Raw genomic sequence first — 72089 nt, 5'->3', positions numbered from 1 at the left:
ATCTATTATAACTAATGGAGAAAAATTGAAATAACATAGTGACGAAACTAGTCTTAAGGCAATTGAAACAATAAAGAGATCAAATGATAATACTCTATTCATTTTTGATGGGAGTATCAATACACACCATGTTCTTTCCTCTATCGTGTTTTCAGATTTAAGTTGGATATCTTGACATAATTCTTTCCTTCATGTTCTTGCAAATTCACCTTCAACACAACCTTACATAAACTAAATCATACTAACTCAAGGAAATACCATACATTTATAATTTGAATCTTGCATAATTGGATATCATTGTTCCATCTTATTTTTGATACACATTCATATAACAACATAGAATACGAAAACTTTGAGAGAAGCAAAATTTACTCCATCACTTATTTTATTATCAACCTGATTCAAGGCTCAGCCGGGAAAGAATCAGGAAGAAAACCCGGCTTCGTTGCCATATGCAATAAGGTTTAAAATACAATTTTACACTAGGATCTCAATCCCAAATTACAACAATTTTATCAAATTTTCTTCATGATCAAATCAAGGAGTTTGTTATATTTTCTAAATCTCATTTCAAGAACCATGGAGGAAACCAATATCTGATTGGGTGACAACCAAGCAGAACCAAAAGAACATCAAGCATGCATAGTCATACATGGTTTACACAATAAGATTCACAGTGAATCAAGACTAGGGAGAGGTGGATTCTTCCAACTGGAGAAGTCATGCACAACACCAATTCAAATGCCCAATCGGGGCCAATAACTAAGAACTTCCGTTCTTCCATTTTAACTTGTCGTACTCATACCAGGTTTGTGCTGATGGGTAGGAGCCCATAACACCCTACCCTTTATCTCTCTTCTCATCCTGAGAAGAGACTCTACACAGGTTGGAGTCCAACTAAACAGACCTCTCCCAAAATTGGTCACTTCTGCCCTCTCCTAGGGTGAGTAATACCAAAACACCCATGCAAGGAAACTCAAAATTGCAAACATAAAAAGGAAAGGAAAACAACCAAAAGAAACAAGGTTTACAAATCTTCCCAACATACCCACAACCATACAACAGTAAAACAACAACAAGGTAACAAGAACATGAAACAAAACATAAAAACTGAGTAAGGGAGAGGGGAGTTTTCCTACCTTCACAAGGAGGTAATGGCAATGAACAAATTTGAGTAGAGTATCCCTCCTTCCTCCAAGCTTCAAGAAATCTTCCCTAAAAGTAGAGATTGGGTAACCCCCCCACTAGACCAAGGAAGGCCTCTAAATAATCCTCCAACTCAACCACCCAAAAGGAGCAATAACTATTTCCACCCACTAGCCACACTAGAACTCCCAACTCAACCTACACCATGGTTAAACCCTAAAAGGAGGTGGGGTAGGACAACTCATGACAACCACTTGCAATTTTCGCACAAAGGCAAAAAGGGACTTTTTGAGTGCCCTCAAAAGTCAAAGCTAGGGGCTTAGGGGTTGGAAAAGACCCCTAACCCATACCCACACCCATAGGTTAGAAAAAAAACATGTTTTAAAGCCTTAGGGAAGAGGTTAGATACAAAATAAAAATCTAGAAATAAAATAGGTCCACCTAACAACTCTAACTAGCAAACTAAGCACATAAACCTTTTTACGAGTGTTAAGCGACACTGAAAGAACACAATTACGAACAATAGGGTTTCCAAATTTTAGCACATGGAGATCAGTTTTGTTCCTCCGTAGGGTTCCTCGGCTAAATATCTGCACACTCATTGCACCCATCAGTAGTCCTGTAAAATCACATGTATATAAACGTATATGTATCATAAATTTTCATAATTTAAAACATACATCAATAAAGTTTCTTCATCCTTTATAATTCTTAACCATTTGAAATATCTTAAATCACATCTCAATCCTACATCTACTAATTTTGTCAACATACATATACATGAACATTAAATGACAATCATCAAATATATCTGGAAATAACATCACACAACGTGAAATAATAAAATATGTTCCAAGCATCAGATAATGTCTCGACGTCTCGAGTCATGAATAACAAAATAAGGGTAAAGTATCACTATGCTACGATGGGTTGGGGCGAGGCCTCACACATACATGGCACACTATTTAGTCTACTCGACTAAGAGAATTTGAAGAAATGGCTCTCACTGCGAACTCAATCAATGAATCTATGATGGTAGAAATAGACAACCCTCATCCATTCTATTTGGCTTTTGTGTTATCCTTAATTTCTTCTCAGCTTAGACAATTCATAGTCTTCTTTTTATCCAATATTAGATATTATGGTCAATATTATGCCTTTGAACTTAGCCCTCACTCTACAACTTGGTCTATACATCAGTTTTACATTGAGGTACTTGGTCCATATGGCAATGCTCAGTCAATATAGATAATTTTTACTAACGTTCGACACCCATTATGTAAATGATTCTTTTACACTATTATTTCCATAGATTTTTTCTATTGCATCTTTTCTTATGCAAATATGAAATTTTGCACATCTTATGTTAGGAAATGATGTTAGATGAATCATTGTGTATACAGCTCCTTATATACCTTTCTTGATTAGTTTGAAGTGGTGTATCCACCTTCTCCATAGGATTGGGTGACCCTGACTTCATTTCTTCCATTGTTTCCAATTTCCACCTTTTTCTTCTAGGTTTGATTCATCTCCTTCTTCATTTTTCTAGTGTCCACTTTTCCTTTACCCTTATTGTGTTCTTTGTTTAGTATTGGTGCTCGGGTCCTATAATTCTTGTTCACATGTCCAATCTTGTGATAATTAGAACAAGATTTTTTAGGTACATTCTTGTCTATCTAGTAGGGTTTTGCCTATACCCTGCATTCATATACTCTATGTCCAAGCTTTTAATTATAACAATAACCTTCAAATATAGGTGTAGTAGATTTATTCTTCATTCTTGATCTACAATCATGCATTTGACATCCTTGCTTCTTGCACTACAAACAATATTCAGGAAGCTTAGATTTGGGGTTTTGCATACCATTCTTGCTTCTGCAAATATTTGCAGTGTGTCTAATTTTACCATAGTGATAGCGTGTAGGTTTTCCTTTTGAATTTTCATTTCTTAACTCTCCACTCTTATATGATTCTCCTTCTTTAGTATATGAATGTTTCTTTATATTTTCCTATCCATAAGTTTTCCTAGATGACCTAGGTGATTTTATCAGTTCTTCAAGGTACTTTATTGCTTCAATGGGCTTGTTCATTATTTCCACAAGTTCTTTTTCTGATCCTAACTCATTCCTTAGTAGATCACTTTATGATCTCAAATTTTCTATTTCCATGTCCTTCCTATTTAACTCTTAATTTGCAAGCATCAATTGATTCATCGTGTCTACCTAAGTCTTTATAAGCTTTTTCACATCAGATGACCTCTCTTCAAGTTTGATAGTCATTTTTATTTTTTCTTCCTCAACCACATCATTGTCCTCTTTATTTTTCTTCTATTATTTAGTCACTTCACATAACCTTACTAACTGGATTTCATGTTCTCTCTTTAATCCTCTAACTTCTTCATTCATGATACCATTCTTCTCTACTAGATCTGCAATTGCTTTATTATTCATTAAAATTTCCAATGTCAAGTAGTCCTTGAGTATCGACTTTTTCATAATTTTTGTCATTTAGTTGAATGGCCATATCCTTTCTCTTTCTCATAGATTTCTTAAGTTCCTCTATTGCTACTTCAACTTGCTAAAGTATGAGTTGGATGTCAATCATTTGATTGTCAATAACCTTTCCCAATTTGTAAGCCTCAATCTCAAAGATCTGAACTCCCAAGATATTAGACTTCCCCAACAAAACCAATGCTTTGATACAAATTATTGGGAGGTTAATTGGGAAACTAAGATACTAAGAGGGTGGTAAATCAAGATCTGTAAAACTTTAATCCCTTACAATACTTTAATGTATTCACTATATTTTCATCTCATATCTAATTTATACATAATAGAACTTGTAAAATAAAATATTGTAATAGATCTAACTATCAATCACACCCATCAAATGTAAACACTTGACATAAGAGATTTGGCTACCTAGAAACCCTCCAAGGTGAAGGTAAAACTATGGTGGGAATGACACCCACAAATTTTGGCTACTATAGTAATAAAGTTAACTTGCTAGGGTTACAATTTTTATCACTTTTGATGATCTAACCTATGAGGGATCTGCCTTGTTAAAGGTTGCTAAGACTATTAGGTCTTACCTTGTTAAAGGATTTTACACTTACAATAAAGTAAGGACTCTGTTACTATTGGAGGATTGTTGGAAGCATCAATGCTGATGATATTCCTATGGGGGAATATTGTAGATATGTAATTATGATGATATGTTACATTCATGACTAAGTTTTTCATTGATGTCAACATAGAAGTCTTTTGTGGTATCTGACAAAAGAACAATAGAAAGATCAAGTTGGTACAGATGGCTAGTTGAGTATTCTCACTATCCAAAGTTATGGGAGATATTTTTGAGTATCTAGTTTATGCAATTAACATCAGATGAAGAAATGTTAAGTCTAGAAGAAGTTATGTAAGTTTTGGTGATATATGTTATGAGATAGAATTTACATAGGCATGTTCTGGTAAATTTGTTATATCTCTTAGCAAAATTGTTATTTTGATAATTAAGGTTGACGATGTGTAGAAGACATGGTTAAGATAGCTTGTCATAATATTACATGTGTGAAAAGTTATTCAAGTTGCAAGGTAGAAGATTAATGTTATCACTAAATGTAACGTTTTCTTATTTTGGTCATATAATGATTAATTGAGAAGGTCTAACAAATGACTAAGAGAATTGTTTTATGGATTTGGTATAAAGGAAGGACATTTTTCTTTATTATGTATATTGAAGAGAAGTGATTGTAAGCAAAAGAGAGAGTGAAATGCAATATTGAACAGAGTAGAGCAGAAGTGAAAGAAACTTCATTGTCAAGGTTTTATTGTGTGATCTAAGGTTTGATATTTGGATTTAAGGTTCATAACCTAGTCTAAAAGGTTTTATAGTGATTGGTTCAGTTGATAGAAAAAAGGAAAAAAGAACATAATAGTAAATTGCATGTTTGAGTAGTGAGCTCTTCTTTTAGTTGAAATTGCATATTTAGGCAGTGGGCTATTCTTGCATACATTGTACTAAAACTCCTAATAGGGTTGGCACAACTCTTAATAGGGTTGGAATCTCCTAATAGGGATTCAAAGTATCCTAATAGGGACTCTATGTACTAAATATTGTAATAGACTCCTAATAACGTTGGATTCTCCTAATAGGGATTCAAAGTCTCCTAATAGGGACTCTATGTACTAAATATTGTAATAGACTCCTAACAAGGTTCATCCTCTAACAAGGAATATTTATATTAGTACATCATCTTGTGGGATAACTGATTCACACCCCCCCCCCCCCCCCCCCCCCCCCCCGCCCCTCAATTATCTTGGTGGACTATTGTTTCCAACAATTACAAGATTTACAAAGGTCTATTAAAACCACTTTGTTAAGAGATTGTCCTTGATTCAATTATAATTTAGTACCCTATCCTTTGGTCTACACTGTAATTGCTGATTACTGATCTCCTCCCAATCTTTGATTTGATCTCCAATCTAGTATATCTTTACCTAGTCCCTTGGTGCTTCTTAAGGTTGTATTACATTGTTCTTCTTAACTCTCTCATGCATGCATCATGCAAAAATTAACTCCTTCACTTCCTTTGCACACTTAGCAATTTCTTCTATGATAGCTCATTCTACACATAAAAATAAGGTTTGAATATGCCTATTTAAAGACTTCTAAAGAATTTTCTAGATGTTCCTCTTTTGCCTTTCATCTGATTGGTTGTTCACCTCTCATAGGGATAGGTGATCCACATCAAAACGTATAACAACATGTGTAACAAACTTTGCACTCATTAAATATCATGTCCATGTCATCTTCAAAATATTTTACCTCAAAGTTTGTAATATTTTAGATGTTTATGTGTTCTCCATGTTACTCAACACTTACTGTCTTTGATGCTCAGTCATAATTGTTCTTCATTCTATTGCTTGACCTTAACTATACTCGACAATTTTTGTATAACTCATCATCAATGTTCTCTATTTTCTTGGCATTCACTACGCTCAATTGTATTGATTATACTTGGCCATGGTGGACCAAGTGAGACAATTCCAAAATTCAAAAAGGAGCCTAGACATGCTACATATGTCAAGGAAAAAATTAAAAGGTGCATGTTTTCTTACTAAGTTTGAACCTAGAACTATTGAAGATGCATTAGAAAATGAAATTTTGATTGAGGAAATGAATGAAGAGATTGATTAGATTGAAAAGAACAAAACTTGGAATCTTGTTCATAGACCCAAGGATGCAAATGTAATTGGCACAAAATGGGTATTCAAAAATAAGCTGAATAAAAATGGAGAAGTTTCAAGAAACAAGGCAAGGTTAGTTTTCAAATGTTATACTCAAGAAGAAGGTATTGATTATGAAGAGACTTTGGCTCCTATTTTGAGACTAGAAGGTGTTAGAAAAATACTTGCATATGTAGTACACAAAGGATTCAAAGTATATCTGATGGATGTGAAATCAACATTCTTGAATAGAATCTTACAAGAGGAACTCTACATTGAGCAACCAAAAGGTTTCATAGATCCTAATATAAGGGATATGGTTTGTAGATTACACAAAGCATTGTATGGTCTCATAAAAGCTCCTAGAGCTTGGTATGAAATATTACATAATTATCTAGAATAAAGATTGGTTTTCAAAGTAATAATGATAATATAAGCTTATACATCAAAGGACTAGATAAGAAGATAGTATTCACATATATCTTTGTGGATGATGCATTATTTACTATAAATGATGACTTGTGTAAATCTTTTTCTGTGGAAATGAATAAAGAATTTGAATGTCAATGTTTGGAGGGATTAAATTCTTTGTTGGCTTGCAAATTCAACAGATGAATGATGGTATCTACATTACTCAATCAAAATAATTCAAGGAGATATTAAAGAAATTTGGAATAGAAGATTATAGACTAGTTGGAGCACCTATATCTACTGGACATAGGCTTTCCAAAAATGATGATTCCAAGGAGGTAGACTAGACTACATATAGATCAATGATTGGAAAATTTTAGTATGTAGTGGACACAAGACCTAATATTATATTAGTAGTTAGTATGGTGGCTAGATTCTCTATTAATCCTACAAAAAATCATATAATCGTAATAAAAAGAATCATGAGATATCTGAAAGGTACTGAAGATTATGGTTTGTGGTATAAGAAAGGAGACGACTTTGAATTGAAAGCATTCACTAATGTTGATTAGGTAGGAAGTTTTGATGATAGGAAGAGCATTAGTGGTGGAGAATTCTTTCTTCGAAAGAGGATAGTATCTTGGACAAGCAAGAAGAATAATTGTATCTCTTAGTCTACAACACAAGTAGAATATGTTGCAGTAGGATTCACTAACATTTTTTGGTTCAAAAAATTGTTGTCATGTATGAAGGAGGAGATCCAGGATCCAGTTGCTATCTTATATGATAACACTAGTGCAATCAACATATCTAAAATTTAGTGATGCATACCAAGACCAAACAAATTGCAATAAAATATCTTTTCTTGAGAGAATTGGTACAATACAAGGAGGTGAGATTGGAATATGTGAATACAAAAGAATAGATTGTAGACATATTCACCAAGCCATTACCTAGGGATGCATTTTTGTATTTAAGAAGTAAGCTAGGGGTCATTCCCCTATCTGAAGCTCACTAAATAATGTTTAGTGATGCATCAATAGAGAATTTTGAAGATCAATCAAGTTGATGTAGTATTGACAAGGAAGATTGCATATGAATCAATACATCAAGTACATGAAAAATACATTGATTTTTGTCTTTGGCATAAGATGTTAAAGAGGGAGAGTTTGTCATATCAGAAATTAGAAATTTTGAGTCACATTGCAAAGAGGAGAGCTTTTTGTTAGAAGAAGATTTTATAATTAGAAAAATCAGAGATATTAGACAGATTGATGCGAGAGGGAGTTCACACTAATAGAGTGAGTTCTCATGAATGAGAATCAAAATGAAACTAAGGATATTATCCTTCTATTTATGCTCTAAAAAATTCTATATGTCATGACATTTTGTGTTGCCATCAATACCAAAGAGGGAATTTTTTAGTATAATCATTCAACTGTATGTTTTCTTTGATGTTACATAAATGTCAAGCCTTTACCAAGTAGCCAGTGACAACCAAGCTCACTTAGACATTGAAGAAAGTTTCCTATGTATATCGAGCATTCCAGGAAAGTTTATAGGTAAACAGTGTTAACCAAGTTAACTTGGTTACTGTTACCTATTTTGCCTCCTGCCAAAATTTGAATTCAAACACTTGAGCCCTCCCAATGGTCATCTTCCATATTTAAGTATTATTTAAATGGCATGGAAATATCAAAAAAATAAAACAATTAAAACCTTATGGTATTTCTTTATTTCCTATTTTTTTTCACTAGCCTGCAACTTTCCATGCTGTTAGATCTTTGGCAATCCATGGTGGGTGCTCTCCTGCATTCTCAAGATGAACGACCTTTACATAATGGAGGAAAGCCCCTTTGTGATGCATGGCAAGTGAGACAAATGTTCTGTGTGGGCTGTAGAAGGGAAGCAAGGACAATCAATCCAGCTGGCAATTTGATTGGTGCCCACTTTCTCACATTCTGTGTTTTGTCAAACTTCCTAATAATGTGGGCAAGCGCTAGATCACCATGTGCCCTCGTGGGCCCAAAGGTAAAAGCTAAAGTTGCAGTGATGTCACATCTTCTTAGTTGTACCTTCCACTATCAAATTCAAACAGATCAAGGGCTGGCGCTTGCCCGCAATATGAAAGTGTAAGGATGTTAAGTAATGCAGACAAGCGCCTCGCTGTCGTGTGTCTTTATGGGGTTAGGTTGGTTTCATATGCCATAGGGTGATGCCAGATGGGGTTGGGTCAGCTTGAGTCAGATGCTGAGTGGTTCATGGGCCCAGGGATTTTGAGGGGCAAGCACAATATGATAAGATCTTTCATGATCTTTGATCTCATGGAGATCGACGATCAACACTTTCCCACATTCTAGAGATGTGAGGAAGTTAAACATTGCGGGAAAGCACCTGAAGGACACATGTCCCAATGAGCTCGGCTAAGGCATTAATAGTTAGAGGCTGGCAGTTGGGAGACCACCATGGTCAGGGTTCTGAGATGGTGGCGCAATTAGTTATGAGGATGTGGTCAAACTTTGGAAGACCTTGTGAGGTGGAGAAAAAATAAAAGGCTATTAGCCCACGAGGCTCATCTTGGTGGTAGAGTTCGGTTGAGTTGCCGACTTTACTAATTCATAAGCTAGAAACGGAGGGGATCAAGTTTTTTTGCACGATTTGACCCTCATGATCAATTCCAACCACTCCCAAGCGAATGCTATGCTTGGTAAATAAAGGAGAACATTCCACCACCTCTGCTCCTAGCCATCTACTCGGTCAAAATGGTTTAATGGCACCCTTTTCTATCTTCTCGAGGTCCTACTTCCACAAAATATTAGATTTCATTTTACTTAGGTCTATGCCAAGGTTGAATTTTCCCTAGATCTGCATGATTATTCTTTATCAAGACTTAACGGCAGTGGTTGTGGAGTAAATTCAGTTAGAAATATATCTCAGTTATGCCTGAGTTATAAAAAAAAATTTTGTAGATTTTGTTAGGGTCAACTCTTCTCTGATATTGCTCTGCAATTTCACTGTAAATTCCCTTTGCCTCTAAACTATATGGCATTCTGCCTTATCTCCTTCAACTATTGATGTAAAGTGCAAGAACTATTTGCCTGTCATTAGTGCATTGTGGATATTTGCATTCTTGCATGACTATATATCTTTTGGCCTATGAATGGCATATAAGTGAATTCTCTCTTTCCTTATGTCATTCATTTGAGTTTTCTAATCTGCATGTGGTTGTTAGATTAAAGCAAGTCTGGATGTGTATATCTCTTTGTGTCATGATGGTTCAATAGTGCATGTATGGGTAGAGAATTTTTTGAACACTATTTTGGTGCATCACCCCCTTAGGTTAGAGTAGGTAGATTTTCTTTCATGCATTCCCGCTCCCTTTCCCTCTCCAAGAGTAGTTAGGTGCACCCTAATAGTAAAGGAAGTTGGCCTTCTCCGGATACTCAACCTCACAATTCAAGTCCCATAGCTTGGAGGTTGTTTCCATGTTTCACAAGGTTTTCCTTAGGTAAAAACTTTGGACAAGGGTGCAAACCTTTGTGACAATAGTTACAAAAGAAAATTTGGCATGGAACTAGTGTTAACCAAGCTTACTCAATTACAAACAAAAGTCCAAAGGAAAGTCTTTTATGAGTTAGTGGTGACCAAGTTGGGCCAGCTAATGAAGGGTTTTTCTATATTAGCATATTGGATCTTACACTTTTGTTGGTTAGTTATAGCTGACTCAAAGGATGAATATTATTTGTTTGAAAGTGTATTCAAGCTGAATTGATGAGGTTGATCATATAAATATAAGATCAAGTTGAGGATTGAATTGATAAGCATGGAATTGAAGAAGATTAATTAAGCAAGTGAATTGGAAGGATATTAGAGTATCTAGAGTTGACCGAGATGCAAAGAACATTCTGATAAAGGAGGATCAAGTATTCAAGAGAAAAAACAAAGATCTAAAATTAGAAAGGATAGTTGCATTAGAAATTAGGTCAAGTCATTATTACTCTCTAATAATTGTAGTAGTGAATCAAATCTCTTAACAAAGTTAGCCTAACAGCTATTTTGTAAATCCTCTAACATGATGGCATTTCTAGATTGAAGCGTTTGAACACCTCTAACAAGGCCACTCCTAATAGGGTAAATTAAATCCTTTAACATGGTAACACCTAATAGCATTTTTTAACCTTTAATCAGGTTGGCTCCTAATAGGACTCACTTTAAAAGAGTGAAAAATAGTAACTAGTTGCAATTGGTGGTTTTCCCAAATTAGGTTTCCACATTAAATCTTGATGTCTCTTGTATTCATATTATTTATGTTTCTTCAACTAATTTAATTAAGGTTACACATGCTAAACATCTTAAAATGTGATTATTTTACTATTTATCTAGTGATAGAAATTTTTAGTGTAAATTGAGTGTTTCTGTGTTAACTGAGTTACAACAATATTTCACTTTCAATAGAGTTTTTGTTTTGTATTGTATTGACATCTTAAGGGATCTTGGATTTATTTTTGTGGTAACTGATTCACCCCTCCCCTATCAGTTACTCCTCTTATATTTGCAATAATTGGTATTAGAGATTTTGGTTGTTGTAGAGAAGGTTTCAAGGACCTAAGCTAAAGATCAAGATGTCTTACAAAAGGGAGATTCTTAAGCTGAACAGAGATAATTTCCAAGGATGGAAAAAAATCATGAAGCTCCATTTGGCAACCATTTGTGACATAGGCCCAAAATATCTAGAGAACAAATATGTGGCACCTACAAGAACTTTGATTATGGATCAGATTGTGGAAAAGAAGAATCATAACATGATGATTAACATTGCTTCTACTCTCAATTAGGTTGAGTTTGATGAAGTCAAAGATTTTGCTACTACTCATGAAATGTGGAACAAGCTAAAAGATATCTATGGAGGTGATGACAATGTAAGGAGAGCTAAGGTAGAAAATCTTAGAGGTTAGTTTGATCAAATGAAGATGCAAGAAGATTAGAACATTGCACAATATAGTGAAAGAATCAAAGCTAGTGTCAGCGCAATCATAGCCTCGGGTGAGAAAATTGATCATGTAATAGTCGTCAACAAGGTACATAGAACTCTTCTTCCTATTTATGAAATTAGAGTTTTAGTTATTCAAGAAATGAGATGTGATCCTAAGAATGATATAACTTTGGATGCACTAGTGGGAAGGTTGGTAGCCTTTGAGCTAGATAACTTTGATAACTATGTTCCTAACTTTGGTAACATTGAGTTTGCATTTCAAGCTAAACTATCACTCAAAAATAAAGTTGCAAAATCTAAAAGAAAAAAGTCTGATAGTGAAGATGAAGATGGTTCTAATGATGATCTTGAATTCATTGAGTTATTACTTGCAAAAAGATTCCCCAAAGGCAAGAAGGATTTCAAAAGCTACAAAGACTACAAAGATAAAGGTAAGAAACCTTGTTACATGTCAAAAGATTCTAATAGTAGTGATGAAGATGAAATGGTTTACATTGTTATTAAGGATGAATCAGATAATGAAAATGATAAGGTGGCCCTCATTTCTCATGTTAGCAAGAATGACACATGGATTATTGATAGTGACTTTTGTCGCCACATGACTAGTGATAAATCTAAATTTGAGCACTTGGAGCACTATGATGGTGGGAGTGTTAGATTTGGAAATGATGAACCTTATTATGTGAAAGGAAAAGGTTGTATTGCACTAACCAATGAACTTAGATGTGGTAATGCTTATTGGGTTGAAATACTGAAACATAATCTATTTAGTATTGCACAGTTGAATAACATTGGATTCAAGGTAGGTTTCATGAATAGGAAAGCCAAGCTATTGGATAGAAAAGGAAATATAATTGGAATTGACAATCAAACAAGAGATAATCTATTTTACCTAGATCTAACTAAAAATTTATGTTTCATAGCTCAAGTAGAAGAAAGTTGGTTATGGCATAAAAGATTGTGTCATGTGAATTTTCATAATTTGGTCAACACAAGAAACAATAAAAGGGTTAGAGGCATTCCAAGCCTAAAGAAACCTGATATGGGCATGTGCAAAACTTGTCAAATTCGAAAAATGGGAAAGACAACTTTCAAAAGAAAGAATTATCATTCTGAAGAAGTCTTGGAGTTGGTTCATACAGACCTTTGTGGACCTATAGGCATACAAAGATACTATGGAGATGAGTACTTTATTTTGTTTGTTGATGATTATTCTAGAATGATGATAGTTATGTATTTAAAGGATAAATCGGAAGATTTTCAAAAGTTCAAGTGGTATCTGGCTAGAGTTGAGAAAGAAACAAGAGAGAAACTAAAATGTTTAAGGTCAGAATGAGGAGGTGAATTCATCTCAAATGAATTCAATGAAAGAGGAATAAAAAAGACAAGTATTTGCATCTAGTACATCTTAGTAGAATGGCATGGCAGAGAGAAGGAATAGATCAATTATGGAGTGTGCAAGGATACTGATGATAGAGAAGAATGTTTCTATCAAATACTAGAAGGGAGAAATCAGCATAGCAGTTCATACCTTGAACTGAGTTCAACTAAAGAAGGACTCAAATCAAGCACCTTATGAATTAGCATATAGCTATAAACCTAATGTTTGTTATTTCAAAGTATTTGGAAGAAAATTTTATATCTTGAAGGAATCAAGAAAAGGAAAATTTGATGTGAAAAGTGATGAAGGCATATTCTTGGGATATCCAATAAGAGAAAAGAATACAAATGTTTGAATCTATCTACTGATAAAGTTATAGAAAGTGTACATGTAAAGATTGATGAATTTGTAGAAGAGTATGAAAAACAAAACTAAAAAATAACTTAAAAATAATAGAAACTTTGTTTACTATGAACTTGATACCTTACTAGATGTTCAAACCAATACAATTGAAAACTAGCAGTCTTCACCACCCTTGTCCCCAACATCCCTAGTTCAACCTGAATCATAGTTTGAAGGACCCGAGTCTCAGTTAAAAGGACCTAAGTTTCAACCAGTGAAAATTGAGTCATCTAATGGACTCGAGTCATAGACAATGAGACCCGAGCATCATTCAAAAGATCATTTTGAGCAAGGTGGCATGAGTGAAACAAGCCCAAAATCCAAAAATAAGGATCCTAGACCTATTGGATATGTCAGAAGGCACAATGATAAGGAACACATTAAAAGGTACATGTTTTCTTATTGATTTTGAACCTAGACCTATTAAAGATTCATTAGAAAATGAAATTTGGATTGAGGCAATTAATAAAGAGATTAATCAGATTGAAAGGAACACAACTTGAACTCTTATTCATAGACCCAAGGATGAAAATGTAATTGGCACAAAATGGGTATTCAGAAATAAGCTAAATGAAAATGGGAAATTTTTAAGAAATAAGGCAAGGTTAGTCTGCAAGGGTTATTCTCAAGAAGAAGGTATTGATTATGGAGAGACTTTTTCTCCTATTGCGAGACTAGAAGGTATTAGAACACTACTTGCATATGCAGCACACAAAGGATTCAAAGTATATCAAATAGATGTGAAATTAGCATCCCTGAGTAGAATCTTAGAAGAGGAAGTCTACATTGAGCAACTAGAAGGTTTCATAGATCCTGAAAAAGGGTATATGGTTTGTATATTACACAAAGCATTGTATGGTCTCAAACAAGCCACCAAATCCAGGTATGAAAGATTACATAATTATCTCACAAAGATTATTTTTCAAAGGACTAATGATAACATTAACTTATACATCAAAGAAGGACAAGATAAGAAGATAGTGTTGGCAGAAATCTTTGTGGATGATGCATTATTTACTATAAATGATGACTTTTGTAAATATTTTTCTATGTAAATGAGTAAAGAATTTGAAATGTCAATGTTTGGAGAGATTAAATTCCTTGTTGGCTTGCAAATTCAATAGATGAAGTATGGTATCTACATTACTCAATCAAAATACATCAAGGAGATATTGAATAAATTTGGAATGGAAGATTCTAGACCAGTTGGAATACCTAGGTCTATTGGACATAAGCTTTTCCAAAAATGATGATTCCGAGGAGGTAGACTTGACTACATATAGATCAATGATTGGAAAACATTAGTATGTAGTGCATGCAAGAACTAATTTTGTATTAGCAACTAGTGTGGTGGCTAGATTCTCTATTAATCCTAAAGAAAATCATATGATGACACTAAAAAGAATCATAAGATATAAGAAAGGTATTGAAGATTATGGTTTGTGGTATAAGAAAAGAAGCAACTTTGAATTGAAAGCATTCACTAATGATGATTAGGCAAGAAGTGTTGATGACAAGAAGAACACTAGTGGTGGAGCATTCTATCTTGGAAAGAGGCTAGTATCTTGGACAAGCAGGAAGAAAAATTGTGTCTCTCAGTCTAGAGAAGAAGGAGAATATGTTGCAGCAGGAGTCAATTATTCCAACATTGTTTGGTTCAAACAATTGTTGTCAAGTATGGAGGAGATCAAGGACCCAATTGCTATCCTCTATGATAACACCAGTGTAATCAACATATCCAAGAATCAAGTGATGCATACCAAGACCAAGCACATTACAATAAAATATCATTTCTTGAGAGAATTGGTACAAGACAAGGAGGTGAGATTGGAATATGTCAATAAAAAAGAACAAACTGTAGACATATTCACCAAGTCATTATCTAAGGATTCATTTTTGTATCTAAGAGGTAAGCAAATTGATGTCATATTGATAGAGAAGATTGCATATGAATTAGTACATCATGTATATGGAAAATACATTGATAATTGTCTTTGGCATAAAATGTCAAAGAGGGAAAAAATTTCGTATTAGAAATCAGAAATTTTAAGAATCAAAAATTTTGAGTCAAATATCAAAGAGGAGAGTTTGTTGTTAGAAGGAAAAATTGTAGTTAGAGAAATCAAAGAGATTGATGTTAGAGGGAGTTCACACTGATAGAGGGAGTTCTTATAGATGAGAATCATAAAAAAACTAAGGATATTATCCTTACTTCTATTTTTGCTCTAAAAAATTCTTTATATCATGACATGTTCTATTGCTACCAATGCCAAAGAGGGAGATTGTTGAATATAATCATTCAATTTTATGTTGTCTTTGATGTTACATAAATTTCAAGCCTTTACCAAGAAATCAGTGTCAGGCAAGCTCACTCAGGGATTGAAGGAAGTTTCCTGTGTATGCCTAGCATTCTAGGAAAGTTTGCAGGTAAACAATGTTAACTGAGTTAACTTGGTTACCAAAGGAAAGTTGGCATGGAACTAATGTTAATCAAGCCCACTCGGTTAGTTGGATTAGGTCACTAATGAAGGATTTTCCTATATCAACATATTGGATCTAACCGTTTTGTTGGTTAGTTCTAGCCATCCAAAATGATGAATATTATTTTTTTGAAAGTGTATTCAAGATAACTTGACAAGATAAATCATATAAATATAAGGTCAAGTTGAGGATTGAATTGAGAAGTATGGAATTGAAGAAGATAAATTAAGGAAGCGAATGAGAAGGATATCAAAGTATCCAGAGTTGATTGAGCTGCAAAGAACATTCTAATCAATGAGGATCGAGCATTCAAGCTAGAACATAGCTCTAAAATCAAAAGAATTATTTGCATAAGTAATTAGGTAGTCATTATTACTCTCTAATAATTGCAGCAGTGAATCAAATCTCTTAATAGAGTTATCCTAACAACTACTTTGTAAATCCTTTAACAAGGTGGCATTTCTAGATTGAAGTGTCGGCCACTCCTAATAGGGTGAGTTAAATCCTTTAACATGGTCACACCTAACAGTGTGTTTTGTAACCTTTAACAAAGTTGGCTCCAAACAAGGCTCACTTTAGAAGAGTGAAAATAATAACTAGTTTCAACTGATGGTTTTTCCAAATTGGGTTTCAACGTTAAATCTTGATGTCTCTTGTGTCCATGTTATTTATGTTTCTACAACTAAGTTAATTAAGGCTAAACACACTTAACATCTTAAGAAATGATTATTTTTGTTCTTACCGAGTGAGTAATTCTTAGTGTAAACCAAGTGTTCTTATGTTAACCAAGTTAGAATAGTATTTTAGTTTCAACAAAGTTTTTGTTTTGTATTGTATTGACATCTTAAGGGATCTTGGATCAATTTTTGTGGTAACTGATTCACCCCTCCCCTCTCAGTTTCTCCTCTTATATTTCCAACAGTATTAATAATAACATCGTGATCATTATGAAATTATCCAAAATATGAGCTATAGGTGTAAATGTATCCAAGCATCATCATATAACATCACACCACATCAACATAGAGTGATCATGCATATATGACCATAACTAGAATCTCAAGTATAATTTAATATCCACATTAGTAATGATACCATATGAACAAAAGAGTATAATAGTAATTAGATACATTAAAATAATATCACACAAATAGTCACATGGTAAACTAGTTATAAAGTCTATTTGAAATGGAAGAATGCAAATGAAAGGCGATATGTTAACCAAAAAATAAATAAAAAATATGGTCCTAGGCTAAGATTGATATTAGGCTAAGATCAATTCAATTTCCTATAAAACATTAGAGTCATGAGTCTTCTTGGTCCTTAAACAAGGGAGAGCCATAATGTCCTAAACTCATAATTATTTTGATATCATGTGATTAGGATCTATTGTGTGTGTAATGAACTATGTTAATAGTTGTAAAAGGACAAAATATAACTTAAGATAGTAGATATATAACAATAAAGATAGAATTGAAAAGAGAGATTTCCAAATATAGACATACAAAATAAACAAGAAATAAAATTTAAAATAAACTTTGTAAGAAAAGATATTGGATGCTTGTGTCTGAAGGTATAGAGGCACCAAACATGGTAAGAAAATGAACCAAGAAACTTATGTTTCAAGTTTGACCCATATTTCTATCTCCTAGAAATATGGGTCAAACTTGAAACATAAGGTTGTTGGACATTCCTACTCCTAGATATTTCAATGAGTCATTTATTCTTTCAACACCACTCACTATCTGCTCTATGTTGATAGTTGGTGTTCTCATTGATGTCCACCCTCTTCCTACTTGATGATGTAAATTTTTTAATACATAATGTATCTTTAACCCATTTTGGAAACCTTGTACTTATTGTGATGTTGTAGGCATGATGGTGACAACCCTATGTTGATATGTCTATGAAGATATGTGATGTTTTTTCAAGGCTACATTTATACCAAATCTGTTGCTACTCTAATATTTTTTTGTTATAGAAGAAATTATTTTGTGCTAGTATCAAATAGTTGATAGTGACTAATGGTTGAATTCTTTTTTTTTGTGGATGTCCACCTATTATATATCAATTTATACATCATTGTGCAAAAATTATTGTATTAAATTATTGGTGTTATGTGTTTTATAGAAGTGTTGCAATATAAATTATTTATGTTGGTGACAAAAGTTAGAATTGAGATTAGGATTAGAAACATGCATTGTCGAGACAAGTACTAGAAGCATAATAGTATTGCGATGAGGATTACAAGAATGACATTGTTTAGATAATTTTTAGAGGATTTATATTATTGACATGAGGATTAGACACATGACATTGTCAAGATGATAATTATAAGCATGACACTAGCATAAATGGAATAATAATATTAATGAGCAATTGAGTTATTTTGATCAGTGCATAATTTTTTTGTAGATATTTTATTTGGTCATTTCTCGGTAGAACACTTTGTATTACTTGATATTTGATGATATGGTCTTGTAGTTTGGAACATGGAAAATTTTATGCTCTATAGATATTGGTGTTACAAGTGTGGTTGTTGGTACACCAAAAGATTTCCCTATCAATGCTCGATACAACCACTAAAATTAGAGAATATACAAGAGGTGATTAAACCATGTAAAATATTCCATGAGGGATGTTAGAACACTCCAAAAATTCCCTCCAATCTCACACACTATAGTTCTATGTTACTTAGAGAGGAGATTTAAACATGTGACCAATACCTGATGCCATTTATTATAAGTATGGTTGTCTTTGCAACAAAAAATTCACCTCTCAATGCTTGATACAACTAGTAGACTTATAGAGTCCACCCAAGGTGGCTAAACCATGTCACAAATCATATGAGGGACATTTTTGAACTACAAAAAATTGAGCTAGTATCATTCTACGTCGCTAGTTTTTTCAAATATTTTAAATTTATGCAATGTCCTAGTAGTTTGGGCTCATGTCATGACTAGTCCAAAAAAAAAAATTGTATTTCTTTGAATTGATGTTTCCTTGGTTGCAACTGGGAGCCCCTCGATAGCATATAACTTGCATTTATTGTCTTATCATATTTTTCTAGTAAAGAGGTATACCACAAGTATGTTTTAAGATTATGCTTCATAAATATGGTTTCCTCACCTTCTAATTATTAATAATTTTTTATCATATTGGTTTCAATAGCTTGGATCATTGAGGAAATATAATAACATGTTTTTGGGAATGATTTTGGATATTTAAGGAGTATCCATATCTAACCTTTGTACCAGTAATTGAGTTCTTTGGTGTTTCATTTTTATCTCAAGTTATTTTATACATGTCTATCTAGAATACATGGTCCATTCCCTTTCTTCAGTGATATTCTTGATTGTAGAGGGTGTCGTGTTGATTTTTCTTTGGGTCTAACATTTATTTTAATGGTCTAAATTCAATGGTTTTATGTTGAAGATATGTTCTTGGCTAACTAATTATTGCTACGTGTTACCTTGTACCTAATTTGGAGGATGTGTGTCAAGTGTGTATAATTTTTGGAGTTTCCTTGGATATTATTTATGATTTTTAAGGCCCTCTCTATCTCCAAGATAGGACCACTTTCGCTGCAATTATGGTTTTGCAGATGACTCTTGGGATTACATTGTGTCCCTTGTTCTAGTTGACCTAATTAATGTTTGGAATTCTTTGAATTAGTGCAAATAGAATAATCAATTATTTGAAAGGAGTGTAGACTATCTATAAGATGTAGGAGATGTGAGTATAACTATGTGGGACTAAATTTAAAATGGTTTATTGAGATGTGTTAAAAGTTTCCTTCTTGAAGGCATATTTAAATATACATCATTTCATGTATCCCATTTGAGACACTAAGTTTCCTTTTAGGTCTTCATGTAGCTTTCTGCAAGGAAGTGATTTTTAACATGCATGTCTTCTATATCTTGTCCTAACACAATGTATCTCTAACAAGTCTTACAGGTGAGCCTCTTTTAATACTTCACCTCAATTGTGTATTCTCTTGTGTATTGGTGTTAAAAAAAATTCTTAATTTCTACTATTTAAATTTATAATTTATATGTTTAGAATCAAAGTAAAGTCCCCCCTCACCCTCCAATTCCCCCCTCTAGTCTTTTACTATGTTCAACACTAATATGTTTATCTATAACTTTCTCATTTTCAAAACTAGACACAAACACACATAAAATATTGAAAATGGATTGTGTTGTCTAGAAGTTTTCTTAAGTCAAACCATGTGTTGGTCTTCCCACCTCCACAACAATGACAATTAGAAAAAAAGTAGACCAAGTTGAAAATATTGAAATGAAAAGATAACCCTAGGTATGAAAAACTCTCAAGTACTTACACATAAAGTTGTTGACATTCTAGTCATGTTTGTTATTAGTGGCATACACTTATTCAAATTATAAGTTCATAATGAGCATATTGTACAGTTAATAGTGTTAACCAAGCATTTAAGTTGTTACCAAGCTCTACAGTCGCTATCAAGTCCTTTCTATAGATTTTAGTTTACACCAAGCAATTACTACAAAGTTCAAGATCAGTAGTGTAAACTGAGCATCTTAGTGTATGTCGAGTTTACCAGTGCAAATTGAGTTGTGCAGTAGTCACCAAGTTCGCAGTTGATATGATGTGAGTCTAGTGTCAACCAAGCTACTTAGTCTTAACCAAGCTCACAGAGAATCAAGTGTTGACCGAGCTATGCAACAAGAATTGATTGATTCAATTTATATGTTGAGTTTCACAATTCTCGCCGAGTCACCAATGTAGACTAAGTTAAAGACTAGTTGGAAGTGATCACTATGGACTAAACTTATATGTCTATTGAGTGCATGATGATTCTAAGAATTGAAAATGGATGCCAAGTATCAAAACCTGAGTCGGTCTTCAGAACCCAAGTTTTCACACTTCGGCTGACTTTGTAATATTTGTGAAATCTTGTATTGTGGCCAACTTTGTAATTGTGTAATTGGACTGGTATACATGTAATGTATTATATCACATCCAAATGATATACGAAGAAGTAATGTAATCATCATAGAAGAGCAGAAGAGTGAATTACAAAGGCTACAATAATATAAGGAGCAGTAAAGATTTATCTATCACAGAAGGTGATTTGTACACTTAGAAGAATCTCATTCAACAAACTAGGTTGTAGATAAGATATTAGCTACTGCTTCATCCTAATAGGTGAATCAGTCAAATCCTTTAACAAGGTAGACCTAATAGTCTTATATAAATCTCTTTATCGAGTGCATACTTCATTGTATGTTTGTAAGTCCTTTTGCAAGGGGGACCTAGCAGTCCTTATTGCTCCTAACAGGGCAAATCATCAAAAGTGATCATTGTAAGCCTTAATAAGCCAACATTATACAATAGTACTAAAGCTTGTGGGTAGCATCCCCACCCTAGTTTTACTTTCTATTTGGAAGGTTTTCGGGTCACCAAATCTTGTGTGTTAAAGTGTTATGTATGTTTTCATATTTTTAGTTACTCATGCATGTAGTTAGATCAAGAATTCACATAAAGGATTAATTGCTAATCAATTTAAAGTTTTATTGGTTATTGATTCACCCCTCCCCTCTCAATAACTTATCCTATTATTATATTTCCAACAATTAGTATTAGAGCTTTGTGGTTCTTAGAGAAAAGTTTAACAACTTGAGAAAAGATCAAAGGCTATGGAGGTATTCAGACTTGACAAGGCTATTGACAATGAGAAGCTAGATTTGGAATTGGCCATTGGACAACTCAAGAAAGCAAAAGAGCAACTCTCTAAATCCTTAAAAAGAAGAAAAGATCATGCAATCCAGATGAATGATTCACTCTATATTGAAGAAATAATTGAAGACATCCATACAAGCAATTTAGATGAAGCTGATGAAGCAATCAAAGAACTATTTGAAAATAATAGTAATCTTCAAGAAGAAGTAAGAAAACTAAGAAGAGAGCAAGAAATTTAGTCAATAAGATTGTGTGAAGTCATGGAAGAGAAAAATAGGATAAGAGAATAGATAGAAGGAAAGAACAATAAAATTCAACACCTATCCCTTCAGTAAGAAGACTTCATTTATTAGCTCACCAATGCAAATGAAGAAATCATGAACCTGAGATCATAAAATGAAAGATTGCAGAATGATCTAAACATTGAAAGACAAACCAATAAAAGAATGATGAAATCCCAAGCAGACATGAATCAGTTGAATGAGAAAAGTCACTTCAGATAAAAAGGAAAAGCAAGAAATGGATACATAGAAGAAGGTGAATCATCCAAGCAAGGACCTCAAAAGAATAAACCTACTTACAGTCACTATAGTAAGATACATCATACTTCAAATAGATGTTGGAGCAATGGGAAAGCAACATTTAATGGAAAATGCCACAATTGTAATCAACATGGTAATAGAGCTAATGAATGCAAAGAGAAACCAATATTTGAAGGCAAATGTCACAAATGTAAGAAGCATGGACATACGTCATTAGAATGCAAAACAAAAATATTGAATCTAGCAGAACAAATTGTAAAAGCTATATTTGGTTAGGACTATAACACTTGGTGCAGATGTCACTACTATGGAGAATTTGGACACATTGGAATGAATTGTGTAAAGTATCACATGAGAAAAAGAGATACTACCAAAAGATATTTCATTTGTACAAAACTTGGTCATCTTGCCAAGAATTGTATGAATATAAGAAGAATTGAGGATGAAAAGAAGGCAAAAGATGATAATATCATAAAACAAATGATACAACAATGGGTTCCAAAGTCTATCAAGAATGCAAGTCCAAGTAATGATGAACAAGTCACTCAAGAACTAGGTGACTCCACTATTTCCACTTGATTTCTCAATGGAGGACTGGAACTAGGCTACTAAAGAGAACATCTAAATTAGTTTCGGTTGACAGGACAAAAGATCCATATCAGCATTCAAGATGCAAAGGGATCAACAAGTAAGAAGTACCAATTACTACTAAGTTACCTTCCTTACCAAGTGAGTCGGGTTGCAAACTTTACCGAGAGAGGTTGGGAGTAACATAATCTTATGTGGTTACCAAGCCATAAAATCCACAGAGTAATCAATGCAAGCGAAGTGGATGACAGTCTGTCAATTTGATCTAATATTTGTACTAGGCATTTATTGATAATTTTGATAAAAGGAATGAAATTGAAGTCATTTTTCACCGTGTATTTTTTAGAATTATTTGCACAAAGCGATCTTCAAGAGCATTCAAGCAATTTGGGTGAATTGTTACCAATTTTTTTCAGATTCTCTCAAACCCTACCGAGTGAAGATGGCAGCTACTAGCAGCAAAATGAAACAAGATTCAAATATGTTGGTTTGTGGTATAGAATGGAAGGCACCAAATTTTAAGCTCACTCCTACTGTTGCAAAAACCCTAGATTCGAGTGGAGCATAGTCACAAATCCCTCCCAAAGTACTATTAATTAATGACATTTGTTCTCATTTCAAATGTACTATACAAGATATAGGAACACTAAAGATGGATGAATGTTTAAGGGAGTTATGCATTGATGGTGTATTGAAACCTAAGCATCAAAATCTTGAGGCTAAAGGTTTAACTCATATTCCTCACATGCCACAAAATTTCCAAGTGAAATGGATAAGATACATCCTCAGTCATGTGCATAATGGTCAATTGTGGTTGGAGCAACCGATTTTGATCACAAAGAAGATGATCCACAAGATCATTGGTCTCCCAATGTTGGCTAAAGATAAAAAAACTAAAACCCTAGGTTCGGTTGAACTAGAGAAGAAAACCCTAGCCAAGTGGGATAGAAGGGGAATGAAGATTAACAATGTGATAGACATGGAACTAAAGTTCAGCATTCATATCATAGCACATAAGATGTACAATTCTAGCAGGTTGAACAATGTCTCATGTGAAGCTATAGACTTAGTTTGCAAGGTAGTCAAGAATAACCATTCTCTTGACCTTGCCGAGCTACTATTGAATCAATTCAACAAGAACATGGAGAGCATTAGGACATCAAAGAAAAATCCATGTAAGTTTGGCTCACTATTGACATGTTTATTTTTTTGTGCTCAGAAATTCTTTCCATCAAAAGGTAGGAGGAAAGATGTGCTAGTACTCTATCAGATTAATGAATACATTGTTGAGATGGGAGAAAATTATACAAGTATCATGGACAATTATTTTGATGCATTGAAGGAGAAAATGAACAATAGATTCTGAATCCCTAGGAAACTAGTTAAGGACTATAAAGATGATGTTTATTTCATGGTAGATAGTGACAAGGTGTATATTCAGCTAGAAAGGCCTAGAATTGCATGGGCGAAACCTCTAAGATATGAGGTGAACATTGATGAAACAAAAGATATAATTGAGGCATTGATAAATGAGCCAATGGCCACCAAAGAAACCTATTTTGGCACATATGATGAGGCTAAGGCCATGATAAAACTAGAGATTAAGCTCCCTTAGGTGGTTAACAAAGGCAAGAAGAGGATTGCCAAGTTGAAAACAAGTTCCACTCCCCTGTTGACCAAGGGAAAAGGTGAAGATGCAGAAGCAAAGGATGAAGAATCAAAGAAAGAGGAGCCCCTGAAGAAAAAGGGTAAGGTAATCATTACCAAGCTTGCCAAAACATCCACTGCAGTGTTCACCAAGAGATCCTCTAGGAAGAAAGCAGACAAAGAAGGAGGAGACATAATTTTCAAGAGGTCTCCACCCACATATGAAGAAAGGATGAAAGATTTGGAAATAGGGTCTGGAATAAAAAACTTTAAGTTACTAAAGTATGAGACCAAAATAGCTGATGAGCAGAAGTAGATTGAAGATATGTTGATATCTAAGATGGGTAAGTGGAAATACTCACCTGATTAGCTTACTTAGCAAATTCCTAATGCATTGATGAACAAAACCAAACCAAGATGCGAACATGCAATGCAAACTACAAAGGATATTCATGAGTAGACCTTGAGGCAACTTATGCCAAATCTAAATGACAAGTAAGTGAAAGAATATTTAAAGAAAAATGAAGAAAAGTTAACATTAAGATTCAATACTTGTCTTATTTTCTTGAAAGAAATAGAGCATGTTGTGAAGAATGCAACAAATACATGGAATGATGTCTATCTTCTTCACAAACCAAGTGATTTTCTAGTTACTATGAGTGATAAGGATGATGATGATCAGGAGAAAGATAACAAAGATGTAACTCATTTTGATAATATTGATGATGAAGAGGAATAGAAGCAAGAGGATACCAAGGAAGATACACAAGATGTTGAGGAAACTGACCTAGTTAAGATTGTTGTAGTGGTTATAGCCTCACTTCCTCATTCTCCAAAAAAAACATTTATAACATCAAGCACAGAGACAGCCTTAGTAGGATTGATTGTGACCAACACTGCAAGCACAAGCATCCAATCAATCTTTGTACCAGTCCAACTCAGCACATCATTGAATAAATTGTCAAACACTTCATCTACTAAGCTGCAATTTCTACCCTCTACATCAATTTTGGCTACTTTAGGTATTTCTACTAATACTTCTTCTGGTAGGGCAACAATTGGTATTTCAACAATAAGTGTAGTATCCATTTTTGTAGAAAGTCCTACTATTTTAACTATTGTTTCTATTCCTAGCGCACAAGAAATAAGTGCAAGGATAGTTGAGACCAAGCCTCAACTGAGCACAATTTTTTTGAGTAAAGGTAAAGAAAAGGAGGAGGATATAGATCTTGATGAGGAGATTGTTATTCCAAAATGAGACATCTCAAATCTAACTCCAGATTAGATGCAAACCTTTGGTGAACTTCTACAAAAGAAAGCCAACTAGCAAAGGCTAAGAGAAGAAAGAAATAAGGAGTTCAAGATCATTGAGGATGCTAAGAATATTCTAGCAGAAGCTATAGACATAGAGGTTGATACTTCTCAACCAATTTTGTATCAATTGGAAGAGGTAGTCCTGAAATATAATGAAGATTTGAATGCATAGGATAAATTATTACAGAGAGATAAGAAAAAGTTTGAGAATAAAGTTTTAGAACTTATTGCTCAATAGATTGCCATTCACCAAGTAGAGCTATCTACTATTTTGGGCTCTCTAGAAACCTCTTGCACTAATGTATCATTACTTTTTGGTAAGTTATGTTACACATCAATTTTCACAAAGGAAATAAGAGAAAAATTGTCTAAAATTGATGAAGATCTAAAGGCAAGTGCACAATAGTTGCAGCTTGGCCTGAGTTCTAGCTCTGCTTACTTCAATAAGATTAGATTTTTGATAGATAAGCATGCATAATTACTCAAAGAAGAAGCAAGAATCTAATGTACTTTGATATATATCTAGAATATGATTCTCCCTAACATGGATGCACTATAGAAGCATATTACACATTCAAAAACCCTCATCCATGACAATAATTTCTCTATTGCAGACCACATGATTGAATTTTTAGTAGAAGTGTAGGTGGCATTGCACACATGCAGGGTCTTGCAAGAAAATTGGGACAAGACTTTGGCACTCATATTGAAGGTACATTCAGACTTCTTGTCTCATTTTGGCATTACTATGTAAATATAAGCATAGATCTTTGACATTAATGTCAAAAAGGGGGAGAAGATATGAGAAACTATAGGAGAAGTTATAAGGAGATAAAAGGAGGAAAATATTGGATAAGATGCAATATGAAAAAGTAAAGAAAATTTTAAAAAATTGTAGATTGTAGAAAAATATACATTGTATGTATAGTACACTATATATTATGTATGGGTGAGCATTACCATGTACAAAAATGTATCCTTTACAAAACCAATTTCAAAAAATCTCAAAAATAGTATACTCTATCAAGTTGGAGACATAAGGTGATGGATAATTTTGTTTTGACTAATAAGTGTTTTTGTCACTAATGCCAAAGGGGGAGATTGTTGACATTCTAGTCATGTTTCTTATTAGTGACATACACTTATTTAGATTATAAGTTCATACTGAGCATATTGTATAGTTCACAATGTTAACCAAACATTTCAATTGTTACCAAGCTCTATAGTTGTTACTGGGTCCTTTGGATAGATTTCAATTTGCACCAAGCAGTTACTACAAAGTTGAAGATCAGTAGTGTAAACTAAGCATCTTAGTGTATGCCAAGTTTACCAGTACAAACCAAGCTATGCCGTAGTCACTAAGTTTGTAGTTGATATGATGTGAGTCTAGTGTTAACCATGCTACTTAGTGTCAACCAAGTGACTCAGTTATACCGAGCTTGCAAAGAATCTAGTGTTGACCGAGCTATGCAGCAAGAATTGAGTGATTCAATTTATATGCTAAGTTTTACAATACTCATTGAGTCACTAGTGTAGACCAAGTTAAAGACTAGTTGGAAGTGATCAATATGGACCAAGCTTCTACGTCTACCAAGTGCATGATGATGTTAAGCATTGACAGTGGATCCTGAGTATCAGAACCTCACCAAGTCAGTCTTTAAAACCTGAGTTTCTACACTTTGGCTAACTTTGTAATATTTGTGAAATTTTGTATTGTGGTCGACTTTGTAATTGTGTAATTGGATTGGTATAGATGTAATGTATTATATCACATTCAAAAAATATATGGAGAAGTAATGCAATCATCAAAGAAGAGAAGAAGAGTGAATTACAAAGGCTACAACAGTATAAGGAGCAACAAAGATTCATCTATCACAGAAGGTGATTTGTACACTCAAAAGAATCTCATTCAATAAACCAAGTTGCAGATCAAAGATCAACTATTACTTCATCCTAATAGGTGGATTAGTTAAATCCTTTAACAAGGTAGACCTAATAGTCTTAGATAAATCTCTTTACTGAGTGCATACTTCATTGTATGTTTGTAAATCCATTTGCAAGGTGGACCTAGCACTCCTTATTTCTCCTAAAAGGGTAGATCATCAGAAGTGATCATTATAAGCCTTAATAGGCCAACTTTATACTACAATACTAAAGCTAGTGGGTGTCATCCCACCCCAGTTTTACTTTCTATTTGGAAGGTTTTTGGGTCACCAAATCTTGTGTGTTAAAGTGTTATGTATGCTTTCATGTTTTCAATTTCTTAGGGTGGCAGTTAGATCAAGAATTCACATAAAGGATTAATTTCTAATCAAGTTAAAGTTTTATTGGTTAGTGATTCACCCCTCCCCTCTTAGCAACTTAGCCTATTATTATATTTCCAACAAAAGGAAGGGAAGTAATTTTCTTTGTAATTTTTCAATCGTTAGTTCAATAACAATGATAATAATAAAATAAAAACATAAATGAACACATTATCTTATCTTTTCTTTATTTATTTATCTACATTTGAGAACCCATTCCTTAAATGATTTTTCTCTATTCCCATTAGATATTATAAAAAGAGGCTCTACATACAAAGATCAAAATTTTAGGTTTAGGATAGAAAATAATGATTAAATGAAAATATTGAGACTAGGTCATTAAAGAAATCTCTAATTCTCAACAGCCCAATTCCCAACACCCTTTAGTGAGATGAGGGCATTAGGAGCTTCATACCACCCAAAAAGGACCTTTGAGAGACATAACCAATCCAAAGGTCATTACCATTAATTATATTTACAAACTCCATGTTTGATAAATAGTTTAGTGTAGGACCATCAATAAATTTTAAGAGTGGCATATGACCTAAATGATCTTTAAACGAACCAAGGGAATACACCTTGATGAAAGTACCAAATTGAGTGTAAAATTGTTAAGGTAAACAATTTATTCTATGCTAGAAAACTAAATAGGAACCAAAAGATAAGGTAAGAAGTGTAGAGATAAGGGAATTCAAGAGATAACACACATTAAGTAAACCATGGGAACAATACAAAGTGAATACAATCATGTATAATCAAATGATAACTCATTCTAAGATAATATATAATCAAAGTGTTATATTATTCACTTTATGAGTGAATCTACATAAACGTCCAAAATAATTAATTATGATTATTCTTCAAATATTAGGGGTCTTATGTTGACCCAAAAGACTAGATGATAATGAAAATATAAAATATAAAGTGTGTTTGGATATGAAAGTATGTGGGCTTCATATAGTGAACCTAGGTAATATCAAATGTATTCATGACATACTAAAGAATGTTCGTTTCTAAATCTTTTTGCCCCAAATCTTATTTTTTACCCATTTTAAACCCTCCAATATAAACACACGTGATAGGGTATTACCACTTTAGTGAAGTCCCTATATATGAAAGATACCTTCTAAAAAGGTTATTATACTCAAAAGAGGTGATTTGCATAGGATTTTTAAATCAATTTTCTAATTTCATAGACTTAATGAAAAAATAAACTGAGTTACTTCCAAAACCATTCATAATGCTTGGAAATCATATTTTCCATTTTGCCTTCTAGTCAAGTCATTTTTTATCAAATATATTAGTGTACATCTCTTTCAAGATAGGTGTAGAAGTTGGAATCTTGAATGAAAGACATATTCTTAATTTAAAATGAGATTAGCACAAAATGGTTAAATTGAATAGTTTGGAAAGAAGGTTAAATATATCATTCAAAAGTGTAATTATATTGTAGGATGTTGTTACAAATAGAAGCTAGTATTTCTATATTATAGCTTATTATTTAAAAATATCTATCAATTTTCAAGGAACACTTATTTGATCTTTTTTAAAATAATAATATCTTTCAAGGTTTAGAACATTGATTATTATATGAATCTCATTGTTATTAAATTTTTTATTGACTAATTATGATTTTAGTTAATCAAAGTTCATGTATCTAAGGAAAATGCGCTAATTTAAAAAACCTCACATATATTGTGTGGTTAATTCATCAAAGTAGACTTATAGATTTATTTGTTATGTTTGATGTTATAAAATCAAAATTGACTAATAAACTTTCCTAATTTATATTTATTAACTTACCAAATTAACCCATGTCGAAACTTTTTTAAATTATGCTCTAGTTTGAATATGAAGTTTATGTTTTTTTGTTTATACTATTACATTTCTACACTTTTATGGTCAAAGATAGATAATCATTAGTATTTATTCCTTTTTATTCAAATTTGATTATCATGTTTGAGATTCTTAACAATTTATGAATGAATATAAGTTTGAGAAAATATTATTGTAGTAATTTATATTATAGTTGACTAGCTTAATTAGGAGCATTTTCAAATTCTATATACAGGCATTCATATTTTAAGATCCTCAATTTAAAATATTTTTGAATTAATTAAATGATGATGTTAGATGTACTATTATTATTATTAATTTATTAATATATTATATTTTATACTTAGATAAACATTCATTTCCTTCTTTTTAGTTTTATTTTATGAATCAAGTTGAACATTTGTATCTTATTAAAATTTTGCTGGTGTTATGTCAATTATTCACATACTTAAATTTAATTTAGGTATTATATCTTCTTTCTAGATGTTAGGTAAGGTTTAACATTATTTTATTCACATGTATCTAGTAATTTGTGCTAGAAGATAATTATACCTACCTTACCTCATTATTTTTCCCCTTTTCACACTTACATGTATAAGCAAACCTCATTATACATTTTATTCATCTCAAATACATTCATTTATTTTGTGAAATATTGTTTACTCCATGTGAAAGTTTGTAGTAGGTTGCAAGCTATGAAATTGATGTATATAATTGTAGTTATTTGCTAGTTTTGTGTATTTTCATTGTTTTAATTAGTAGAATGTAACTAGTTAAAATTGGAATCAATAGATTAACCTCAATAACTAATGATATGTTTTATTATTTATAAATATGATGACAATATGTTACTTATAATTTAAAAGAAGTGAAACTGTTAAAATATTTACATACTAGTAGAATTCATATAATTTTGTCACCATCACCTATTATGTTTCTAAATCTTTGCAAATACTTTTTAAAATTAGAAAGAAATTATTAGAAAATAAAATATTTTTTCAAAATGTTGAAATCTACATTAGTTTCATACATCGAGACTCTCTTGAATTTTTTTTTGTAGGGATCTATCATACAATAACTTCTCGGGAGAGATGGCAAATTACACAAATGAAATGTAAGCATATCAAATAATTTACAAATTAAAGTAAGGAATCCAATATGTAGTATGTTTATGTTTAGAAGAATAGATGAAAATAAAAAGTACTATTTAGACCTCCTTTCTTAGACTTCTATATGTTTTTCTTTTTTCATTTAATGTGAATTGAATCTTCTATATGTTTTATGCTTAACTATTGTAATCATTACATTTCATAGAAATTGGATATATAACTCATTTGACAACAATGTGTCTAATGCCAGGTTCACTTCTAATCTTTTTTTTTTTAAATTAGTTAATGCATAAATTTATTTTATTCTACGATAATATGAATATAATTGACTTTTGTGTAAACATAGGATTCAATATTTGTTAGTAATTACTAAAATGTTCATGTTTGTGTTGAAAATGAATTGACTCCAGAGATCAATCTTATCTTCAAAGAGGATTCAGTTGCACATCTCCACAGTGTGAGTTCTTAGATACTAGTGTTAATATTTCATTTTTATTATCTATTTGTATATATAGTTATGGAAAATGAACTAATGGTCCCAAATAAGATATAGTTGCATGGGTGAGGGCTTATGGTAACAATGATTCCTATGCAAGTGCACCGTTTGCTTCACCTAATTATGGTAGTGTTCAAAAACATTATAACCCCCCACCCATAAGTAGTATTCCTACTTATGCATGTCTTGTAGAATAGTAGGGCTAATTCATGAGTGACTTTCTAGTCCTGCTCTAGTTCTACTCTATACTTACTCTCTTAGCTAACTTTATCCAAATAAGTTGGTAGGTCTGAGTCAACCCTTCTCAATTGATGAATGGCTCTATCCATATCTACATGAATAAAGCATTACTTGTCAACCACTACCTTTAGAACAATAAGGGAGGGTGGGAGGGAATCATATTTTCAAGGAGGGGCTCCAAAAACATTATTTTATGTCGATGTTAATGGAACAAGATAGATAAATTTGAATACAAGTATATTTTGTGTTTGTTAAATAACCTAATATAATTGGAGAGGGGTTGAACAATAGTGCTCCCTAAGTTGGCATATTGGTTTCAATGATTTTCCTTGGTCAACTTAATTCCCTAGTTATCAAGTAGAGGCAATCGATCAATTACCGACCAACAACAAGAATTATTCGGGTAGACTCCTTTTGATTAAACTAATTCTTGCAAGCAATTGGAGAAAGGAGATGGCTATTGGTAAAGCCTTGTAGGTTCACTCATACCTAATGTTGTCCTTAAGAAAGAGTGCTTTCAAAGGATGCTTGACTGGGTGATAGGATTGGGTGGATCATAACAAGAAACAACAAGACTTAGTATGGGATCATATAGAGATAAGTCTCAAGCTTGTTACTAACACATAGGACTTGTCCTATCATTTGTTCTTGGAATATGCCAACTATCCAATGACACATTGAAGGAAATGCCTGTAAAGAAGTGCAATTACCTTATTTGACCACCACTCCAACAAATTCAATAGAAATAAAGATTATGGCCCCTTGTTACAACAAAACTTGGAGGCCAAACAAACAACTATGATGGAATTATTAATGGAATCAAATACAGGCACAAGAGCCAAAAAGATTATTACAAGGATAGTAGATCTAATGTGCCTTCTAATTTGAAATTAAGTTGTTCTAGTGTGAAGGATTCCCTCTTATTATAAGGGATTTATTTAAGACCCCAACGAAGTTGATGAGGCACAACTTGAGAAAAAATGAACACATCAAAAAATAAATTATTTATTATCTAATATGAGAAGCTACAACATGTGTTATAGCAAATATAGACCCAACTACAAGCCCTATTGGCTACAATATTATAAAATTCTAGAGAGAAAACCCCTTGTCATGGTTTGAGAAATATTAAAACAAAAATCATTCACAACCCTAAACCTAAAAAACTTCAAACTGGAAAACTTCAAACTTATAGCTCTAATGGCTGCATACTACAATGCCTGGAGCAATCACTGCTTCAACAGGTTGAATCAAACAAAAAACTACAAACTTACAGAATGACACAAAGAAGCACGTGCAACTGCAGTCACGAAATAAACTTCCTCTGTCCCTGCAACAAACTTGATCTGCTGATCACTTTCTCTGCAACTTCTCTCTGCTCTGCAACTTCTTTTTGATCTCTCTATGTATGGTCGAATGAATGTGATCATCCCTTTTTGTCTTCTACCAAAAATGTTTTCTCCCTCATTTGCAAATTTGAAAACTCACCTACCAAGCAATAAATTCTTTTGATCGTTCTACAAGTTGTCATGGAGGTAGGTGGGAATTTGGCTCCAGGGACAAACATTAACTACAATTAATATTCCAACACTCCCCCTTTATCCCGAGCCAAACAAACAACGATCACATCTTATCCATATCAACTACACCAAGACACTCTCTTAGGTGTACAAAACTTCCAATGCCTAATGGCTTTGTGAAAATGTCTGCTAGCTGCTGCTCGGACTTATAAAATTCCATTTTGATATCTCCATTCTCCAACAATTCTCTGATGAAGTGATATATGATCTCTATATGTTTGCTTCTACCATGGAAGATTGGATTCTTGGAACATGCAATTGACGAGATGTTGTCACAATAAATTGTGGTTCTATCCTCTTGCCTTTCATTCAAGTATATCAAGATCCTTCTTAACCAAATAGCTTGGCATGCTACTCCATTTGCTGCTATATATTCAACCTCTACTATAGATTGAGCAACAATAGGTTGCTTCTTGGATGCCCATGAAATTGCACTCGATCCCATATGGAATACATGTCCGGAAGTACTCTTCCTATCATCTATGCTTCCAGCCCAATCACTATCTGTATAACCTACCAACTTAAATTCATTTGCTACAGTATACAAAATTTCAAATCCCTTGGTACCTTTCACATACCTTAGGATCCTCTTTCCCGCTTGCCAATGGGAATCTTTTGGTGTTTCTATAAATATGGAAATGAAACTTACTGCATGCATTAGGTCTGGCTGAGTTGTAGTCAAATACATTAAACTTCCAACCATACTCTTGTATAGTGTTGGATCCACTCTCTTGCTAGAGTCTTCCTTGCTCAACTTCAGACCTATTGTTGTTGGTGTGGGGGCTAGCTTACTATTTTTCATTTTAAATCTCTCCAAGATCTGCCCTGCATACTTTTCTTGAGAGATGAAGATGCCATCATGCATTTGTTTTACTTCTATGCCTAGAAAGTATTTCAAGAGACCTAGGTCTGTCATCTCAAATTCATTTTTCATGGCCTCTTTGAATTCACCTATTAGAGCCTTGTCATTACCAGAAGAAATCAAATCATTTACATACAAGACAAAAATCAACACATTACCATTTTTTGCCTTGATGTAGAAAGTAGGCTCACCATTGCTTTTGCTAAAGCCATTGCTCATCAACTATGAGTTAATCCTACTATACCATGCCCTTGGAGCTTGCTTTAGCCCATAAAGAGCTCTCTTAAATATATATACTTTTTTCTCTTCACCTGTAACTTCATAACCAGTTGGTTGCTCCACATATACTTCTTCTTTCAATACACCATTCAAGAAGACGAACTTCACATCCATTTGGTATACCTTCCATTTTTGTTGAGCTACAATTGCTATGACAACACACACAGTTTATATTCTTGCAACTGGAGCATAGGTCTCATCATAATCTCTGCCATACTGCTATTTGTAGCCCTTGACTACCAGCCTTGCCTTATGCCTATCAATCTTGCCTTTAGCATTGCATTTGGTCTTGTAGACCCATTTCACCCTAATCACTTGCTTCTTGGGAGGCAAATTAGTTAGCTCCCATGTCTCATTCCTTTCTATAGAATCTATCTCCTCATCCATGACTTTACACCATTTCTTCTCCTTAACAACTTCTTCAAAATATATTGGATCACTATGAGAAAATAATGCAAAATTAACACTCTCATCATAATCTTCATACCTCTCATCTTGGTATATCTCCCTAAGACTCTTGGTCTTTCTTGGTAATAGGGAGGAGAGTGTGGGATCATAATCTTCACTGCTGCTACTTGGCATTGGCACTTGGTCATGTCTAGAGGAGCTCGGTAATGACTGATGCTGCTTTCATTTTCTTCTATTTGCTCCTTCTTCTTGTTCATCAAAATCCTCTTCACTCATAATTGGCACTTTATTTGAAGTTCTTGGTGACTCATCAGTTTTTCCATACCATGATTGATTTTCAAGAAATTCCACATCTCTTGAAAGAGTCATCTTGTTGTTCAATGGGTCATACAATTTGTATGTCTTTGATTCTAAGCTGTACCCTGTGAAGATGCACTTCACACCTTTTTCATCCAATTTCTTCCTTTGCTCTTTAGGCACATGTGCATATGCAACACATCCAAACACCCTTAGGTGTTCAACTGTCCATCTTCTTCATGACCATGCTTCCATTGGAATTCTATCACAAACTGCCTTTGTAGGACACCTATTAATTAGGTAAACTGTTGTTGCCACAACCTCTCCCCAAAATTTAGTTGGGAGACCTTTCTCTTTCATCATGCTCCTTGCCATTTCAACAATGGTCCTATTTTTTCTTTCAGCCACTCCATTCTGCTGTGGTGTATAACTAGCTGTGAGCTCTTTCTTTATGCCATGTTTCCTACAAAAATTAACAAAAGAATTGGAGGTATACTCCCCTCCTCTATCTAATCTTAGGACCTTAATATAATGTCCACATTCTTTTACAGCCTAGGCTTTGAATTCTACAAATTTATCAAATGCTTCAGATTTATTCTTTAAGAAATACACCCATGTCCTACGACTAAAATCATTAATAAATGTCATGAAATAAGTACTCCCCCCAATGGAAGTAAGTTGCATTGGACTGACTAGGTTAGTATGCACTAACTCTAATGGATATCTAGCCCTCCTAGAATTTATAGAATTAAAGGGAAGCCTATGTTGCTTACCCAAAATACAAGCCTCACACTTATCACATGAATTTTCTATACGTAGCAAACCTTCTACCATTCTTTTATTTGACAACAAATTTAAACTAGCATAGCCTAGATGACCATACCTGAGGTGCCATAGCCATGAGGGGTCTTCAATCACACTCTTTAGAGCTGATTGTGTGGGAAGCACCAACTTGAGATGAAAAACATGTCTCTATCCTCAAGGGAAACATTCTATTCTTTGTCATTTGAACTGCTGCAAGTAAGTTCTTGCTCCCATCCTTTTCATGAATTACACACGTGTCATTCTCCATCAGCACTTTGTATCCATTTTGAATGAGCTGACCAATTCTCATCAAATTTTGCTTCATACGATAGGTAAAATACACATTTCGTATTTCCTTCTTCTCACCTTTCTTGGTGCGGACCATAATAGATCCTTTGCCAACTGCTAGTAGGGTTCCATTGTTACCCATTTTAATCTCAGATTTGAAACTCTTGTCAATGAATGAAAAAAAAATTTCATTACCACTCATGTGGTTGCTACATCCACTGTTGAGGTACCAAACCTCAGGGCTTCCTTCTTCACCAACATTACACATAATGAAGGGAGTGGCATTGTTTCCACTTCCCATGTTAACATCAGCCACATTTTCTTGTCCTGACTAATCATTTTTCTTCTTCCAGCATTCACTTGCATAATGCCCATATTTATGATAGTAGTAGAATTCTACATTACTCTTATTTGAGTTGTAGTTTTCCTTACCTCCTCTTGAGGTATTTTGTGAGCTACTTGCTCCATCTGCTCTTCCTCAGCTTTCTGCTGCAACATTCCTCTGGAGTTTCTGCCTGAGCCATTTCTTCCTCTCCCCCTTCCTCTTGGATTTGATTGAGCTTTGAATGCTTGCTCTTGGGAAGAAGAAGATGCAGATCTATTGATCATATGCTCATGGATTTAAAGAGTACCCATCAACTCATCCATTATCAAAATAGTGAGGTCTTTTGCCTCTTCTATGGTCATGACCAAATTGTCATATTTATGAGGTAAACTCCTCAATATCTTTTCCACTATCCTTTGCTATTGATAGTCTTCTCCATTTGACTTCAGTTGGTTAATCACATTGGAGGTATTTGAACTGAAGTCTGCAACTGATTCATTTCCCTTCATCTGAAAGTTCTCAAACTCCCTCCTTATATTTTGTAGCTTTACTGTATAGACTTTATTAGTCCCCTTGAAGTTCGTCTCAAGGATATCCCAAGCTTCCTTTGCATATTTGTTGCTGCAATCTTTGGAAAAATTGTCTCTGTCATTGATGCCTCTATCAAACTTAATGCCTTTGCATCTTTCCTCCTTGAAACTTTCAAATGAGTCTTTTGTGCATTTGTGAGAGCAGCATACTGAGCTGGGTCTATCACATGATTGAACCCATTAACTACAAACTCCCACAAATCATTAGCAACCATAATGGTTTTCATCTTCTTTGCCTATGTATCATAATTTTGACCATTAAAGGATGGTGGCTACTACCATATCTTTCCTGCATCTCCTACCATGATAAATATCCTAGAATTTTTTTTTTCCCTAACTCACTATGGATGTGGGGCCTCAAAGCTCTGATACCATGTGAGAAATAATAAATTTCAATCACAAACAACCCTAAAAATTGCTTACACAACCCTAAACCTAAAAAACTTCAAACTTACAGCTCTAATGGCTGCATAATACAATGCCTGGAGCAATCACTCCTTCAACAGGTTGAATCAAACAACAAACTACGAACTTACGAAATGACACAAAGAAGCACATGCAATTGCAGTCATGAAATAAACTTCCTCTGTCCCTGCAACAAATTGGATTTGCTGATCACTTTTTCTACAACTTCTCTCTACTCTGCAACTTCTTTCTGATCTCTCTATGTATAGTCGAATGAATGTGATCATCCCTTTTTGTCTTCTACCAAAAATGTTTTCCCCCTCATTTGCAAATTTGAAAACTCACCTACCAAGCAATAAATTATTTTGATCATTTTGCAAGTTGTCATGGAGGTAGGTGGTCATTTGGCTCTAGGGACAAACGTTAACTACAATTAATATTCCAACACATGGTACTTTCTCCCAAACTCCACCAAAAATTGTCTTTACACTTCAAGAATGGGCTTTAAGTGGTTTTTCACAGGCTTAGGTTTAGGAATACATTTTACTTTTTGACATTTGGCAGTCAACACCAAAATAGAGCTTCTAGAAGTCAAATTAGAAGCTGGTGCAAAAATAGAAGGTTCCAAAAAAGGTGATCCAAGTTTTGGGAAGCATAACTTTTAATCTAGGACTCCGATTGACCAATAATTTACATTTTCAAAAAGATCTTTGGGGGCTTTATAGCCTTGTGAGTGATCGTCCCCCATTTTTGAGGCTCATATGAGGCTATTTAGTGCCTCAAACTAGGCTCCTAAGTGTTTCTAGGAGGTCTTTGAGAAACTTCGAAGTATCATAATTATGGAGCAACTGAAATTTTATTCTAAGCTTCCCTCTAACTTACACCATCTAACTCTTCATACTTAAGGCTCTATAACAAAATAACTCATTTTTTGTCTTTGCCATGCACAAAAACACCAACCTAGAAAAGTAGCATTAGAAATCTGAGATTCGGGATCTCTATTTTGCCCAAATGGGTATCCAGAAATACAACACATGAAACAAGAACTATCACTAAACATATTTTTGGGTGACATGATTGCCCTTACATTGTCGGATACTCTTGCATCAGAAGTGGTGACAGTAAATCTATAAAGAGAAAACCCTGGTGAATAAAAGCTCATGTTCTTGCTAGTACTTGAAAAGAAAGTCCCTTAGTGAATAGTAGGCCCCCTCTCTCCATTCTTCCTCCTCCTAACTCATCCATGCCTCACTATTTCTCTTCGTTATATCTTTCCCTTAGAATAGTAGAGGTGTCAAGGATCAATTTATACTCAAAATAAATACTATCACTATCAGCAATGCACATTCATTCAAGCGCATCATGCAATTCTCAAAACCATCTGACAAATAACATTATTATTGTGGGGCCCCCTAGCCAATGCAAAGGTTTCAACTCTCTCATTAGCCTCTTAGACACTCTATTATAGAGGGATAAAAGGATATAAGAAGTGTGGTGGTTCACTAGAGTCATGATTGATGGATCAACAAAGTCAACCATTGGTAATCTAAAATAACCTTTTAATAATATGTTACAAGTATATCAGCCCCCCTTGATATAACGCCCAAAAAAACATCACAAAGTGATAGGATTATAAAAACCAACAAGGCATTACATAAATAAAATGCTTTAAAAAGCCACATTAGAAAAGTACATAAATAAAATCTCGCATTTGGTGAGTCTCATAATTATAGTTGTTAAAATAGTAGTGCCAAAAACTTGCAAGCAGATAACTATCATGTAGTAGAAAACTTTGTTCCGTAGGGCCCCGTTTGGTTACGGGAATACCGGGCGCGGAATAGGGTTTTCAGCGCCAAAATCGGGTTATGGAAGAAAATGGTGGCGTTTGGTTCATCAAACGCATAACCCGGTTTTGGGTTTCGTCTGCCAATTTCGCTCGAAAATTGGAAGAAATTTCTTCCAAGAAATAGGTGGAAGTTGAAATGAAAACCAGGTTTTGGGTTTTTATGAATGCGTTTGAATAAATCATCGGGTCCGCCGAATCCGCCTTAGGTTTTTGGAAGAACAAATTGGGTTTTTTGGAAGACGACGGTTGTATTGTTTTCGTGCTCTGTTGTGCGAAGGCGAGGGTTTTTGGTTTGCTATGTTTGTTGGGCTTGTGGGTTTTCTGTGGCCGTGGTTTGCGAGGGTTTCTGGTTTGTGGGTTTTCTGTGGCCGTGGTTTCCTGTGGCCATGGCATGTGGCTGTGACATTTTCTGCGATTTCTCTTCTCCACTTTGAACAGCAGCGGCGGTAAACGGTTCTCCTCTCACACCCACCTTTGCATACTGGATTTTTTTAAGTTTTTTTGGTTCATTCAAACGTAACTGTTTGTTTCAAATCTGTTTTTAAAATAGTCAATATATGTGGTAACTGTTTGTTTCAAATATGTTTTTAAAATAGTCAATATGTGCTCACTAATAAATTCGAGTATAGTGCTGTGAGAGATCAATACCAGTGAAATGAAAAATTAAACTTTGTAACAATTTCTGGGTGTTTGTTTTAAATCTGTTTAGCAAAATAGTCAATATGTGCTCACTAATAAATTCCACTATAGTGCTGTGAGAGATCAATACCAGTGAAATGAACAACCAAACTTTGTAACAATTTCTTGCCAGTAATGAGTTCTAGTATGTTGTTGTGAGAGATGAATGAAATACCATTAAATAGAGCCAAGTCATAAACTTGTGCTCACTAATAAATTCCAGTATAGTGCTGTGAGAGATCAATACCAGTGAAATGAATAACTAAACTTTCTAACTGTTTCTTGCCAGTAATGAGTTCTAGTATACTGCTGTGAGAGATGAATGCAATACCATTAAATAGAGTCAAGTCATAAACCATGTATGAATCAACTATGTATAGATCAATGTCAATCATGGCTTTTATCTATACATAATCAATATGTGCTCAATATGTGCTTAATAATGAATTCTAGTGTGTGCTCATGTGATTACCTGTATATATCATAGTGCCAATCAAGCAAAACATGGCAATCATGGCTTTTATCTATACATAGTTGACCTATACGTAGTTTATCATGGTTCAAATCTGTTTAGCAAAACAGTCCAATATATGCTGTAACAGTTTGTTTAGAATCTGTTTGACAAAATAGTCAATATATGCTCACTAATGACTTTCAGTATAGTGTTGTGAGAGATCAATACCAGTGAAATGAACAACTAAACTTTGTAACAGTTTCTTGCCAGTAATGAGTTCTAGTGTACTATTGTGAGAGATGAATGCAATACCATTAAATAGAGCCAAATCATAAACTATGTATAGATCAATGGAAATCATGGCTTTTATCTATACATAATCAATATGTGCTCAATATGTGCTCAATAATGAATTCCAGTATGTGATCATGTGATTACCTGTATATATTATAGTGCCAATCATAATAGCAAAACATGGCAATCATGCTTTTATCTATACATAGTTGACCTATACATAGTTTATCATGGTTCAAATCTGTTTAGCAAAATAGTCCAATGAGTTCCAGTATAGTGATGTGAGAGATCAATGCAATACCATTAATCAAAGTGAATCATGCCAATGAAATGAACAACTAAACTATGGATATATCAAGTATGTATTGATCCATGCAAAATCATTCAACATACTTATGAGGTCATAAACTATGTATAGATAAAAGCCATGATTTCAAACTATGTATAGATCAATGCAGAAAGAAACTCTATTCCTATTGCCAACTATGTTACTTTTCATCTTCTAAAAGACAAGCCTCAATTTCAGCGGACCCGACGATTTATTAAAACACATTCATAAAAGCCCAAATTCAAGTTATAGTTTGTACATGTGTATGTGTACATACATACATGTGTGTGTATGTACGTACACACATACATACTTGTGTGTGTATGTACATGCATGCATACATACATGTGTGTGTCTACCTACATGCATGCATACATGTGTGTGTGTGTGTACGTACATACATGCATTATACATACATACATTCATGTGTGTGTGTGTACATACACACATACATACATGTGTGTGTACGTACGTACATGCATACATACATGTGTGTGTGTGTACGTACATACATGCATACATACATGTGTGTGCACATACATATATACATACATGTGTGTATACATATAGACAAATGGAATCAATATTATGCTTTCATTGGTATAGATAGATTACATGGAGTATAATGACACATTGTAATTTGTTCTTTATGGGCTTATGATCCTTGGTAGTTGGTACTCCTTGTTGTATTTGAATAAATAATTGACTTCTTAATGCAATGAGGCTAGCAAATAATCATGTTGTATCTCGATAGGTGATAGTTGATATTTCATAACTGATAGTGTTTAAATTGTCCACATTTCAGGTCACTAATGGATCCTATGGAGAGTATAGAGGTCCAAGGAAGCATAGTTAGGAAGACCACATACACCCGCATTCTCACAATTCTTTTTGCTTTTGTTGGCATAGCCAAAGTACTGGTAGCCCGAGAAGGTAGTCAAATGGGTAAACGAATAAGAAAAGAAAATTTCTTTTGTAGAGACATTATATATTCGAATGAGGTGGATTGTCATGATCAGATTCAGATGAGTAGGGCAGCCTTCTTTTCTCTAGCTCGTATTCTGAGGCTGAAAGGAAGCTTGAGAGATACGATCCACTTGAAGTTAGAGGAACAACTAGTGATGTTCCTCTACACCCTTGGGCACAATCTAAGGAACCGCAAGATTGCCCATAACTTTGGGCACTCAGGAGAGACAGTCAGTCGGTACTTCCACAAGGTTTTGATGGCTATCTTAGCCCTTCACAGAGATTACTTCATACCACCTAGTCCAGGCACTCCTCCTGAAATTAGTGGGAAGGATCGTTTTGAACCATTCTTCAAGGTAAATCACACATTATTATAAGTTTATTGTCTAGAATGTTGTCCTTATCTTATTATTACTTGAGCATACATTTGATCAGTGTATCATATCCCACAGGATTGCATTGGAGCCATCGACGGTACCCATATTCCAGTGCGAGTTGATGTCGACATACAGGGTAAATATCGTGATAGAAAAGGGAACCTATCGCAAAATGTTATGGGTGTCTGCTCCTTTGATTGTAAGTTTCAGTATTGCCTTGCTAGTTGGGAAGGCTCTGCTGCAGATAGCCGTGTTCTAGCCTCAGCTCTATCTAGATCAGATCCACTTGTAGTTCCCCCTGGTAAGCCAAATCACATTTTAATATACTCAAGGTTATGCTAAATGGTTCAAGTATTGACAATATACTTTCTTTATATAGGAAAATATTATCTCGTGGATGCTGGATATCCAAATGTACCTGGATTTCTCGCTCCTTATCGGTGTACACGCTACCACTTGAAAGAGTGGTCAAGAGAAAACCCAATAAACTCTGCACATGATTTGTTCAACCATCGACACTCCTCTCTTACAAATGCAGTAGAACGTACATTTGGTATTCTGAAGCAGCATTTTCCAATCTTAAGACATGCAACGTCTTATGATATCATGACACAATCCTATATTGTTTTAGCATGTTGCATACTTCACAATTTCATTACGATAGAGGATGGCCTTCCATCGGAAGAAGCTATTGAAGAGGAAGATGATCGTGATGGGATAGAGGTGCCACTACTTGAGACATATGGGTTGTCTCAGGAGGATAGAAATGAGTGGGCCCAATTTCGAGAAGATATAGCAAATAGGATGTGGGAAGATTATAGATCTCGAGAATAAATGATTTATTAGAGGGAAATGTGCTTTATATGATTAAATTGATGTATGCATATACAATGATGGTGTTTGATTTCGTTATTCTGATATCAGTCTTTGCTACATTCTAATTAAATAAAAAGAACATTAACTTTCAATTTCACACCTACATTATGTACAAAAATTGTTGATCATATCTGCAATACACAATTCAACTTGAAATATAGATTACATTGATTTAAATGCAAGAAAGCACAATTATTATACATCTTTGCATTGAGAAAGTACAATAACATGCTTCATAATGGGGCTCATGACTATTTACTTGCCATTGATATCACCATTTTGTCTTACTGGTAGTTTTTTTTATGTTGATGTGTTATCATCAATTATTGCTTAAAATGTGTATCATCTTCAGTTAAATTCTTTCAAGTTTATTAAATGTTAGCCTCATTGCATTAGGATGTATTAAAAAATGATATTTAAAGTTTATCATCTTCAATTTTAAATGAAATACAGCAAGGAGTACCAAATGATAAAGATCATAAGCCCACTAGTAAGAAGAGAACAACGAATTCGTTGAAAATCCTATTTTTCTGATGTTACTGCTTGCTGCATTCTATTTAAATTTAAAGAGCAATAACTTTCAATTTCAGTCGTATGATTACTTTAAATCGTAATACGTTTACCTATTCAATATGTTAGCCTTGTTCCATTATGACGTATTACAAATTGATAGTTAAAGATTTTCTATGTCAAATTTAAATGAAATACAGGAAGGAGTACACAATGGCATATACCAAGCTCATGATGAGCATGGATGGATCTGATCATGTGAAACAGATGTGTTCTCCCATTACTTTGAGTGATATAGATGGATCCCTCGCTGTGAGCAACAAATCTTCTTCTTCAAAGAAGAAAATGTGGACAAAATCGATGGAACGCAAGTTTTTAGACTTTCTCCTTGAACAAGTCCATCTCGGACGGAAAGGTGAAGGTGGGTTTAAAAAAGAGGCATGGACTGCGATAGAGAGGACATTCAATTCAGCGATGAACTCAAATCTGTCATGAGATCATTTTAAGAATAAGCTAAAAACATGGAAAGTAGGATATAAAGTAATGAAGGACTTGAAAAATACAAGTGGGTTAGCTTGGAATGAAGAAACTCAAACTGTGGATGCTGAGGATTCAGTGTGGGATGACCTTTTGAAGGTAGGATCATCTTTGTACTCTTTTCATTGAAGAAATTTTTCCTTCTTATTTTAATAATGAAAAACTTACAACCTAATCCATCTATTAATGCTTATATGTAGAGGAGAGAATTCAAAAATGCAAAAATGTATAAGAGGTCACCTTTCCAATATTTCAATGAGTTGGCTGTAATTGTTGGTAATGACATTGCTGAAGGGTTCACATCTACAACACCCCTTGATGCTGAAGAAGGGCACCCTATGAACGATGCATTTAATGTGCTTGATGAGGATGATACCAATTGTGGTACACCTCTTGACAGCCAACCAGATATTGATGAAGAGTTATATCATTCCAATCAGTCGAGTGCAAGTGCTAGAGGGACTCCTCCACCATCATCATCAAGGAGGGGAAAGAGGAAGAAGACATCTTTGGCTGCATCATTGGATGTGATATGCGAAACTATGAAGGAACTGAAAGATGGCCTCATTAAGCCTCAGATTGTAAAAGTGGATAAATCTGAAGATGATAATATTTTGACTGCTGCATATATTGCTCTCAAAGCTGTCCCTGAACTGAGTCGAGCAATTTTCGTGAAAGCACATGATACCTTCGTGCTTCAACGTGAAAGAGCCAAAGGGTTCTTGATGATGGATGAGGTGGAGAGAGTGGAGTGGATTGCAATGACATTTGGTACCATTTAGCTATTTCAGCTACTGACTGGATTGCAATGACTTATGCTGCATGATTACTCTATTCAATGGTTTTGCATTAATCTCTAATAGCACTAAACTAAAACTATATTAATCTCACATCACTATATTGGAACTCATTATTGAGCACATTTTGACTATTTAATTAGTGATCTCTCACAGCACTATACTGGAAGTCATTAGTGAGCATATATTTACTATTTTGTTAAACAGATTCTAAACAAATTGTTACAGCATGTATTGGACTGTTTTGCTAAACAGATTTGAACCATGATAAATTATGTATAGATAAAACCCATGATTGTCATTGATCTTCCATGTATCCATACATAGTTTATGTGTTGGCTGTGTTTAATGGTATTGCATTGATTTGTACATAGTTTATGACGTCATAAGTATGTTGAATGATTTTGCATGGATCTATACATACTTGATATATCCATAGTTTAGTTGTTCATTTCATTGGCATGATTCACTTTGATTAATGGTATTGCATTGATCTCTCACAGCACTATACTGGAAGTCATTAGTGAGCATATATTTACTATTTTGTTAAAAAAATTCTAAACAAACTGTTACAGCATGTATTGGACTATTTTGCTAAACAGATTTGAACCATGATAAATTATGTATATGTCAACTATGTATAGATAAAAGCCATGATTGTCATTGATCTTCCATGTATCCATACATAGTTTATGAGTTGGCTGCGTTTAATGGTATTGCATTGATTTGTACATAGTTTATGACGTCATAAGTATGTTGAGTGATTTTGCATGGATCTATACATACTTGATATATCCATAGTTTAGTTGTTCATTTCATTGGCATGATTCACTTTGATTAATGGTATTGCATTGATCTCTCACAGCACTATACTCGAAGTCATTAGTGAGCATATATTTACTATTTTGTTAAACAAATTCTAAACAAACTGTTACAGCATGTATTGGACTGTTTTGCTAAACAAATTTGAACCATGATAAATTATGTATATGTCAACTATGTATAGATAAAAGCCATGATTGTCATTGATCTTCCATGTATCCATACATAGTTTATGAGTTGGCTGCGTTTAATGGTATTGCATTGATTTGTACATAGTTTATGACGTCATAAGTATGTTGAGTGATTTTGCATGGATCTATACATACTTGATATATCCATAGTTTAGTTGTTCATTTCATTGGCATGATTCACTTTGATTAATGGTATTGCATTGATCTCTCACAATACTATACTGGGAGTCATTAGTGAGCATATATTTACTATTTTGTTAAATAGATTCTAAACAAACTGTTACAACATGTATTGGATTGTTTTGCTAAACAGATTTGAACCATGATAAACTATGTATATGTCAACTATGTATAGATAAAAGCCATGATTGCCATTGATCTTCCATGTATCCATACATAGTTTATGAGTTGACTGCGTTTAATGGTATTGCATTGATCTGTACATAGTTTATGACATCATAAGTATGTTGAATGATTTTACATGGATCTATACATACTTGATATATCCATAGTTTAGTTGTTCATTTCATTGGCATGATTCACTTTGATTAATGGTATTGCATTGATCTCTCACAACACTATACTGGAAGTCATTAGTGAGCATATATTTACTATTTTGTTAAACAGATTCTAAACAAACTGTTACAGCATATATTGGACTGTTTTGCTAAACAGATTTGAACCATGATAAACTATGTATAGGTCAACTATGTATAGATAAAAGCATAATTGTCATGTTTTGCTATTATGATTGGCATTATGATATATACAAGTAATCACGTGAGCACATACTGGAATTCATTATTGAGTACATATTGACTATTTTGCTAAACAGATTTGACACAAACAGCCAGACACTGTTACAAAGTTTAATTGTTCATTTCACTAGTATTGATCTCTCATAGCACCATACTAGAATTTATTAGTGAGCACATATTAACTATTTTGCTAAATAGATTTGAAACAAATAGTTACCACATCTATTGACTATGTTAAGCAAATAGCAGATAGAAATAGAACTATGATAAACTATGTATAGGTCAGCTATGTATAGATAAAAGCTAGTGATATACTTGTAAATTTCATTATTGAGCACATATTGAGCACATATTGATTATGTCTAGATAAAAGCCATGATTGCCATTGATCTATACATAGCTTATGAATTGGCTCTATTTATATGGTATTGCATTCATCTCTCACAGCACTATACTAGAACTCATTACTGGCAAGAAACTGTTACAAAGTTTAGTTGTCCATTTCAGTGGTATTGATCTGTCACAACACTATATTGGAATTCATTAGTGAGCACATATTGACTATTTTGCTAAACAGATTTGAAACAAACAATATGTATGTACACACATGTATGTATGTACGTACATATGTATGTATTATGTGCATATGTATGTACACACACGTATGTATACATACTTGATCTATGCATTGCATTGATCTCTCACAACACTATACTGGAACTCATTACTGAGCACATTTTTACTATTTTGCTAAGCATGTATGTATGTATATGCGTATGTATGTATGTACACACATGTATGTACGTATGCATGTATGTATGTGCATATGTATGTACACACATGTATGTACGTATGTATACAAACTTGATCTATGCATAGTTTAGTCATCCATTTTATTGACATGATTGGCATTGGTCAATATGCAGGATAGTTGTTCATTTCATTGGCATTCACACGATTGGCATGTGAAGTCATTCCAGATGGTTAATTGGCTTTGTGTAATGGTATTGCATTGATCTGTCACAACACTATATTGGAAATCATTACTGAGCACTTTTTTTCTATTTTGCTAAGCATGTATGTATGTATGTGTGTATGTATGTGCGTATGTATGTATGTAGGTGCGTATGTATGTACACATGTATGTACATGTGTATGTATGTATGTATGTGTGTATATATGTATGTCTGTGCATATGTATGTTCACGCATGTATGTACGTATGTATACATACTTGATATATGCATAGTTTAGTCATTCATTTCATTGACATGATTGGCATTGGTCAGTACATAGTTTAGTTGTTCATTTCATTGGCATTCACACGATTGGCATGTGAAATAATTCCAGAGGGTTAGTTGGCTTTGTTTAATGGTATTGCATTGATCTCTCACAACACGTAGTTTATGATCTCGTAAACGTTTGGTATAGTTGTTCATTGCATTGTTAATTAGAGTTATATTTGAACCATACATACGTGGAATACACAAGGAGTGGCAAATGATGAATGCTCAATTGTAGAACTTGAAAGCATATAGAAATGTGATTTGCTAGATGATTGTATAGTTCATGATTCTGTCCTATGTTATATCTATAGTCCTAATTTTCTTGCATATGTTTTTATTTTTTTGTCTTTTTGTCCCTATTTGATTCCTATGTATGTTTTCGTTGACAAGATTATCAAAAGTATTGAGGATTTTTGGTAGATGATTGTACAGTCATGATTATGTCCCATGTTATATGTATATTCCTAATTTGCTTGGATATTTTTTAAATTTCTTTTTTTTTTTTCCACAGTTTGGTTTCCTATGTACGTGCTTCTTGACAAGATTGTCAACGGTATTGATAAAGTGTCTTTCTCTTGTATTTTTTTATTGCTCTTGATTTGCTAATATTGCAAGACCACACATGCTGATAAAAAATGAGCTATCGGATGATTGTTTACTGTGTTTGTAAACAATCAATATTTTTTATGCCACTCCTTGGTGTATTCCATTAAAAAAAAATCAAGTTTTAATTTTTCAATCATGTTTAGTTCATATATGCAGGATTGACCATCTAACAACACAAACAGTAATGGGAAGATTGAGCAGCATGAGAGGGTTGCCGTCGAATGTGGGGCATAAGGGCATACATCATGGATTTCTCAGTATTTTCGTATGTAACGGTGTGTCGTCGAATGTGGGGCATAAAGGCATACATCGTGGATTTCTCAGTGTTTTCGTGTTTAACGGTGTGTTTTCACACCACCATCAAATCATGGATATTGTTCTATCAAGTTAGCAAGTTTTCATATTGTAGTAATTATGTGAAATTCATTATTAGAATTTCATGATGTTAAAATATGATTTATATGATTAATGATTTTCATGATCTTTTTTTTTAAATTGCATGTAAAATCTATGTTGCCAAAATTCCACATTTTTTAAGAGCAATTATTAACAAAGCATCATTTTTCTTGTTAAAGTTCTCATCAAATGTTTAATGTATGTGAATGTAAAATGGTATATTTTTTCCTATATAATATTTCACGTAAAATTTAGTTGCATATTTTGTTGAATAATTAACTAACTTAATAAATTTATTAAAAGGGAGAGATACATAGAGGGGCGGAGAGTGCGGGATAAGAAGGAGGGACGGAGGGACAGAGGGAGAGAGAGTGAGAGAGAGAGAGAGAGAGAGGAGCTTGTGTGTTCCTGCATCTGTAGAAAGGTGTCTGTTGATGTGTGTTTTATGACTCACCAAACAGTAGAACGAAATACTGAAATATCTTATCCTCTCTTGAATATATATCTGTCTATGACCTCATTAAGATCTTCAAATGTCTCCTCCCCAATTGAAAGTATTTTCCAAGTCGAAGATAGCTAGCAAAATCCTTTTGGTCTTTTCCTCCCTCCACAATATCCTTGTGTGCATAAACTCCATTGAAAATGTTCAGTGTTAGAATCAAGTGAGTAGGCCCTTTCAAGCATGGACGGATAATACTCTCCCCTGGCTCTTTATCTATTAGGAACTTAATGGTTTCATTCTCTTGTTCACTTCGTGAAATGGAATCCTCTTCTGCAAAATATGGATCCTTAACCTCCTTATCCTTATCCTATGCACCCTGATAGTTATCATTCTTTAGTGAACTCTCTTTGCAAGTTAACTCAACTAGGTACTTCACTTTTGTCATAGTTTTCACCCAACAGGTAAGGATGCTGCCTTCTGCAATTTTTTCTAAAGGATCTATATATAGATCATCAGAAAGCTCCTCTTTCAATATTATTCATGTCAAGCTTGATTCCAGATCACAAATTATACGATGATTTTGGACTCTGCGGGGACAATTTTTTCCATTAACAGGGTCTCTTCATTTTCTCCAGTCAGCAAATAAAATTCCTCATCCTGGGATGGCTCTTTATATGGCAATCTCAAATCCTGAAATCCATGTAACAATTCACTCTTTATGTCAGCAAGGGTTTCCTGCTTTTTATTGGATGTCCATTGCTCCACACTTCTAGCATATTCATCAATATCAAGGGCATTTAACAGATCAGGATATTTTTGACATGCTCAACAACCATTTCTTGTGTTTCCTCATCCATATCATCTATATCATGTCCAGCTTCTTCACAATATATGTCCTTAGCCATTTTCTTGGCAAATTCATATGACTTTGGATGAATTCTAGTATCATCCAATGGATCCATAACATGGTTTTCGGATGCTGCTTGTCCATTCCCTCTAACCCATAAAAAAACCAATAGCATTTATAAAGACAAGTGGCTTCATAGCCTCTACAGTTGGTTGTTGTAACTATTACCTGCTCAACAGCTTCATACTTTTCATCTGGAGTAAGGAAATATTCCAGTGAATGAAGCTTCAATGATAATATTTCTTTGCCAAGACTATATAATGTTGCAACCATGGCCAATGGATTCTGAAGATACCGACCAAGAGCCACAACACGCCTCACAATCCCTCTCTGTGTCGGCAACTAGTCTTAAGAGATGCGAGAATTCTCATATAGTGTAGGCAATAATTCATTTGCATAAACAATATTTATTGTGTCCAATCCTTCTGCCAAATCACGTGGATGAACACAAACATAGGGAGGGATAGAGAGAGGACACAAACACACATATTTAGCGGCTAAGTCACAAGGTTCAAGTTTCAATTCGAGTTCGACAATTATGAAGTTCGGATGAACTTGACAATAAATTCAATTCGACGATAAATTTGTCTTACACAATTTTTCAAAAATATATAATATATATGATCACAATTTCCAACAATGGGACAAAAAATAACTTCGTACAAATGATTGCATGTATGATTATTTTTAACTTTTCTTTGCTAATAAATAGAATTAAAATAAAAAATAATAATCATTTTATTTATTATTGACTAACAAAATAAAATTGTGAATATTCAAGAATAAATAATAATAATAATGTAGTCTAATTATAAATAAATTAAATCATAAATATTAATACTTTACTCATTCTAATCCTTGTGTTTCACTAATTAAATAAGATTAAAAAAATTTACATCAAATTCCAATTCCAATTAGAAAATGAACAACCAAACACAACAAAAAGATATTCTTAGTCATATTCTGTTCCAATTCCAATTTCTAAATTGGCAACCAAACGCAGAATATGGATTTGAAAATTCATCTTCCGTGTCAACCAAACGGTCCAACTATCTTCCTAAAATACATAACCAGGTTTTCAAAAACCTGGTTATCAGATACCCTGGTTATGAGGAAAATTCATCTTCCCCAACCAAAAGGGGCCTAGAATCTTTTATTTAACAAGGATCTAACTGTATATCCTTTTGCTTTGCAGACACTTCTTTGGACATTAATTGTAGGGGTGATGAATGGACTACTTACGAGGGAGATGTCAATCCACTAGGCCCTTCCTCATACTTTGCAAGCCGTGATGGGAAATGGGCAGTCAGTAATACAGGAGTTTTCATGGATGCTGAAGACCATCCATTTAAAGTGGAAGCCGACCAATCTCTATTTACCAAAGGAATGGACAGAGAACTGTATAGAACAGCACGTTGTTCGTCTAGCTCCTTGAGATACTATGCATTATGCCTTCAAAATGGACAATATACAGTACAACTCCACTTTGCTGAGATAGTTATATCCAATGGAATGATCTTTCCAAGTCTAGGAAGGCGCATCTTCGATGTTTATATTCAGGTATCTACTTTTTTCTCCTAATCTTGCTGGTAATCGTTTACTAGACTGTAACATAAAGCTGTTTGACTAACATTTCATATACTGATTTTTCAAAGGTACATTTTTCACTTTTGAAATTTATGTAGGGAAGTAGAAGATTGAAAGATTTTAACATCAAGGACGCTGCTGGAGGCTCGTCATACAAGGTGGTAATTAGAAATTTCACTGTGAATGTGACTGAAAATTATCTAGAAATCCACTTTTTTTGGGCTGGAAAGGGAACATACGACATACCAAAGAGGGGAACGTATGGACCTTTGGTATCGGCTATTAAAATCAGTCCAAGTAAGATTCCTGTGCAAATTTATTTCAAGGCTATGAACAACTTCCTTGTGTATTTATTTTTTCTGGATAATGGTATAGCAAAGTTTCATTAAGGCATTGTTCTCTGTTCACTTTAGTAATAAATGACGTAGCTGATAGTAAACCTGTAGAATCCTTTCTGTGTCTAAAATAGTTCCCATAGACTTGAGGTTCAGCAAGTTCTATTTTTTGTGAGAAATATTAAAATTTAAATTTAAACCTTTGAAATATTTCACTCGGCACCCTAAAATTGCTCGGCACGTGAAGGTGTCGAGTGCCAGTTTTACTCGGCACTTGATGGTGCCGAGTGACAGATTGCCCGACACTTGATGGTGCTGAGTGCCAATTTGCTCGGCACTTGCTCGGCAACAATAGATGCCGAGTAAGCTCGGTTCCAACAGAAAAAATAAAAAACTTAATGCAATTTTAACGTGAATGCTTTCACCATTAAAACAAAAGAGCCATAGCTTTAACCTTTCAAATAAATTATTCAAATGCAATGAATAGAAGAGGAAGAAGAATGGATTCGAGTATGCCTAATTTCTTGTATTCAACTGAGATTAAAAACATTACAAATCTGGGAGCATTCGGCTTCAACCAGAAAATCCTAAATTTACCCTAAAACTGGAACAACTTTAATAACTTTAAAACTTTAAACTTGTAGCTCTGATGGCTGCATACAATAATGCCTGGTGCAATCACTGCATCAACAGGACGAATCCAATAACCACAAACTTACAGTATGAACAGAGGAAGAATCACGTGCAGCTGCAGGCACAAACTTCTTTCCTTCTTCTTCACTACTCTTCTCTGCAACTTCTAATCTGATCTGCTTGATCTGCTCTTAATAGAACGAATGTTAAAACATTCCTTTTATCATATTCTTCCTTTCCCTCTCAACGTTCAAATTTCAAATTCTCACCTACCAAAATGCCTGCCTACCGTCCATGGATGCCTGCGGTAACCTAACAGGGTAGATGGGTGTGGGGCTCGAGGACAAGCCACAGACGTTGACGTTAATTTCCAACACTCCCCCTTTGTCCTGAGACCCACAAACAAGGATCACTACTAATCCAAATCAAGTACACCAAGACTCTGTCTTAAGTGCACAAAAGTTCCAATGCCTAATGGCTTGGTAAAAATGTCTGCTAGTTGCTGGTCTGACTTGCAAAAATTTATTTTGATATCCCCATTCTCCACCAACTCTCTGATGAAGTGATATCTAATTTCAATGTGTTTGGTTCTCCCATGGAAGACTGGATTCTTGGATAATGCAATAGATGAGATGTTGTCACAATAAATTGTGGTTCCATATCCTTGCCTTTCATTCAAATCTGTCAAGATCCTCCTTAGCCAAATTGCTTGACATGCTGCTACATTTGCTGCTATGTATTCAGCCTCTACTGTAGATTGAGCAATAATAGGTTGCTTCTTGGATGCCCATGAAATTGCACATGATCCCATATGAAACATGTATCCGGAAGTGCTCTTCCTATCATCTATACTTCCAGCCCAATCACTATCAGTATAACCAATCAACTTGAATTCATTTGATGCAGTATACAAAATTCCAAATCCCTTGGTACCTTTTACATACCTTAGGATCCTTTTTCCAGCTTGCCAATGGGAATCCCTTGGGGTTTCCATAAATATGAAAATCAGACTTACTGCATGCATTAGGTCTAGCCGAGTTGCTGTCAAATACATTAGACTTCCAACCATGCTCTTGTATAGTGTTGGATCCACTCTCTTGCTAGAGTCTTCCTTGCTCAACTTCAAACCTATTGTTGTTGGTGTGGGGGCTGCCCTACTGTTCTGCATTTTAAATCTCTCCAAGATCTGCCCTGCATACTTTTCTTGAGAGATGAAGATGCCATCATGCATTTGTTTTACTTCTATGCCTAGAAAGTATTTCAAGAGACCTAGGTCTGTCATTTCAAATTCACTTTTCATGGCCTCTTTGAACTCACCAATTAGAGCCTTGTCATTTCCAGAAAAAATCAAATCATCTACATAAAACACAACAATCAATACATTACCATCTGCTGCCTTGATGTAAAGAGTGGGCTGACCATTGCTTTTGCTAAAGCCATTGCTCATCAAATATGAGTCAATCCTACTGTACCATGCTCTTGGAGCTTGCTTGAGCCCATAGAGAGCCCTCTTCAATCTATATACTTTATTTTCTTCACCTGCAACTTCATAACCAGGTGGCTGCTCCACATACACTTCTTCCTTCAATACACCATTTAGGAAGGCGGACTTCACATCCATTTGAAATACCTTCCACTTATGCTAAGCTTCAATTGCTATGACAGCACGCACGGTTTCTATTCTTGCAACTGGGGCATAAGTCTCATCATAATCTCTTCCATACTGCTGTTTGTAGCCCTTGACTACCAACCTTTCCTTATGCCTATCAATCTTGCCTTCAGCATTGCATTTGGTCTTATAGACCCATTTCACTCCAATCACTTGCTTCTTGGGAGGAAAATCTGTTAGCTCCCATGTCTCATTCCTTTCTATAGCATCTATTTCCTCATCCATGGCATTACACCATTTCTTCTCCTTGATAGCTTCCTCAAAATATATTGGATCACTATGAGAAAATAATGCAAAATTAACACTCTCATCATAATCTTCATACCTTTCATCTTGGTATATCTCCCTAAGACTCTTGGTCTTTCTTGGTAACAGGGAGGAGAGTGTGGGATTAGAATTTTCACTGTTGTTGTTTTGCCGACTAGCTCGATCTTCACTGGTACTCGGCACTGACACTCGGTCATGCCTAGAGGAGCTCTGCAATGTCTGAACTTGCTTGCATTTTCTTCTATTTGCTCCTTCTTCTTGCTATTCATCAACATCCTCTTCATTCATAAATGACACTTTTCTTGAAGTGCTTGGTGACTCATCAATTTGTCCATACCAAGATTGATTTTCAAAAAATTTCACATCTCTTGAAAGCATCATCTTGTTGTTCAATGGGTCATACAATTTGTATGTCTTTGATTCTAGGCTGTACCCTGTGAAAATGCATTTCACACCTTTGTCATCAAATTTCTGCCTTTGCTCTTTAGGCACATGTGCATATGCAACACATCCAAACACCTTTAGGTGTTCAACTGTTCATCTTATTCGTGACCAAGCTTCCATTGGAATTCTATCACGGACTGCCTTTGTAGGACACTTATTAATTAGGTAAACTATTGTTGCCACAGCCTCTCCCCAAAATTCAGTTGGAAGACCTTTCTCTTTCATCATGCTCCTTGCCATTTCAACAATGGTCCTGCTCTTTCTTTCAGCCACTCCATTCTGCTGTGGTGTATAGCTGGCTGTGAGCTCTTTCTTAATGCCATGTTTCTTGCAAAAGTTTACAAAAGAATTGGAGGTATATTCCCCTCCTCTATCTGATCTTAGGACCTTGATATAGTGTCCACATTCTCTTTCAACCTGGGCTTTAAATTCTACAAATTTATCAAATGCTTCAGATTTATTCTTTAAGAAATACACCCATGTCCTACGACTGAAATTATCAATGAATTTCATGAAATAAGTACTCCCCCCAATGGAAGTAACTTGCATAGGACTGACTAGGTCAGTATGCACTAACTCTAATGGATATCTAGCCCTCCTAGAATTTTTAGAATTAAAGGGAAGCCTATGTTGTTTAGCCAAAATACAAGCCTCACACTTGTCACAAGAATTTCCTACATGTGGCAAACCTTCTACCATTCTTTTATTTGACAATAAATTTAAACCAGCATAGCCAAGATGACCATACCTGAGGTGCCATAACCGTGAGGGGTCTTCAATCACACTCCTTAGAGCTGATTGTGTGGGAGGTGCAGCACAAACTTGAGATGAGAAACATGTCTCTATCTTCAAGGGAAACATTCTGTTCTTTATCATTTGAACTGCTGCAAGTAGGTTTTTGCTCCCATCCTTTTCTTGAATGACACACATGTCATTCTCCATCAGCACTTTGTATCCATTTTGAATGAGCTGACCAATGCTCATTAAATTGTGCTTCATACCAGGGGCGAAATACACATTTTGTATTTCCTTTTTCTCACCTTTCTTGGTGCGGACCATAATAGATCCTTTGCCCACAACTGGTAGGGTTTCATTGTTACCCATCTTAATTTCTGATTTGAAACTCTTGTCAATGAATGAAAACAAGGTTTCATTACCACTCATGTGGTTGCTACATCCACTGTCGAGGTACCAAACCTCAGGGCTTCCTTCTTCACCAACATTACACATGATGAAGGCAGTGTTTTCACTTCCCATATTCACATCAGCCACATTTTCTTGTCTGGACTGATCTTTCTGCTTCTTTTAACATTCATTTGCATAATGCCCATATTTATGACAGTAGTAGCATTCTACATTACTCTTATTTGAGTTGTAGTTTTTCTTACCTCCTCTTGAAGTATTTTGTGAGCTACTTGCTCCATCTGCTCTTCCTGAGCTTTCTACTGCAGCATTCCTTTGTCCTCCATTACCTCGGCCTCTGCCTCTGGAGTTTCTGCCTGAGCCATTTCTTCCTCTCCCCCTTCCTCTTGGATTTGACTGAGCCTTGAATGCTTGCTCTTGGGAAGATGAAAAAGTAGATCTATTGATCCTGTGCTCGTGGGTTTGAAGTGTACCCATCAACTCATCCATTGTCAAAACAGTGAGGTCTTTTGCCTCTTCTATGGTCATGACCAAGTTGTCATATTTATGAGGTAAACTCCTCAATATCTTTTCCACTATCCTTTGCTCTTGATAGTCTTCTCCATTTGACTTCAGTTGGTTAATCACATTGGAGGTCCTTGTACTGAAGTCTACAATTGATTCATTTTCCTTCATCTGAAGGTTCTCAAACTCCCTCCTTATATTCTGTAGCTTTACAGTTCGAACTTTATCAGTCCCCTTGAAGTTCATCTCAAGGATATCCCAAGCTTCTTTTGCATAATTTGCTGCTGCAATCTTTGAAAAAACTGTCTCTGTCATTGCTGCCTCAATCAAACTCAATGCCTTAGCATCCTTCCTCCTTGACTCTTTCAAATGAGTCTTATGTGCATTTGTGAGGGCAGCATACTGAGTTGGATCAGTCACATCATTGAATCCATTAACTACAAACTCCCACAAATCATTTGCAACCATAATGGTCTTCATCTTCTTTGCAAATGTATCATAATTTTGTCCATTAAATGATGGTGGTTGCTTCCATATCTTTCCTGCATCTCCTGCCATGTCAAATATCCCAAGAAAAAAAAAATGCCCTAACTCACTGTGGATGTGGGGCCTCAAAGCTCTAATACCATGTGAGAAATATTAAAATTTAAATTTAAACCTTTTAAATATTTCACTCGGCACCCTAAAATTGCTCGGCACGTGAAGGTGTCGAGTGCCAGTTTTACTCGACACTTGATGGTGCCGAGTGACAGATTGCCTGGCACTTGATGGTGTTGAGTGCCAATTTTCTCGACACTTGCTCGGCAACAATAGATGCCGAGTAAGCTCGGCTCCAACAGAAAATATAAAAAACTTAATGCAATTTTAACGTGAATGCTTTCACCATTAAAACAAAAGAGCCATAGCTTTAACCTTTCAAATAAATTATTCAAGTACAATGAATAGAAGAGGAAGAAGAATGGATTCGAGTATGCTTGATTTCTTGTATTCAACTGAGATTAAAAACATTACAAATCTGGGAGCATTCGGCTTCAACCAGAAAACCCTAAATTTACCCTAAAACTAGAACAACTTTAATAACTTTAAAACTTTAAACTTGCAGCTCTGATGGCTGCATACAATAATGCCTAGTGCAATCACTGCATCAACAGGACGAATCCAATAACCACGAACTTACAGTATGAACAAAGGAAGAATCACGTGCAACTGCAGGCACAAACTTCTTTCCTTCTTCTTCACTGCTCTTCTCTGCAACTTCTAATCTGATCTGCTTGATCTGCTCTTAATAGAACGAATGCTAAAACATTCTTTTTATCATATTCTTCCTTTCCCTCTCAACGTTCAAATTTCAAATTCTCACCTACCAAAATGAATGCCTGTGGTGACCTGACAGGGTAGATGGGCGTGGGGCTCGAGGACAAGCCACAGACGTTGACGTTAATTTCCAACATTTTTGATACCTCAGATGAAAATATTATACTTTGGTTATGCCCGAATCCACCGTTCTGTTGATTGCATATATTGTTTATCTTATATTAAAATAATGATCTTGATTTGTTCACAGATTTCAAAGTCAAGAATATTACCATTAGCAATGGCAGAAAGAAAAGCAACAAAGGTATTGTTATCGGCATAGTTTCTGGGTCAGTAATTGCTTTAGGTTTCATGGTGTGCTTGGCATTCATCATTATTCGAAAAAGAAAGGGAAGAAGGAGTAGACCTCTCAAAGCCAATGATGATATGGGTAATGAGAAATGTTTATTTCTGGTCATACACTATCATACTCCATTATTTTTTATTTTTTTTCATGAATAGTCCTTTTCTGGTCATACACTATCATACTCCAGTGTAATCTGTGAAAATGTCGATGAGTGCACTGACACAAGTTTATCTGAATGCTGTCTACAGAACTGATAAACATGGACACAATTTCAAATACATTCAGCCTAGAGATTATTAAAAATGCCACAGGTGACTTTAACCCTGAAAACAAGATAGGAGAAGGCGGATTTGGTGCTGTTTTCAAGGTATATCAAAGCCCACATTGATATTACTTCAGTTGCTCTGTCTAGTATTAACTCAGATGGGCCTGAATAGATGTAATTTCTTTAATCTTTCCTTTCTTATCAGGGAATACTGCCGGATGGAAAAATGGTTGCAGTCAAGCAGATGTTTCACAATTCAAGACAAGGCGTTCGGGAGTTTCTTAATGAACTGGGTACAATATCTGCAATGGGGCATCCCAATCTTGTGGAATTGTGTGGTTGTTGCATAGAAGGAAAACAGCTCTTCTTGGTCTATGAGTACATGGAGAATAACAGTTTAGATCGCGGGTTATTTGGTACATCCTAATAAATTGTACTCGATTAATGAAATTTTTAATGGATCACGGTTTAAATCTCCTGCCTTGATGAAATTTTATATAGATCACACTTCCAATGTTTTCTCGCTCATAGATTAGTTTATAATGCAAGTGTCCAGTCACAGAATAATGAATTTATCAAAGTATAAAATTGGAAACTTGAAAGCATCTGCTGAAAGAGTTTGTAATGCAATTTGAATCTATAGGTTCTGAGGAATTCAGGCTCAAGCTTGACTGGCCTCAAAGGTACAATATTTGCCTTGGAGTTGCACATGGCCTTGCATATTTGCATGAAGGATCCAGACTAAAAATTATACATCGCGATATCAAGACAAGAAACATCCTTCTAGATCAACTTTTGAATCCGAAAATCTCAGATTTCGGATTGGCCAAGTTATTTGACCCTGACCAAACTCATGTCAATACCGGAGTGGCAGGAACGATGTAAGCTTCACTAAGAGAATTCTTTCCTAGGATAAGTTATTAATTGTAGACATTCAGTAGGATATAAAACAGAGTTATACAAGGCACATGAAGTTTACACCTCTAAATTTCGTCTAACAATGTTGCAGAGGATATACGGCTCCGGAATATGCTTTGAAAGGTCATCTCACAGAGAAGGCAGATGTGTATAGTTTCGGAGTGCTAGTCCTTGAAGTTGTGAGTGGCAGAACTCACACAGAGAAGACAATGCAGGCAGATATGGTTTATCTTCTGGAATGGGTAACAATACCACCCTTCCTTTGTATAAGCATACTGCAATGCATAGTCTCAAATTTGAAGTATACACATGTTTTAGTTTGTTTGTTGGAGTTGAAAATCAAATTTAGCATATGCTTAGTGTGTGAAAAATATTTTTTAAATTATAAATTATTGAATAAGTTAAGACACAAAAGATCAAAATGTGCAGAAAACACCACAGAGAATTTGAACATGTCTCCACCATTAAAGCCTTAATGTTTAAGAATTCCTCTCATCCTCCTTGTCATCTGCACAACCCAGTTTTAACTTTGTACCAAATTGTTGGTATTGGAAATTCAAATTAGATGAACTACCAGATACCTGAATTTTGGTTTCATAATTACTACAATCAATAAGTTTTGGTGTGTTTTTGAATTACCATAAATCTTGATTTATCAATATAAGTTATTTACGAGCAAACATAAAGAATCACTTATGAAAGATCAAAGATCAACTCATTACTTAGAAATCTACTTCTATTTAAATAGAAACTGCCTCCAAAGTTAGAAAAGACACAGACTAAAAAGAATTATGGTAATAGTAAGGAAACAAAAAAATGTTTTTGAATTACTTATGATTATTATTTTTTTGATTATGTTATAGGTTTGGCACTTGTATGAGAAGAAAAGGTTGCTCGATTTGGTTGATGCGAATCTGAAAAACTCAAGCTACTCTGAGGAACAAGTTCTAAGGGTGATCAATGTGGGTCTGTTATGCACCAACGGAACTCCTTTGCAAAGACCTTCAATGTCCACAGTTGTTGAAATGCTGGAAGGTAAAATAGAAGCCCATGTTTCACATTCTCGATCATCACATCTGGGGAACATGAAGCCCAATATATTTACAGAAGAGAAAGCGCCTTCACACAGAGAGAGCTTTAGCCTTGGAGGACCATCAAACGATAGTTCATCTGCCTAAGCAAGTTCTGCAAATAAGAACCAAATTATATTACAGAGTGTATGCTGATTTCTATGCAGTCTCACTCTCTGGTACCTTTGACAAACAAAACAATGATTATGCTATGCTGAAGATTGACCCACTTCAAACAAACACTTTTATATCTTTTAAGCATTTCTTAAGAAACACACTCATAAATTAGCACTTGTTAAGAGATTTCTGCAATGACAGACTATGAAAAGTATAGATGTTTTCTTAAATTTGAATTGTACTTTCTTTGAAGAGACTATCTCATGTTTCGCTTTTTCTCAAGCGTTTTATTGTCATACTAAGGTGGTAGGAAAGCAATTCTTATATATTTGCATAAAATAATAAATTAAGTAGCTTCAACCTTGAACCCCAACAAATGTAAAACTTGTTGGAATTTATTAATACTCCTTAGCCACCTTACAGTAGTAATTGTACAGCTCATTGGAAATCTGACATCTTACACTTCTTTCTCCCCTAACATTGCGGTAGCTGTTATTGTTTTTGACAGTACCGGTAGTTGATTTTGAAAATGAGAGAGCTTCTTTTGAAAAGACAACATGAGACCGAGAAAGTCATTTGAATGAAAATTCCAGCAATAACATAAGTTAGTTTTGTAATAGATAATAGACGTTAGATTTATTATATTAATTAGGTTAGTTTCTAAGTTGAGTTTAAATAAATAAATTAGTTAGATATATAGTTGTTCAAAAGTTATTCTCCTTAATAATTTTTGTAAGGAAAAATGAGGTTATATAAAGTTGTTCACATATCAATGTGAAATAATTCAGTATCATTTCAGTATCAAGTCTGTATGTATCTGAATGTATCCAGAAAATCTGAGTCAATAAATTCAGTAATTTTATATTTTAGCTCTTTTGTTTGGTATTGGAACGGGTTGATTAATGGGGAGAAGAGTGTTATTAATGGATTTTGGATTCATACCCTAACTTCTATGGATTTATTGAAGAGAGGTTTGAGATTTATTGTGCAGATATTATAATGTTATATTGTCCATGAATATGTTGTGATTGTTATTTTATCATAAATAAAATAGGTTTCAGTTGTAGATTACGTGCATCACTCATTTTTTCAATTACATTATTTATTCTACACTATTGTTTTCTAAACAATGTATAAATTAACTACAATTCCCAAATTTGAAGGGCCTGAGTTTCACACATGGCAAATTAAGATACAATTGCTTTTGATTGAAAAAGATCTATGGAACATTGTTAATGGAACCATTTAAAAACCCTAAGATGTAGATGAAATAACAAAGTGGATGGCTAACGATCATAGGGCCTCTGCATTGATCGGACTTGGTCTATTAGATGCATATTTGCACCATATTGATCTTTCAAAAACTTCAAAAGAAATATGGGAAGGGCTTAACATCTTGTTTGGTTCATAGGCTTCTAGTGCAAAAATGTACATAAAACAAAAGTTGTTTAGGTTGAAGATGAATGAAGGTGATAACATTGTTCAAAATATAAGTACTTTTTCGTTCACTTCTTAATCAATTTGCAAGTGTGAACTCTAAAGTTGATGATGATGATGATACCAAAGCAATCCGACTTAGTAGCATGCCTTCAAGCTTTGATCATATTGGTTTCACATTGAAAAAAATGAATCCTAACCTAGAAACTATAATTTCTTCTTTAATTGATGAAGGAAGTGGAGCCCATAAGAGTCATAATTTTACTGAGGATTGTGCTTTATTTTCTAAAAAGAAATCTAGTTGTTCCTAGCAGAAGAGAACTAAAATATTTTTATTGTCAACAAAGTGGACATGTACAAATGAACTTTTTTTAGTGGGCCAAAGATCTTATCAATGAGAAGTTGAAGAAAAATACACCCTTTGTTGTAGTTGAAGGTGAGACACACTTTTGTGATTTTGCAATACATTCAAATAATGATGATTGTGATAGTCCACCTAAAATTGATACAAGATTTGTGCATTAAAGAATAACAAATAAGTAAATAGGAGGCTGGAGGCAATGGAGGTTGGAGGATTTTTATCATCTCAAGCTAGCTCGTCGCTCAAAGATGATTATTGCATGGGAATAAACTATTTGTGTGGCTTGGCAGATTCATCCCTAATGAGAAAAAAGATTTGATAGATTTGTGTTCCTAAAGAAAAGAGGGGACTTGGCTGTGTGATTTTCGTTCTATGGAGTGAAGGGTGGGCAGGATTTGAAGAATGGCATTAGAGACACTTGGAGGAGATGTTGAATTTCAAAGGAAAAGTGTCCATGTGGAGACATATTAGTGGTGATTGTTTCTACGATACTTGAGGAGGTGTTAGACACACTCGAAAGAGATGTGGACTTTCGAAGGAAAGGTGTCTCATGTGTAGCACCGAAGGAGGCATCAGGCACACTCCATGGAGATGTGAAATTTTGGAGGAACTATGTCTCATTGTGCAAGGAAGGTAGAGACAATCTTATTATGAGGACAAATTTAGGATTAGGATTTGCAATCTGAAGTTGCAGAGATAAAATCTACTTTCAAAGATTGGTGAAGGAGCTTCATCAAAGTTTCTAGAGGAATAATATTGGTGAAGGTTTTCACTTTTATTGGATTAATGTTAGAAGGGAGCAATGTTGGACTTATTAGATTAATTAGGTTAGTTTCTAATAAGGGGGAATGTTATATCTGTTGAATTAATGCAATAAGGGGGGAATATTAGATTTATTATATTAATTAGGCTAGTTTCTAAGTTTAGTTTGAATAAATAAATTAGTTAGATATATAGTTTCACAGAAGTTATTCTTATAAGTAGTTTTTGTAAGGAAAAATGAGGTTATATAAAGTTCTTTGCATATCAATGTGAAATAATTTAGTATCAAGTATGTATGTATTTGAATGTATCTAGAAAATCCGAGTCAATAAATTGAGTCATTATATATTATAGCTCTTTCAAGAAGAATGTTGCAACATGTAGCTTTCGACACATAGAAGAATAGTGTGCAACTCCCAATAGTTGCAACAATCAGTTGTGGTAACAAATTCAAATAGTTGTAGAAGTTTGGTTTATATTAAATTTAGTTTGTAAGTGTTATTTTTCTAATTAATTGAAATTCACAATTTGCCTCTAGTTGTGTCTACAGTGTTGTGTTGTTTGATATGAGTAATAGTCTTTGTTTTGCACTTTTAGTTTGAATTTTATTTCAACAAAGTGGTATTAGAGCTCTATCTCTAGTCCTAAGGTGTAAATTGAAGTTTTTAATCCATTACAGTGGTATCAAAGGTAGGTTCATAGATCCTATAGGATTAAATTCTATTGGGAAATAATGTCTTTTGGGTTTGAAGTTTTGTTGTAGACATGGCTAAAAAAGTTAGTTAGAGCTAGTCACAACCACTAGAGTTCAATGGACAAAACTATGATGCAAATGATCTACAAAAGAAAATGAATGGGTTCTAAATTTCTATTGATCTAGCAACATATGCATTTGTTAGAAACAGAAAGAAAGCCCAAAAAAATTATGAAGGCATTGAGTTTGATATCCAATGACATTGTTTCACCCAACCACCTATTTGACCATGCTTTGCATGTTCTGTACATTGTTTCACCTATCCTTCATTACTTATGTAACCACTTTGATCTCTAACTTCTATAATAATAAATTTGATGAATGAAAATGCAATCTAGACAGCCTTTATTTGGGTTTTTGTTTCCCTAATATCAAAATTATTCCAATCCTCGCCATGTTAAGCTATGGCTATTTTCGGAATATGCCTCATTTTAAGCATTAAAATTGTCACTTCCCCTTAGTTTTAAAGAAATTTCACCCTTCAAATATCTTTGGCTTGTTTCGAACTCCATTCCACCTTTTGAATTTTTGAATTCTAATTCTCGAGTCTCAAGTTATCAATGGTTAATGAAAGATACTGAAATATGTATTTTCAACCAAATCATTAACCATTAGCCTTTTAAAAGGTTAAGGTTTGTTGTTCCTAGCTCCATTCCACCTTTTGAATTTTTGAATTCCAAAACCTGAGTCTCAAGTTATCAATGGTTAATGAAAGACACCAAAATACACATTTTCAACCAAATTATTAACCATTAACCTTTAAAAAGGTTAAGGTTTGGGGTCCAAAAGATGTGTTTTAGTTTGAAATCTTAACCTCTCCATCTAAAAATGGTTAAGATGAATTTCCAAACCACGTGTTCCAAACCATTAACCTTAACCTCTCATCCAAAAAGGTTAAGGTTAGAGGCTCAAAATACGTATCTCTGAAATGGTTATTAACCTCTTTGTTTAGCTGATAAAGGTTAAGAACTGGAAGGAAGATAATCTCAAAGGCACGTGTAAGATGGAAAATTACATATTAGACATGAGAGGATAAAATAGATAGTTATGAAATATTTTCAAAAGTGAAACTATCTCAAACAAATGGAGAGATAAGTTTGAAGCACCTTCCAATTTTTGGATGATTGCAGTTACCGCACAAGATTGAAACACATTCTTACTAAATTTGATACTCCACATAGTTAAAAGATTATTCCAATACAAATATTGAATAGTTTCAATGCATTTTTTGGTTGTCTCTATGGATATGTTTCCAAACAGTGGACACTGCTAAAGTATTTTGGAATCTTGGGGGTATAAGTAATTATTCCAGTCTAGGTTATTACGTGTTGTAGATAACCGACAATCCACATTTGTGGTGATTTTGGTGTATTAGAAGATTTCTTTGTAAAGCACTCACAAAGCAAAGTAAATGATGAAGCATATGATCTATTTGAGGAAATAAAATTTTATTGGTTTGTAATTGCTTGACATATTGTTTGTAGTTGTAAATGCAAGATCTAGAAGCATAGGAAAGCATGTGAACTTTTTGGTGGAAAACCTCAACTAGTCTAGTTAGTGGCATAATACTCTCCAACATACTTGGACACTCCACATGGATAGGAATGATGGTATAATAATGTCTATAAGGGAAAGATAGGGCATGTATGCACTCTGGTATAGCTAGATATTTCAAGCCATATGTGACAGAAGTTTTGGGCCTTCGATGAGATATATGAGCATGCAAAACACATGCTTCCTGAGTCTTGGTTCAACACGAAGATTTGAAGAAGCTAGTAATGGCTTTCACCACCAATTTGATGGCCCACATAGTCAAGGTGTGCTCCAATGCAAACATTGGTAATGGAAACACTACATATGGTTTGTCTCTCTCAATGCCACCCAATGAAGGCCCATTTTTGTTTTGTTTCAAATGTGAACTATAAAAGTATTTGGAATCTCAATAAACATTTCATATCATTATTGTCTCTACTCAAAGGCTGAGGTAGATGTTCATTAGATGTCGATGTTGGGAACACCTCGATAGGCATGTGTGCAAAATGTTAAAGTAGCGAGCATGATATGCACAATAATTGTTTGATAAAATATGCCACATCTAGCTCATTGTGCACAATGATCACCATAGAGTGAAATATTAGAGCAATTGTAGGAGAAATGAAAGTGTCAAAAAGTGTGAGATGACTCACACCTTGTCTCTAGCCACATCATAATATTCTCTCACCATTTAGAGATGTTGCATAAGAAAATGATGAAAGGGGTATTGTGCACCATTTGTTTTACATAGTCTCCATCTCATGGCTTGTTAAGCACAGATCGAAGGAAGAATCCAAAGCCCATGTTCATGAGACTTCATTGACTCTATTTGCAAGGAGTAATGAAGTTTTTGAAGGCTAAAACCATAGGAAGAACATCAGTCACAAACTACTTATCATAACACCCCATGAGTAAATCACTTCTTCGAAGTGCAATGATTTGGTCGTAGAGTCATTCAAATCCTTCATGACAAAAGCCAAGAACATGCCAAATGAAATACAAATAGGAGGAGTTGATGTCTTGTTAGAGGTGTTTGAGATGGTGGGAAGAGTACCAAATTGAATCATAGTGAGGATAATTGTGAAGACCATAGTCATTAGCATCTCTAACATATTGCATGAGAAGAGGATTGGAAATCAAAGGCAGATGTGACCCCTTTGCATGATAGTAACCTTGTGAAATAGAATTGGCTATATCCACATCTAGCAGAAGTGAGTTTGAAACAAAGTGCTCATGATTTCCTTTCTGCCTATGCATCGATGAAGTAAATGAAGTTGAGTCATCAATATTGTGATGATGATTGTCTCAATACCAAGTACATGATCTATTTGACAGAAATCCCATGACTTATATCCAATTTGTAGGAAAGAAATATATGAGAAATGTGGCTCAAGGTGATCTCAAGTTACTAAGTTCAAAAATAAGAAGTTGCAGTATAGAAACCAGTCAAGGAAAGAAATCAAAGCATGAAGGCACAACCTAGTCAGTATGTGAATTATTTGACTAAGTGTGGAGAAATGATGAGAGATATGTCTTGTAGGACTCAAGGGGAAAGTAATGCAAAATATTTGTATGAAAAAACATCAATGTAGCCTATAGTCATATGTACTCATAATTTTGAGCAAATGCACTTGGCAGATATAGACACAAATTGGAGACATGGTGAACATAAAGTCATCATTTGACGGGCATGTATATACCTTATGTTCTTCATTATTTCATGGAAAGGTGGTTACTTGTTCATTTATGAAGTATGTAATTAGGAAAAATGATTCATAGATTAACAGGGGGTAGTAAGGATTGACTGTTCAACCTCCTTCATGATAGGTGCAAGGTCCAAGTTTTAGGTCATATTTGTTTAATTTTTGGAAGGTTAATTAACCTCACCAGTATCACATAATTGGGAGGTAGTTATTAACTATAGAGGAGTAGTTCTTAACCTTGGTGTTTATATAAGAAATCATTTTTGGCTTTGGAGGAGGGGTGTGGAGACTTTTTGGACTTTGGAATATGAGAACACTTATGTTAGAATCATGGTCATAAGATAATATTTGGAAAGTGTGTACAAATTTTGTCTTGTAATAAAAAATTCCTCTTAGGTTCTTGGTGCAAGAAAATAAAGGAATGTGCAATTTGAGTTCTCTTCTTTCAAAATCTAAATTGTTAAAAATGTTGATTCTCTTTGCAGTAAGCATTTTCATGATATTGTGCAGATGTTTATGAATCTTTGGATTGGAATCGTGCTAGTAGTAATTCTCAAGTATAGATCTTGATTTTTTATCAGTAGTTTAAGTTAGTCCAAGAAAGTTGCGAAATCATGTGGTGCATTCATCATCAATAGCTTTCTCTCTATCTTTCAAGTTTTAATTCATTTATGTTGAAAAATCAAATACATCCATCATATCAGGGAGCTGCCCCTCTCAAACATAATTTGGTACTTATTGGTTGCAATCTTTCAACTGTTGGCACTATTGTCATTGTTCACAGGGTGAACAAAGCTAGTTTCAGTAGTAACTTCACAATGACAAATATGTTTACCAACAGTTTCTCAACTATAAATTCATTGTTTGCACAAATGTTATGAAAGTATTTTTAGATGTTATGAAAGTATAATATGTAGAGGCTATATTTTGTGTAAATATTATTGTCTTCTATGTTATTCACACAACTTAGTAATCTATACTCATTCAGCGTCAAATTTTTTTGTAAATAGTAATGTCTTTTGTGTTATTCGTGCAACATAGTATTCTATACTCATTCAGCATCGAAGACTTCTATATTGAGGAATGATCATGTAATTCATTTTTACAAATTGAATGATATAATATTTGTGTAATAGATCTTTCACTATTACTTTTAGAATCATCAAATTATTCAATTGGCTTTTATGATCTTTGTGCTCCAATGTTACTTTGAAAGTGAGTTCCAATAAAATTTGAGAGCACTAATTCACATCTCTCAATAAATTGTATATTCTATGATCACTTTATCATATGATGACAAGAACATTAATTCTTGTCCCTAGGGGTCCTATGGCCCATAGGGACATAGGTTGTCATGAATTGCATCAAGAGGGGTCATAGGTTAACCTATGATGCCTCTTGATGCATTAGAACCAACCAGATGCATTTCTAGGGGTCCTAGGGCCCCTAGGGACATACATTGTCATGAAATGCATCAATAAGGTTCACATGTTAACCTATGACCCCTCTCGAGACATTATAACCAACCAAATGCATCCCTTGGGGTCCTAGGGCCCCTAAGGCCATACATTGTCATGAAATGAGTCGATAGGGGTCATAGGTTAACCTATGGACCCTCTTGATGCATTGGAACCAACCACAAGCATCCCTAGGGGTTCTAGGGACATATGTTGTCTTGAATTCCATCGAGAGAGATCATAGGTTAACCTATGACCCCTCTCAAGACATTTTAGAACCAACCAAATGGATCATAGGTCATAATAATAATAATATATTAATAACATATATAATATATTACATTATTATATTTAATAATAATGCAGTAAAAATAATAATCATATATATATTAATATATATTGTAATTATAGATAATAATAATAATAATAACATATATTATTATATTTAATAATAATATAATATAATAGTCATATACATTAATAACAATAATAGGTCATAATAATATATAATACATAACTCTTTATACATTATAATCTTAATCTTAATCCTTATTTCCCTCCAAAATTTTGGTGTAAATATCGGATATCCGATCTAAAATCAGATATCTGATTTATTATCTAGTATCCAATCTTAGATTAGATACCCGATTATACTGGCATGATTTTCCCAAAATATTCCCTATGACTGCAAACTTGACAACATCTCTTTTTGTCGGCCATTTTCACAGGTTTTGGGAAAAGTCATGTTTTGGTGCCCAAACAATCAATTTTTTTTTGATAAGATATCATTAGGTGTCCGATATTGTCATCTGAATGGGAAGCAACAGTCATCGAAAGGCTAAACGCAAAAGGAAGGTATCCAATGAAGACATTGTGGCATATAGGGATAGGGATAAAGTAAATCATCAAAGGAAAAGACAAGGTATGTTAAATGTGAGTCAAGTTGATGATGAATTAATCAAAGGTGAAATCATAGAGTCAAATAATGAATATGTGTAGTTGGAGAATGAAAATGTACCAATTGAAAACAATAATGTCGGGATTGAAAATTTAGAGAATGAAAATTTGGAGGATAAAATGCTACCAGGTCGTAATGTAAATTGCATGATTGACCATACCGAACATGACAATGTACAGGAACCTTACATATCTCCTAATTATAATCGACATGAAGGTTCTAGAACACCAAAATGGATAATTGAAATTGATGAAACAATTATTACCAATTTGGAAGGGAAAAAATCAAAAACAGCCATTTGGTTATGGGCTTCAAGACTATATAAGATGTTTTTCGGCAACAAAATAGTGGTGGACCAATGTTAGCTTTTTATGCAAATATTAAAGATGCAAAACATGAGACCTATGCTTTCCAAATTGAACATTCATATCAATAAAAAAATTGAAAGAAATGTCATTATTGTGAAGAATATTTTTAGTGCTCTCAATAGCATTGGGAAAAGTAGCAGGGAGAAGGATAAGAGAGCTGCTCGAATGGTTATTACAACCTCTTTGGTAAGTTGTCATTTGAGAAAGGGTAGATATATGAGACAAACTTGTATTGACTTGAACCTAAATCATACTACTTTGAGAAGAGCACTTAGTAGATGAGAGAGAATTGATGATCCTCTTCAAAAAGAAACATGGGCTTTTGGTGGGAGACTTCCACACTTTGATAAGAAGCTATCTGATGATGTGAAGGAAGAAATTACACAATTTTGGCACTGTAGCTCATGAGTATCACCCAATGCTAAAGACGTGTTAAAATTAAAAATTGGCATCTGAGACCACACGCCACATCCTAAACACTATTTGGAGGTAAGTCAAACTATGTTGTTCAAACAATTTAGAGAGAGTCATCCAAGTCTTCATATATCACAAAGGGCTTTGGAATCTTTGAAGCCATTTTATTGTGTGCCACTTAAAATTTAAAATACATGTTTTTGCAAATATCATGTCAAGTTTTCTATGCACCATGAACTATTTCACTCCATCTGTTCTACTTTGCATAGCAAAGAAATGTTGGAGAATTGTGGTGCTAATGGGATTTTCAAAATCATCAAGAGACTTGCTAGATCAATTTTTATGTCGTAGAGCTGATGAATGTTTTTTTTATAGAAATGCTTACCTAAATGAGAAGTGTTCAAAATGTGGTGGATTATCCAAGTTTGACACATGTTTCCATGAGGAGTGTGAACAAGATCTTGGAAAGACAATAGTAAACAAAAAGGTATATGAAACAGTGAAATACACATTGAAGAGTGGGGGTGAGGGCTCTAGATGTGAATTGGTTGCAAAAGAAATCAATGTGGCTAGTTTTATTTCAAATTTCAAGGCAAATCTTTTCTACACGTATGCAAGACATAGTCATAGGTCTCAGTAGTTGGATCAACAATTTAGAATGTGTAAGAAGACTTTTCCCATTGGCACTATTATATCAATTGTTGACTTTGTTGAGAAGTACACATTGCAACCTCAAAATGAGACACAATCTCAGTATTACAACTCCATTCAAATTGCTATTTTCACCCACATAACATATACACATGCCCTTGATAGTGTGGAAGATAATCAAAAGATTATTAGAGAGTATCATTTTTGTATGAGTGATGATAGATCTCACTCTCACAAGTTTGTGCAACATTGTTTTGAGAATTGTTTTGATTTCTTACAGGAGCATGCAATTGCTATGGATAGACCTATCATTTGGTCAAATAACTATACATG

General features: G+C 34.2%; 2 protein-coding genes across 2 annotated transcripts; both read left to right on the top strand.

Moving 5' to 3' along the window:
- The first annotated feature begins 31072 nt into the window (after positions 1 to 31072).
- Positions 31073 to 61610, top strand: LOC149571907 (putative LRR receptor-like serine/threonine-protein kinase At1g53430). Its single transcript, XM_089810165.1, has 10 exons — positions 31073 to 31107; positions 31513 to 31559; positions 51942 to 52306; positions 52432 to 52630; positions 58893 to 59072; positions 59237 to 59355; positions 59459 to 59669; positions 59897 to 60134; positions 60263 to 60413; positions 61035 to 61610. Exons 1-10 carry the CDS (start codon positions 31085 to 31087, stop codon positions 61347 to 61349), a joined length of 1848 nt encoding a protein of 615 aa, XP_089666291.1. The 5' UTR covers positions 31073 to 31084; the 3' UTR covers positions 61350 to 61610.
- On the top strand, positions 42398 to 51893 carry LOC149571908 (uncharacterized). Its single transcript, XM_089812287.1, has 3 exons — positions 42398 to 42598; positions 42695 to 42818; positions 51844 to 51893. The coding sequence occupies exons 1-3, from the start codon at positions 42398 to 42400 to the stop codon at positions 51891 to 51893; spliced, it is 375 nt and encodes a 124-aa protein (XP_089668413.1).
- Positions 61611 to 72089: the final 10479 nt, after the last annotated feature.

This window comes from Cupressus sempervirens, chromosome 2, assembly GCF_028749045.1.
Source record: "Cupressus sempervirens isolate cs-2001-9-10 chromosome 2, ASM2874904v1, whole genome shotgun sequence".
Classification (NCBI taxonomy): domain Eukaryota; kingdom Viridiplantae; phylum Streptophyta; class Pinopsida; order Cupressales; family Cupressaceae; genus Cupressus; species Cupressus sempervirens.
The sequence above is the reverse complement of the archived record's forward strand: the minus strand, read 5'-3'. Positions and strand labels throughout refer to the sequence as shown.

What these genes read in the sequence shown, in the direction of transcription:
- LOC149571908 (XM_089812287.1), top strand. Translation starts at nt 42,398, where the DNA reads ATGTTCCTCTACACCCTTGGGCACAATCTAAGGAACCGCAAGATTGCC. An exon ending in GTTTTGAACCATTCTTCAAG is followed by an intron (nt 42,599 to 42,694) that starts GTAAATCACACA and finishes CATATCCCACAG; the next exon opens with GATTGCATTGGAGCCATCGA. An exon ending in GGGTGTCTGCTCCTTTGATT is followed by an intron (nt 42,819 to 51,843) that starts GTAAGTTTCAGT and finishes CCTGGTTATCAG; the next exon opens with ATACCCTGGTTATGAGGAAA.
- LOC149571907 (XM_089810165.1), top strand. Translation starts at nt 31,085, where the DNA reads ATGGCAAATTACACAAATGAAAT. An exon ending in GGCTATTAAAATCAGTCCAA is followed by an intron (nt 52,631 to 58,892) that starts GTAAGATTCCTG and finishes ATTTGTTCACAG; the next exon opens with ATTTCAAAGTCAAGAATATT. An exon ending in TTTAGATCGCGGGTTATTTG is followed by an intron (nt 59,670 to 59,896) that starts GTACATCCTAAT and finishes TTGAATCTATAG; the next exon opens with GTTCTGAGGAATTCAGGCTC.